The sequence below is a fragment of the Homo sapiens genome, chromosome 10, assembly GCF_000001405.40.
Source record: "Homo sapiens chromosome 10, GRCh38.p14 Primary Assembly".
Taxonomy (NCBI): Eukaryota; Metazoa; Chordata; class Mammalia; order Primates; family Hominidae; genus Homo; species Homo sapiens.
In genome coordinates this window covers 99,486,821-99,547,768 of record NC_000010.11, presented here as the reverse complement: position 1 = coordinate 99,547,768, position 60,948 = coordinate 99,486,821, and the positions used below count along the sequence as shown (strand labels likewise).

Genomic DNA, 60,948 nt, shown 5'->3' with positions numbered 1-60,948 from the left:
GGCAAGACAGTGCTGTTAAGGATTAAATAGAAGGAGGAAGAAGAACTCTGGGCCTGTTTTATTTATCAAATCCCTCAAGTTACTGTTGTTTGCTGAACTTGTACACAATTCCAACCAGACAATAAATTATCCCAATGTTTATAACATTAGCAATATTAAGAAAAATATGCTTCATTTATATTGCATTTTATACTTTTCTAATCTTTTTTTCCTAAATTATTTCATTTATATCCATCTCTGTGGGTAATACAAAGGAAGCAAAAAACATGATCCTTGCCCTCAAGGAGCTTATTTTCTAATTGAGAATGGAAATAATGAGACCACAAACAAGACTACTTTTTTTTTTTTTTTAAGAGATGGAGTCTCACTCTGTTGCCCAGGCTGGAGTGCAGTGGCACAATCATAACTCACTGCAGCTTTAACCTCCCAGGCTTAGGTGATGCTACCAACTCAGCTTCCTGAGTAGCTGGGACTACAGGTGCATGCCACCATGCCTGGGTAATTTTTGTATTTTTTTGTAGAGATGGGGTTTTGCCATGCTGCCCAGGCTGGTCTTGAACTCCTGTACTCAAGCCATCCACCGCCTCAGCCTCCCAAACTGCTGGGATTACAGATATGAGCCACTGCATTCAGTCACTATTTCATCTACCTTCAGAGAATGTGCAATCACTGTGGGCTGTGCTGGCTGGAAAAGACTTCATCATTAAGAGGCACTTGACTTGAAGTTCGGAGGAGTTTTGGAAGAACTGAGATGTTTCCCCAGGAATGAGCATAGTTAATAAAGGGTTAGCGGGAGCAGGATGGTAAGGAGATTGTGTAGATCATAAAAAAAAAGTGGGAAATTTGGTTGACTAGGCAAAGTAATAGGAGTTCATTAGTGGCCTGAGTGTATATTTGATCCTATGCACAGCGAGGAGCCATAGTGTGGTTGAAAAAAATATAGGTACCTTTAAGTAAGAGTCACTGGGGAAAATAAATCAGTGCCTGCATGAGGACTGGGTTTATCAACTATATACTCACACCAAGGGGGCAAGTTAGGAGGTTATTACAGTAAAGTGCTTAGGCTTTAAAATCAGATAGACCTTGATTTGAACTTGATTCTGTCACTCTAGAGCTGGATGTCATTGAACAAGTCTCAACATTCTCAAAGTTTGATTTCTTAATCCATAACATGAGAAAAATGGCACTTACTTTTCAGAATGTTTCTAGTATGAAATGGGTCAGGGTGAAAGCCCAGTACCTGAAAAGCATTAGGTGCTCAGTAACGTTAGTCCTCCCTTTCCTTCTGCTTTAAGTGAAGAGAGACTCTTGGGGAAATCATTTGTTGACTGATTGGTTCAACAAACAAACAAAGGGAAGAAAACAAGGACAGGTCATGCCATTGGCCGAAGCTGAGATGTGAGTACTTTTGGAGAGTGGTGATGAACTTGAGATGACAGTGGGGTGCACAAGTAGAATTATCCTCTAGGCATTTGGAAATATGACATTAGAGGGAAACCAAGGCCAAAGCTGTAGATTCAGGGGCCCGTAGTATAAAAGTGATAGTTGACACTGTACAATGACCAGCTTTAGGATCTAAAGAGTGTTGAAAAGCCACTGAGCCTTGGAAGGTTCCCTTAAGTGGGAATGGAGAAGGAAGACTGAGGAGCTATACTTTGTGCAAGGAAATCAGGCAAGTACGTGGTGTCAAAACTATGAGAAGACTTTCCAGGAAAAAAGTCATTATGCCAAATGTTAAAGAGAAGTAATAAAGGACAACCCTGAAGAGAAGCCACTGGACCAATGCTGACCTCAAAGAGTGACTCTTTGAGAACAATGACTCCTCAGGAGTGCTGGAAAGTGGGCACAGGTGTCTGGGAAGAACTGAGCCAGAGGACCACAAAGGCAACTTCCAACCAGGCATCAGTGTCCACCACCTAGAAAGCAAACATCAGTTAGGCTGGGGGAGAGGGAAGGAGCTGGTGAAAAAATAGGCAGAAACTGACAGAAAAAGGGAGGAAAGATATTTAAGAAAGAGGCACCAGTATTAAGAGAAGGTAATATGGAGAGATGGCTACATGTTTGAGAGAGAAAGGAAGGTAGAGAATATTAGATTGCAGGGTGGTAGGACCTCAGAACTCAAAATTTAGAAGAATTATTTCTTTTTCTTTTCTTTTCTTTTCTTCTTCTCTTCCTCCCTCTTCCGCCTCCCCCTCCTCCCACTGCTCCCCCTCCTCTTCCTCCTCGAGACAGGATCTCACTCTGTCATCCAGTGGCACCATCTCAGCTCACTGCAGCCTCAACCTCCCCAGGCTCAGGTGATCCTCCCACGTCAGTCTGCCTAGTATCTGGGACTACTGGTGTGCACCATCATGCCTGGCTAATTTTTGTATTTTTTGTAGAGACAGGGTTTGGCCATGTTGCCCAGGCTGGTCTCAAACTCCTGGGCTCAAGCAATCCTCCCACCTCAGCCTCCCAAAGTGTTGGTATTACAGGTGTGAGCCACCATGCCTGGCCTCAGAAGCATTATTTCTAGAAATAGGAAAGAAGCTTTTATCTAGACTTTAAAAGGAAACATTACTTGTAGAGAGAAGAATGGTACTTATTCCTCTGAAGACTAAGGAATAAAAACTTAATTTGAGGAGAGCCTCCCAGCTGGCCCCTTCCTTCTCAGAAGAGTGGGGGAGGATGGATAGATGTGTTTAAAGGCTTAGGAAGGGGGGCCCTCCCTTGAGGAACACAGCAGAACAGCCCAGGCACAGAAGAAACAGGGGAGCTAGAGAACATCTACTGAGGAATGGCCAGGAGGCTGAGGATAGTCAAAGAAACCGAGGTTATTTTACTGGGAGAAGAGAGGGTCTACACAGCATTCAATGGCTGACTTTTAAATATGTGAAGAGTTGACATGCAGAAGTAGACATCTGTGAAAACAGGAGTTGCCAGTGATGGAAGTTGCAGGAAGGCAGATTCCATGTGAACATAAGACAGAATTTTTTCACACTTATTGAGTAGAGGGGTGAGTGGTTCTCCTATGGGTAGTGTCCAGGAGATATGGGACAGTGCCTTGCTTAGGATGCTGCAGGCAGAACTGGGCATCAGAAAAGAGTTAGACTTTGGTGATTCTTAGGTGAAATGTACAGCTGAATCTACAGGCATGTAACAAATTTAGTTTAAAGACTCTCAAGGCTGGAAGGGGCCCAAAAGGTGATGTAATATAATAATCCTTTGACTCTTGAGTCCCCTCTGTGAGAGGTTCACCAAGTGATCAAGGACTGTAAAATATAGCCATACTGAGCCTGAATCCACCAGTAGCCATGGGGGCAATGGGTTTCTAGTTACTCATTATCTGGATTGAGAACAAATCTGCGTACCTCCCAGATAATTCACTCTCAAGATGGCCCCAGTGAAACTTTCAAGATAACCCTTCTCAATGAACCAGGAAATAGCTATGAAATATTGATGAATCTTGCATATAATTTTGAGTTGTTCCTCACTTTTTAAAAATTACTTGTAACCCTCAACTTAAGAAATTCTGGGTTATTATTCATATTTCAAAGGAATCCTTCCCTTTAAAAAATAATTCAGCTTGGGATATTTTTAAAGAACAAACTCCAGTGATAAGTTTAAATGTACTCAATTTTTCTCCCTACCCATGGCAAAAAGCCCTTTGCATACAACTTTCCAAGAACTCATTGTATCACACAAAGTGAATTTCACTGGTATTTTAACATAACAAATGCTTTGCTTAATTTCCAACACATAGGTGGTCAGTGGTCAGCCTAGGTCCATACAAAAGGAGGTGTAGCATAGGGCGTCTAATTTCATCCAGAATTTCAAAATCTGCACTAGTCAGTTTACCCAGAGGAGAGAGGTAGAAAACAGAAATGTTCTTAGTGGCACTGGGTGAAAAGTCCTATTGAGGTTATTGCTACTGTTTACTTGCTGTGGCACTTGGGGAGAGTGACTTAATCTCTCTGAGCCTCAGTTTCTTCATGTGTAAATAAGGAATCTTCACATAGCTATTCTGAGGATTAAAGAGAATATCTACAAAGCAACACACACACACACACACACACATACACACACACACACACACACACACACACAGCCTGACACATAGTAAGAAATCTCCCTGCTGCCTCCACAGGGTTGACTTTGCTTTAGTTCCCAGCAAGCACACCCAAGGGTTGTTTTGTGTTTTTGTTTCGTTTTTGTTTTTGTTTTGAGACAGTTTCTCTGGGTCACCCAGGCGGACTGCAGTCGTGCGATCTCAGCTCACTGCAACCTCCGCCTCCTGGGTTCAAGCGATTCTCCTGCCTCAGCCTCCCAAGTAGCTGGGACTACAGGCCTGTGCCACCATGCCTGGCTAATTTGTGTGTGTGTGTGTGTATTTTTAGTAGAGATGGGGTTTCACCATGTTGGTCAGGCTGGTCTTGAACTCCTGACCTCAAATGATCCTTCCCTCAAATGATCCTTCCACCTCGGCCTCCCAAAGTGCTGAGATTACAGGTATGAGCCACCGTGTCCAGCCTGTTTTGTTTTTGAGACAATCTCACCCTGTCGCCCGGGCTGGAGTGCAGTGGTGAGACCATAGCTCACTGCAGCCTCGACCTCCTGGGCTCAATCAATCCTCCTGCCTCAGCCTGCCTAGTAGCTGGGACCATAGGTACGCACCACTGCACCCAGCTAGTGTTTTTTTATTATTTTTAGTAAAGACAGTGTCTCACTGTGTTGCCCAGGCTGCTCTCAAATACCTGACCTCAAGTGATCCTCCCACCTCAGCCTCTCAAAGTGCTGAGATTATAGATGTGAGCCATCGTGTCTAGCCCCAAGGATTGCTAATGCTGTTTTACACATGGTAAAGCCAAGTCACAAACTAAAACTGCGGCCAGAACAAAACCTGGCTTCTCTATCCTGGTTGCAGCCTGCCAAGCAAGCTCACCATCTCTGCTGGTGAGGCATTCTAATAAGTAGCAGTAAAAGAAGAGCAGACACTGATTTTGAGAAGGCATAAAGTAACAAGAGCTATGGGAGATAGATAACCTCCAAACACACAGCCCTTCCCTCAAGTCCTGCTGATGCCCTAGGTCTAGTTCCTAAGGGAGAAAGCGACTGAGCGGGAGGTCTGACTGCAAGGTGGAGTCATGAAAAGGGTGGGCTTTAGACTCACATGGCCTCTCTCAGCCTCCAAGAAACCCCCAACCACCACCATCATCTTCTTCTTCTTCACTATGGTTAAATGGCAATTTCACAATCTTACACAAAAGTGAACAAAAGCCTTTTAACTACCTGCTCACCAGAATGGCTAAAATGAAAGAGAAATGAAATAAAAATACTAAGTATTGGGGCATGTGGTGCCAACACTGGTAGGAGTGTAAATTGGTCTAACCAACTGTAGAAAACTGCTTGGCAGACCCTATTAAGGCTAATATTTGTGTCTATGACATAGCAAGCTGGGCGCAGTGGCTCACGCCTGTAATCCCAGCACTTTGGGAGGCTGAGGTGGGCGGATCACCTGAGGTCAGGAGTTCGAGACCAGCCTGGCCAACATGGTGAAACCCTGTCTCTATTAAAATTACAAAAATTAGCCGGGTGTGGTGGCACAAGCCTGTAATCCCAGCTACTCGGGAGGCAGAGGCAGGAGAATCACTTGAACCTGGGAGGCGGAGGTTGCAGTGAACCAAGATTGCACCACTGCACTCCAGCCTGGGTGACAGAGTGAGTAAGACTCCGTCTCAAAAAAAAAAAAAAAAAAAAAAAAAAAAAAAATAGCAATTGCACTCCTAGGCATATACTGAATAGAAATATGTATTGTGGTCACCAAAAGACAAGCTAGAACTGTGCTGTCCAATAGAGTAGCTCTAGCCGTATTAGCTATTTACATTTAAATTAATTGCAATTTTAGAAAATTAAAAATTGAGTTCCTCAGTCACACCTGTCACATTTCAAGTGCTCAAAAGTCACATGTCACTAATGGCTACCATGTTGGACAACACAGATATAGAACATTTTTTATCATCGCAGGAAGTTCTATTGGACGCTGTTTTAGCATATCGTAGTGGTGCTATTCACAACAGCCTAAAAACTAGAAACAATCCAAATACCTATAAACAGCAGAATGGATACATTGATTGTGGTATATTCACACCGTGGAACACTCTAAAGTAACTGAAATGAACGACCTACAACTACATGCAGCCATATGGATAAATCTCACGAACGAATGAAGCAGGCGCACAAGAGTGCAATCTATATGATTCCATTTAGATAAAGTTCCCAAACGGGCAAAACTAACCTGTGCTGTTAGAAGCCAGGACAGTGGTTACCCTTAGTGGCTCCAGGTAGTAGTGACAAGAAGAGAGCATGGGGGTACTTTCCGGGGACTGATAATGTTCTGCTTCTTCATCTGGGAGTTGGTAGCATGGAAGGGTTCCGTTTATAAAGATAGAGCGAGCCGTACGCTTGGGGTTTTCTATATGTATCTCCCACTCCAATAAGAAGTTTACTAATCGCTCCTTTGGAAAACCTCAGCTGTTATTAATCTGTTACTTACAATCTAGGTGGGGTGGGGTGGGGGCATATTTTCAACAAAGCAAACGTGGTTTAGAGATCAGTGCCCCCTCCCCCTGACGCCTCCCCAGGACTCCCTGCAGGGGCCTCCCCGTGCCCCTTAAGCCCCACCCAGGACGTCCTACCTCCGCGACCGTCAGGACTGCTGGCTCTTGCAGTTTGGACTCTCACCTGCAGAGTCGGCTAGGCTCTCCCGGGGCTCGCCGGGGCACTCCCGGCCCAGCTGGCTCTGACCGCCCCGGGCCCGCCTGGGAAGCAGCGGCCGGCCCCTGAGCGCCCCGCCCCGTGGCACCTGCGCTGCTCCGGGCGGTTAGAAAGGATCCTTCCCTCTCGCGCGGGGCCAGACTGCACTGAACTCTCTCCAGTCGCGGACAAATCACAGTCCTTCCAGGGCTCGGGCCCCTGGAGTTGGGAGGAGGCGCCCGGGAAGTCCCCACTGGCGTCCTGAACCAGAAAGCGAGGAACTGGGCGGCTGCGACTGGGGCCTTGGACCTCCCGGTCTCCCGCGCGAGTCTCCAGGGAAGCCCCTGCCCACCCGGCCCCACCCTGGCAGAGGCGCGGCCCCAAGTCACTCCGGCGGCGCGCGCGGGCCCGGGAGAAGCCCCGCGGAGAGGGGCCGGGTTTCCACTCCTTACCCTTTCCTCCCTGCAGTGGTGGGCTAGAGAGGACTCGAACCTCCCCCAGGAAACGTCCTTCCACCTTCCCCTTCTGTCGAATGTCCCAGATGCAGCCGAAATCAAAGCCCTGCAGACCCCGCCGGGCGCCACCTGTCCCAGGTTTACCCGCAATGGCTCTGCCGGATCTCTGTGGTGACACGCGCCCGCGGAGCTGGGGTTTTCGGTCCTTGTGCCGCCCTGTTTCCCACGACCCCCCCCGCGCCCCTGTTCCCACCCCCCTGTTTCCACCCCCCTCACCCCGGGGACCTGGGAGTGCCTCGAGGGCGGAATAGAGTCCTAGACATCTTCCTAGAACGTCGACGCAATATCCTAGGTATTGAGATTGATCATCTTATTTAACTTTTAAAGCCAAAATGATTGATACACGAATGTTTACTATATAAACATTCACTGAGTTGCATCCTTAACTATTTGCATGTTTTACTGTAGGCAAAAAAAAAAAAAAGAGGTGCTACAAGCATACCCATTTTATAGAGGAAGAAACTGAGGTTCAGGGCACTTCTAACTTATTCAAAGTTTCCACTGCTGGTTGTGGTGCTGCTGAGAATAGAATAGACTCAGTCTGACTTCAGAGTTCATCCTCTTAACTCCTCAAGATCAGGCTTTGCAGGAAAAAGTACTAGCCATCTAAAACCTATCCCACTTCTTCCCTCAGTGGTGCCAACCCACCCTGAGCTTATTGGGTGGGGAGGGGTTACACACTCATCCAAGGGAACCCAGGAGGGTTGAACCTGAAGTGACCTCTGAAATCATATGGTTCACCCTTCTCTCTACCATAGATCTCAAAAACCACAGCCCAGAGGAACAACTTACTTGGCCTGTCCCAAGTCTCATGGGTCATTAGAAGGCCTGCCTGGATTTTGATTCCTCCTGACTCACAGGACAATTTAATGAAGCAGCAGTTTGTCCTGTCAGGGGGAACTTTTACCCTGGAGAGGGAGCCCAAGGAAGAGGTACCTGCGTTGGTCAAGGGTTTTCAACCTCTGATGGAGGAACCCCAGCAAGGAGCAGTAGGGAAATCCTCCAGTGAAGTGGTGGGAGCTATTTATACCTGGAGACTGCAGGCTCCGGAGCAGGGTAGGGAGCGGGCTGGTCTAGGCTGGCTTCAAGTATCTCAAGACACGCAAACTTGCGGAAGCCAATCCACAGAACCAGTTCTGTTTCCTCTGTGAGGATCACAAGCCACTTTTCCAGAACAAGAGGGAATGCAGAGTGAAGGAAGACCAACGCAGGGCAAGAGGAAGCCCAGCAAGGAAAGTGGGGGTGTGGTGCTGGGAGCACTGAGAGGCCAAGGCCCAGCAGGATAAGGGACTGCATTGGAGGCAAAGTAGTTGCTTACTTAGGAAACCCCCAGTGGAGCAAGGGCAGCTATTCCTAGAGACTTCAGTTCCAAGAGCGAAGGTGCTGGGGGAGTGAGCTCTCACAGGGTGCTTGCCCAGATCTTGCTGACTTTCCATTCCCTGCACCTAATGAATGTAGGGGAAGTCGAATTGGGTCCCAGACGCGGGTCCTGGGTTTCTTACACATCCTAGTGTTCCCCAGGCCCCAAATTTTGTGCCCTGGGGTCAAGGTCTTCACCAAGGTCTTAGCCTCCCTCCTATTCTAGGTATTGAGCTGTAGGACGAGGTGCAACATTGTGGGCAGGGATGTCCTTAGGCAGCATTAGGGGGTACAGAAGAGGTGGGACCTTCGGCTGGGTTGGAGATGGGTTGCCAAGTGTCCTGAACTAGGCCCAGGGAAGGCAAGATTCCAGTTCCACATTTCCCTCGAAGCTAGCAGCCAAGGCCACAGCTCAACAGCACCCAGGCAATTCAGGCAGCCATGAAGCACCAGGGAAGAGGTGCTGACAGAGCCCAGAGGGCATCCCACAACCCTCCTGGCCCCATGAGCTCCTACTGTGGTACCTGTCCCAGAGGGAAAAGATGCCAACCTGGCCCTCCACAACCTCCTGTGGAGAGAGAGAGACAAATAAATCTTTGCATGACACCATGTTATGATATTGGAAAGTACCTAAGACTCTGGTGGCACAAATGTGAGAGTGATTACCTCTACTTAGGTGGTTCAGGAAAGAAGCTTGGCCTTGAAGGAGAGGCAAAAGTTCACCAGAAAAATGGGGGTGGAAGGGCATTCCAGATGGACGGGAGGGCATGTGCTGAGGCATGGAGGCTGAGATAGCAAAGCACTGTTGGAATGACTTCGTTTTGTCATTCAGGCATTGACTTAAATGTAATCTCAACAGGCTTTCCCGACCGCCTACTTGAAAAGACCTCCGTTCCCAGCGTTTGGTTCTATTTCCTTTTTAGAATTCATCTTCTGTTTTTGCATTTGTTTATTGTCTCACCCTCCCTCCACCCACACCTTCACACCTGAAAATAAAATCCACCAATCTAGGGACACTTTTTTTTTCACCGTTCCCAGCAACTCAACAGTACAAGTGAATACATAGTAGGTGCTCAGTATACCTAGTTGAATGGATGAATGAATGAATGAAAGTCTGCAGCCGCAGGCTGTGAGAAGCAAGTAACAAGCCAAGAATTTCCTCTCCAGCCCTTGGCCTAAGCAATCCATGGAAAGGTAACGGCTCCAGAAGAGGGAGCGCGGTAGGGAAGGGGATTCGGGCATCACGGTGGTGGGAGGCTGTGTCCCAGTTCGGGGGCGACGTGAAAGAGGAGGGACCCGGCCGCGAGTTGCTGCGGGACCAGCAGTCTGGTGCACTGGCTCACGCTCGGCTCTGGGGTCTTTCTGCCGCCTGAGAGGCAAGGGGAGGGAAGGTCTTCGCTCCCCAAGTGCCGCTTCTCTAGCCTCCCGCTAGGCCCTTTCGGATGTGTCCAAGTCGCATCCTGGGCGGTCAGAGGGCTTCGGAGGGCTCCCTTGCCTGCCTGCCTCCCTCCCTCCCTTCCCTCCTTCTTTTTCTTCCTCCTCCTCGGGTCTCTACAGCTCCCCAGCCGGGCGGCCCCGCCACAGCCTAGCAGCCCCACCCCCTCCTGTAAGGGAGAAATTGCTAAACTTGTAGCAATAATGACCCAGCATTCAGGCCGCCGACTCCCGCTGAACGTCTCAGCGCCCCGGCCGGCCCGGCCTAATCAGCGCGCCCCTCCCTGCTGCCCGCCCAGCCCCCGTCCCCCTGCCGCCCCCTCCCCCAGAGCACAAAAAGTGGGGAACAAAACCCCCGCACATTTCTCCGTCCCTCTGTTGAGCAGACTGCTGCACAAAGCCCCCGCTCTGAGAAGCAATGGGGAGCTCGGGGGGGACGTCAATCCGACGCGCTGGGGTTTTTGTTCGCGCAGGGGACCTCGCCTTCCTACCACACCTTTTGTTCGGGACTCCAATAAAAAGCCATTCTTTCCGCACCTTCCCGGCCCGGAGCCGCCTTTCAGCGAGGCCCGGCCCCACAATGGCGCGGCGCTCTGAGGCCTCCCCATTCACCCGCCTTGGCACGCTCACAATCGGCCGTGTGGCAGCACAGGCCTCGCACAGGCATTCTCCGCAAGTGACAAGGAGCCGCATAAAGCCGCGGCCGCCGGGGGAGAAGGGAGGGCGGCCAAGGGGGAGAGCTCGGCCGCAGTGGGGCGCAGCGCAGCGCCCCCGGGCGCGTTGGTAGCCCTGGCTGCAGCCAGGGAAGGAGCCGCCTTCGCGCGGCCAACAGCTGGGACTGCGAGCGAGGCTTCCTTTTCCCTGGCGACCCTCGAGGTGGGGCAGAGTGCAAGACTTGACCGAACGCAGGTCTATACAGCTAGTCCAAGCATCTGGGTAAAACTTAGGGGGAACTGCAAAGCCAGGGACTTCAAATGGCCCTGAGCCTTCGACCTGTCCAGCCCTCAAGAGTAAACAGAAATTAATGAACAAAGCCCCGAAGAGATCAGACTTGCAGCCTGGGGCCTGGCTCATGGGAGACCAGGCCTGCGATCGCCCAGGGAGGATGGCTTTCCCCCTCGCACCTTTTCCTCCCCTTCCCGCCCTATTTAAAGGATTCCTCTCCACTCTTTGGGGCTAAACAAATTCTGTAGCCGGCCAACGATTTGAAAATATTGCACCTTGTTTATTGACTCCTGTAGTGTGTGGCAGCGGGTGTCTACACGGCGTGTGGTTATAGTTATATAGATAGATAGATAGATAACATGTGCTGAATACAGAATACGAAACAGAAAGGAAACCCGGTAACACCTCCGGTGGGCCACCAGGTCCTGAGTTTGTTCAGCCTCCCCCCACCCCCAACTTTTGATCTCATTCGGCTGGTTTTCCTCGAAGAGTCCTGCGTCCCCCGACAATCCGGAGATCTGGACCGAGGTATCTGCTGCGGAGGGGAGACAGCTGCGAAACGAAATCGACTGTGCTATGGCGCTCCAGGCCCGCAAAGGGGGCAGAGGATCGGTAGGGCCTGGAATTTCTCAAGCCACGACCCCCATTTTTCTCTCCTTCATGCTTTTAATTTGTTATGTCCTTGGGCTCCCCGCCAACGCTTCGCGGAGGCCGCGGAAAGGCAGAGGGAGAGAAGCCCTTCTCGCTTTGGAAGAACCAAGCGCGGCCAGGGTCCTAGCCTCCTGGTCTCCTCTCGCTGCCAGGGTCGGGGCCATCGTCCTCCCCGGCGCCCAGCCGGCGTTTCTGCCTCAGAGACAGTCCTGGCGACCGGACCCAGTCATCCTCCTCGCCCCTGAGTCCCCTTCCCCAGGCCTCGAGTGAGCTGCGATCCGAAGCCCTGAGGAGCTAGACGTACATATTTTTTTAACGAGGGGACCTGACCTTTAGGTCAGGCCCTTCTCGAGCTTCAGTCCCGCGGCGCCAGGCTGCGCTGGGGTGCCCGCCGCGTGACCCGCCCCGTCCCTACCAGGCCCGGATGCCCTGCAAGGTGCCCTGAGCGCACGCGGCCCCGGCTGCAGTACCCTGGTGCAACGGCTGTGCGCTGCCGCCGCTGCCGAAGCCTCCTAGGTTGCTCACGTTCACAAAGGGGCCGCCTCCGGCCGCGCTGCAGGCGGGCTGCATGGCAGTGGTCGCCGCGGAGGTCCCGCCGCCGCCGCCGCCGCCGCCCGCCGGGTACGCACAGCCATAGCTGCTGCTGTAGGCCGCCGCTGCTGCGGCGGCGGCGGCGGCGGCGGCGGCGGCCGCGGCCGAGTTCCCATAGCCGTAGGCGGGGAAGCTGTTGTAGGAGTAGGCGCTGGCGCCCACGCTGTAGGGCGCGCCGTAGGCCTGCGCGCTGGGCGTGACGCACGGCTTGCCGTCCCGCACCAGCACCGGGACAGCCACGCGGCGCGGCGGCGGCGGGGGCGCGTGTGCGCCAAGCTCCAGAGACTTGTCCTGCCGCTGTCTCTTGCACTTGTACCTGCGATTCTGGAACCAGATTTTCACCTGAGTGGATGTGAGCTTCAGGCTGCTGGCGAGGTGCTCGCGCTCGGGTGCCGACAGGTACCGCTGCTGCTTGAACCTGCGTTCCAGCTCGAAGACCTGGGCTTGCGAGAAGAGGACCCGGGGCTTCCGGCGGCTGCGTGGCTTCGGCCTCTCGCTCTCCTCCGCCGCCTTGCAGTCTCCGGCCGTCTCTAGAGACTTCTTCAGCTGGCAGCTTTCTGCGGAAGAAGCAAACAACAGCGTCCTTAGCTGTTCCCGGCCGCACCGCGGCTCCTGTCCTGGAGCACCGTGACCCTTTTTGGTGGCTGCGCAGAGCGTGCGGTAGTAAATGGCTGGACTTTTGGGAACGTTTGTGGCTCCTGGCGCTGTGGGACCCTGAGACAGCCCCAGTACCCAAAGAACGCCCTTAGCAGGCGGAGGCGCGTTTCGTGGAGAGGGGTAGTTAGTGCGTGTTTATTTGGATCTTGAGCATCTGCGAGAGAAGAGATTACTCTGTATTAAATATGCGGCTCGACGTGCTAATGACTATTTTCAGGATGAAGGCTTGCAACTACATAATAACTACAGTATTTGCAAACTCGTTTGCATTCTACTCCACCAAGGATAACTGAAGGTGTGAGGCGTGTTGGTATGAGTGGGCCGGTGGGCATGGGTTGCGCGAAAATCTGTTCTGAGTGTAACGCTTGTGCATGGCTCAGGGACTTGTGTGTGTGTGTGGCTTATAAAAGACTACAAGCGAATGTTATGACGACATCTGTGTGCACTTTGAAAATGAAGTTTGATTGACTAGTTATAGACAGTTTCATGCCGATTTTCGGCTCTGGGAACTATGAGAGCATAGGCCTTGGCCTCTGCCACATCAAACCGCCTCTTGGGGAAAGACTGTGATTCTGTCCTCTTAAATACACTTCCTTGGGGACTTTATTTGATTATCCCATCTCCCTATCAATTCACTTCCCATCCGATGTGAGCAGCCAAGATCTCGGACTCAAGTTCGGCGCGTTTTCTATTAGGCCCGCAGCCTGGGACACAAAGCAAAACGTTACGGATTTTCAAAAAAGGCTGGCGCCTTAGGGATGTGAGAGCTATGGTCGCGCGGAATAGACATTGTTCCCACGCACTTTCCGATCATCTCCTCTCTCTCTACCGAGTGCCACGGGTTCAAGGACGCTGAGCTCCAAGCAGAGAAGGGAGGAAACCGCCCAGCTGGCCTCCACCAAAGTTCCTGCCCCTGCGGGTGCGAGAGACACAGGCTGCTTGGGCTGTCTTTTCGGAGAAGAAGGGGTGGCTGCCCTGGGCTAAGAGAACTCATCTCACCCTAGAGGGAAAACGAAAAAGGTCCAGGCTCCTGCCCTTTTTGGGGGAAGAGCCTTTTGGGGCGGGGGGAAGAGCAAAAATACTGCCAGTTATGAGGACCCAGGCGCTGAGCCCACGTCGCCTCTCAGCATCAGGGCAGCAGTAACCACCTTCCCTTCCCTCATTTCCCCCTTTTGGGGGGAGTAGTTGTCAGGGTCACCTCGTCCTTGTCTCTCCACCCCGGCTCCCTTGCAGGTACCTGCGCTTTGTGGAGCTGTCGGTGACCAGGGCGGAGGCATGGCCCCAGCCAAAGGGTAAAGGGATGGGCAGCTGCGCTGGCAAGGTCTGTGGGCTGTTTGTGTGCGCTCTGCCATTGCTCCAGGTGTGCGGGTGCGTTTTCTTTCCCCCTCTACTCACTTTGGCTCCGGTCCCTCACGACCTCGGGCTCCTCTTCATGTTCCTTGGGCTCGCTGCACGAGTCTCGCAGGACCGTGTGGACATAGCCCTGGGGACACAGCCCTGAATCCCCGTGGCCGTCTGCTGCGGCTAGTGAGTTCAAATAGGACAATTTCTCGCCCTCGTCTTCCTCGTCCTCCTCCCCTCCGTCAGAAAATTGCGTCCCCTCAGCGGCGGCCAGCATGCAGGGCGCAGAGTGGAAGTGGTGCTCCAAGTCCGCCTGCAAGTGCGCACCATGGAAGTGCTGGTGCTGCTGCTCCAGATTCAAAATGTCTTTGACTGAGAAAGGGGTGGAGGTGACCGGGCTTGGTAACATCATCAGGGCCACTTAATTGTCCAGTCCAAATAATAAATCCCGGCGGGGGCGGGGAGGCAGCGCGGCGGCTCCAGCTCTCCTCCTGGACTCCGCCGCTGCTGCCGAGTCGGGCTTTTGACAGACGCGGTCCCACTCCAGTCTAAATCGCCTCCATTGGCCGGGACCTGGGGGTCTGGGTTTTGTTACAGCCACTGCAGGGACTGGGGCCCGGGCTCCTAAGCCTCTGTCCGGGAGATTTGCGTCACGTTGGGGGGGCGGGGCTGGCGCCCCAACCTCCCTCCCTATAGGTTCTGGCTCATGTGGGCCACGCCCCCTGCTCTCTGCGAGTGGGATGTTGCGGCTCTACCAGAAATAGACAAGGACTAGTATAGAGTCCTGAAGTCCGAGACGCTGCGGGCGAGGCTGCACAGATCCGGTTCCTGAACCATTGATTCCCGCGTGGCTGCACCTTCCCGACCTAGGCCAGTTCTGGGAGGCTTGCTGTCCACGAACCAACGCCAGGGAAGGATGCCCCAGGAGTGTGTTTTTTTCAGCTGCTGCGCGGGGCAGGAAAACTTCCTGGCGGGTAAATACTGGGCGCTGGATCCACGAGGAGATGCAGTGTTTTATCTATCTATGGGTGGGCGACATGTCCTTTTTCAACTTGTTGCCTTTGCTCAAGCTTTCTCTCCACTTGGAACATGTTTCTGACACTTAGCCTCCACGAGTGGAAACTGTTCTCCAAGGAAGAGCTCCTAGATCGTCTAGCCGGAAGTCCCCTCTTTCAGGCTCTGAACCTGCAGCTTGTGTTAGCAAAGGACATGCATGTCACTTATCACTTCCCACTTAATTCTATAGCTGTATGTGCCTGCCTGGTCGCCCCAGTTAGACTGTAAGCTCCATGAGGGCAGTGTCCCGGGGTTGCTTTTGCCCTTGTATCCCTGGCAGCAGCCGCACAGAGCAGTATGTGAAAGGAAGATAGAGTTATGACTAAACTTTGGTATTCGACAGCTCTTGCTTGGCCTAGTCAGTGTGTGATCTTCGGCGTTTCTAAGTCTGTTTTCTCGTCTATAAAACGAAGGCAGTAATACCTTTTTTGGTTGTTGCTAGGGTTGAATGAGGCAAAACATGCCAGAATCTTAGTGCACGGCCTCACGCGTGTTAAGCGCTCAGTACGTGTCAACGACTGCTTTTCTGTATGGGAGGTCAAGCAGTGTTTGTTGACTGCATTGGTGGTGCGTGGCTGGAGTGTGGCACATACTGAGAGCAGGATCTGTCCTCACAAGGGAGGTGACCCAGCCTTGGCAGCCTTCTTTTCCACCTATTGAAATCAGGAGCCTGAATGTAGGCCTTGCCTCTCCGACAGGCTTTTAAAATTTCTCTACCTACACGCCTTCTGGCACCTTCATGAGGCCCTGGTTGTTTTCTGGGGGAGTCTATACAGTCCCCCACAGATTCTGGAAACTCTGAGCTGGAAACTCTGGGACCATCTTCTCCCACAATAGGCATTTGCTCGCTACCAGGCCTAGCCCAGTGAGGAGCAGCGGGCGCTGCTTTGAGGGCCACAGAAAGACCCGTGTGCAGCGCTGGCCTTAAAAAAATAGGGAACGGTTCCAGCTCAACCGTGGCTGTCCTCATCCGGCCCCAGCCAATCCAAGCATTTTTTGGCGGTCAGGATGGCGGAGCTGAAAGAGACCCGTCTCACCTGGAAGGGGCAGGTGAAAGGTGCAGGGACGGTGGACATTGCCTCCGAGCGGCATAAGACACCGGCTGGGAGTGGGTACGAGGGTGGAGGGCTGCCACGCGGGTCCCGCAACGGCGACAGGAGTGGGTGCCCAAGGTTGAAGGGAGAAAGAACAGCCTGTCGGGAGGTGGGAGAGGCGGGGCTCTGCAGAAGGGAGCGGAACTGTTGTGGAGAGGCAGCCCCTGGGTCCGCCCGGGGAGCTGGGATGCCGCGCGGGCCACGTGCGCCCCGGAGTACTTAGGGTAGCGGCGGCCCGCAGGCAGTAGGGAGAGACCCTCTGTGGGCAGGGTCTTGTGCTGGAACCGCCATTCCTCAGCCACAGGGGCGCCCGGTGTCTTTCTGCTTTAAATCCTGAAACTATTGACGCCCCAGGCGGAGACCAGTGTCTACAAACCAGGCGGTGAGTCTGCAGAGGGAGGAATGTGCCTGGTTTTGCCGTGGATCCCGAGCGCTCGGGCACAAAAATTCCGAGGTGGGGGCAGAGGGGTGCACGGCACTGCGGGGTGGCGGACCTCGAGTGTGTGTGCATCACGGTGGCCGCCGAGCATAAAAGCAGGAAGCTGAGCTCCAGCGCCACTTCCCCACCCCACCTCCGGGGCAAAACTGTCTCAGGGGAAATGTTTCTGCTCTCTTCTAGTCCCCAGTTTTCTTCTCCTCGGTGATTTCATGATTCTGGAAAAAGAAAAGGAGAAAGGCTATCGAAACAATCTCTCTCTCCCCAGTTTCCAACCGAAGCCTGCATTTCTCCTTGTTACATTCCCTTGCTTCCCATCTCGCTTCGCTCCTAGGCCTTTCATAAATCTAGCCCAACAATCCAGGTCTTAAAACTGCGACCAGGACAAAGCGCCCCTCCAGCGCCTGATCGCCAATACACGCCCACAGACGCTCTGCAGCCGCCGGAGCCCACCAGGGCGCCTCTGTGAGCTCATGCAGGGGGCTGTCTCCTCCCCACCAGCCGGCCCACGGGTGCCCCTCTACCCCAAATTCCGCCGCCCCAGCCGCTCCCGGGCCAGGTACCTTGCGCCAGGCCTAAGCGGTTGTCTCTTGAGGACCCTGGGCAGGTTGCTCCTCAGTAGGCCACCAGGGCCTGTGAGGACTTCCAGGCGAAGGGGCCTAGCGGGCGGCGCCTAGACCTTATCGCCGCTTCCTTTCCTCATACCCAGCCCAGTGTAGTGCTGTTCCAGCCTGCGGAAAACCTCTATCCGCTACCGCATCCCTAAGGTTGATCTGAGTTTTATGCCCAGAGCAGGAGTTTGGGTTGTCTCCAGCTACCCCCTCAGTATTGTTCAGACTCCCTTGGTCTGGTTCCCCAGTGGCGTGCTTCCCCGCAGGGATCCCCGCCAGGCCAATCTCATCTAGGTGGCCTCCTTTTCCCGCGCGCGCAGCCTGTACCCTCGACGGCCGCGGGCCTGAAAGGAGGAGAACTCGAGAGCCGTAGTTGTACAGCAGCAGTCGCTCCGCAGGAGTCTCTTATCAGAGTGGGATCTGGTTCCAACGCCTATCCAGTTACCATCGCCTTCTGGGGCATTTGCATTCTCTTGTCTGAAAAGTAGATCTTTGAAATCCTCGAGCTGTGCTCTACTAATAATAGGTTTTCGTTCCAGACAGTTTAGCTAATTACTGTCAGATAAAGTAAGTATGGCTGCATCCATGGAAGCGTTTGATTTTATTTTAATCGAGTGTATCTGCCTTCCTACCCTTTCATCACCTCATACATTTATACAAGCTCTCTCCCCCACCCTATGATTAAAGATCATCAGTAAATGGTGGCAAAGTCCTTGAAGGGGAAGTGCTGTATAGATGCCTAAACGTCTGTACCTTTTTTTTTTTTTAAGGAAAACCACATGCTAGCCATTACAATAAATGCATTATCAAATGAAAAATGTGACAATTTTTTGAAAACTGTTAAGTGTTCTCATAGCTGTTATTGTCTACACAAAGATTGCTTAATGCACATATAAATATAGGCAGATAATGGATAATTTTAGTTGTAAATGCCACTGCTTATCCCGTTGTCTCTCAACTTTTCAAATTGTCATTTAATTATGTAACCAAGGCTGCAAACAAGTTGAAAGTTATCGTGGCTTTCTAATCAAAATGTAACAATGTAACACTACAATCAGAAGAGATTTTTCTATTAAAGCCTGAAAAAATCATCCTGTGATGAACTCAGATAGCCAAAACATTTCAGGTGAATCTTTTCATTTTTTTAATTGCTCTCCTAGAAGTTTCATTTTCAATGTCAACTTATGAGAGAGAGACTCACTAAATGGGTTTTTGTTAATTTGTTGGTGGTAGTGATGGTGGCGGTGGTGGTGGTGGGTGTGTGTGTTTGTGTGTATGCGCAAGTGTGCTTTGCTTTGGTTTTTTGTTAAGGAATGTTAGAAAGCTATCCATTTTTTTTAAAGCAATTCAGAAGCAATAGCATTTTAATTGCGAGACGGGTGAATACATTTTGTGCTTTTAATGTCAACTAGGTTAGTGAGTCCTAGAAGGCATTAAACTGTTCTAATTTCTTGGGAGGTTTTTTTCTTGTCGAAGGAATTTCATAAAAGAGATTTTGAAATGCTGTTTTAAGCACTAGTTTGTTTTGCATGTGTTTGCAGGAATGCCAAATTTTCCTAGATTTTATTTGGAATTGAGTTTTCTAAATTAACCACTATTTCTCTTTCCTGGGAGAAAATTAGTCCGAATACAGTAATTTGTATAGTTCCTTGTAAATTACAGGTCCTTGCTGAGAATGTGACTTTCGATTTCTCAGGGAGAGGACTTCACAGCTATCTTTGTGGATCTGCCCCTCCAAAAATTTTAAAGATAAAAAGGTAAATTACCCTTTCTTTACCAAAACCAGTTCTGTTAATAAAACATGTCGAAAAGACTGTATCTTTGTTGAATGAAAATCAATTCAATATTTTTTCAAACGAAAAACACCTAAATAAAGGACTCCTGTATACAGACATTTATTTGTACTGTTTGCGTGTGCTATTTGGGCGTGCAGTGAGCAGTTTTAACTTGAGGATTAAATTGGAATTCTGAATGCATTCCTTAACTTTTTTTGTTGTTGCTAGCGTGCTTTTAACTTTCTGTAGCGAAATTTCAATGTGTATAAACTTTTAAAAATGTAATCTGACTTCAGAAGAGCGGCTGCTGTCTTGGGCAAATTAATTCATTCGAACCAAAGCGGCTGCCTGCTCTGTGCGGATTGCTGATTTTTAGTAGTGGGGTAACAGAGAAAGAAATGTGGTTATCGCGTTCCAAGAAGCAAGAGAGATTCTTCGTGTCTCTTCCAGCGCTATCTACTCGAAACTGTCTGCTCTCAACCGTAAACCGGCTCCGTGGGATCTCAGCCTCCTAGGACGTAGAAAGCTTCCTCCAAATCTCCCCGGGGGTCACGTTGGCACAAACACCTTCAAACCGTCTGAGAACGAAAAAGACCTTTCTCACTTGGAAAGAAACGTTTACTGCAGTCTTGTTTAAGTAACATGTTTAAGTAACGTCTTATGCGGCCTTCGCCGCGTCCAGCCTGGAGGTCCGGGCCTTCGGTCGGCACTGGGAGAGCGATCCCCAAGGTTCCGCTAGACCTTCGCTGCGTCAGCGGACGGCCAGGTCTGCGGGCCTAGCCCCCCGATTGCCCTTGGCCCCTGAAGCTGCAGGGACGCCCAGCCATCACCACTGCCCCGGCGCAGTTCCTGCTCGGCTCGCCTGACCCTGCGGAGATGTGGGGGTCGGGTGGGGCCGTGGGCTGCTGGCCTTGCTCAGAATCAGCCAGGGAACAGCAGAGAGGGCCGAGGCACCAGGCGGGTGCGGCGCGCCAGGACGCACGCCACAGGGGTCAGAAGGAGTGGCGCTCCCTAGGAACCAGGTCCAGGCTCTGGACCTCGCAGCCTCGCCTGCATGTCAGGTCGGAGTCCCCGGTTCGGTACCTCCAGGTTGCAGCGACTGTAAGGGCCCCAAGCCTCATTGTGCCCTGCCTGGTACTGGCGCCCCGTCTCCAAGCCCGTGCACGTAGGGCCTAGCAGTGCTGGGCTTTTTCCTGGGGCATCTCTCTCCATCCGCCCGCCAAGGGCCTGGGGCCCTAGCGAAGAGGACTAGGGAGACTTGGTTGGCCCGCACAAGGTGGGCCTTTGTCCTTGAACCTGCCTCTACGTTCTCGAACTCCCCTCCACCTCTCCGCACTCCTGCCAGCCAGAGGCGAGGACCTTCTTACCTCTTGAGGCTCGCCACATCCTGAGGCCAGGCAGAGCTTCTGAGTCGGGGATCCTAAAACGCGCGCGCTCTTCCGCCTGCAGTCCTCCTCCTCTCCCTCACTGCTAGCCTTTTTCCCCTCGTAGCCCCTTCCTCTCTGACGGAGCCCATTTTACTCTGCCACCCCTTTTCCCTTCTGCCCTTCCCCCACTTCCTTTCTTCCTCACCTCCTCCCCCATCTCCTCAGCTTCCTTTCTTACTGTTTCCACTCCTCCCCACCTGTTTCCCTCCTGCCCATTTTCTCACTCTTCCCCTCATCTTGTTTCATTCCCCTCTTTTCTCTCCCTTCTTACCCCCTCCACTCTGATGCTCTCAGGCTTTTTGATTGTGGCCCCTGCAGATGTTTGATGTGAAGGGAATCAGGGCAGCACAGGAGGGCTTCGCCGAGGTGGGGTGAGACTAACTGAGCAAGACTCCACTCCTGAGCCTCACATTCCTTCCCCTATCCCACCCCTCTGCTTCTGACCCTCAGGGCTGCTCAGGAAAATGCCCATGCATCCCTGGGCTTGTGAAAGGGAAGCTACTCTGTGCCCTGTTCCAACTGGTAAGACCTCTCCCACCTCCCAAGCCCCCACTCCCCCATGGCCTCAGCAGTGGGCCCTAGCTGGTCTGTGGGGCTCCAGGTGGCAGGCTTGGCTGCCCTCCCCATGGAAATCCCCACTCCAGGCAGATCCTTCTCCATTTCCTTCTATTGTGGCAGTCTGAAGAGAACCAGAACAGAGCTGGAGGTGACCATGAGGCCTGGGCCCCAGGCATCCCTGAGAGCAGATGGGGGCTCCCAGACCAGGAACACCCACCCCCACTGCACCACACACAGGTGAGAGCAAACTGACTTTCCTTTCTTTCCCAACAGTCCCACTTTAGACTGGGGGTTGTATTGTCTTGAGATCACCCCAACTGGAAGGTGTTTCAGAGATTGCCTTAAAATGCAGGGGCCAAATCTAAGAGAAAAGAGTGGGGTCCCTGGCTTCTCACACCAGCCAAGGACAGAGCACTCTAGCTGCTCTGGGTCCACCAATAATCTCCTACCTTTTCCCTAACTGGGGCCAGTGGGGGCCACTGAGTCACTGGCCTCCTGAGAGGGGACTAAGTCTCATGCATTCTCCCCTGGGAGCTGGGCTCCCCAGATGCATGGCAGGCAGCCAGCCAGCCACCCTCTACCTTTTACCTTCCAGCTGCAGCCATACTTTTGAGATTGGTGGCAGTTTCATCTCCTGAGAAATATAGGTTTCCAGTAGGTGGATAGAGACATGATATAAATGTTTCTACAGACATGTCTTTCTCCTTGAATGAAGAGGAAAGTGCTTTCCTGTGTAAACACATTAGTGAGTGCACATGTGGATGGGCATGGGGAAGAAGGCACTCAGGACTCCCCATAAATGTAGACTCCACATTAGGGCTCTGCTCTTTCAGATCATGTGGTCATTAACACAAGGCTGGCCAACACTCATTCTAAATTCCCTCCCTCCTTCCCCACCCACCCCGCCCCACAATAATGTGAATTACTGGTAGTGACATGAGATTTGGAGAGAAATGTTTATATGATCCAAGATGAAAATTAAGTTCCATGACTATCAGATGCACTATTTCTATAAGGCAATTTATGGGATCATTACAATTAGTCTTGTACAAAGTAGTTCCATAAGGGCCTGTCTAAGCTGTAGTCAGAGAAGAGGGAATAGATTTTATTACCAGAATTGTAATGACTGTGTGTGTTGTTGAAAGTAATAAAACTACATTGAAATATTCTGAAATTTAGACTTTTAAAAACTCCATGTGTCATGCCCTCCACATTAGTATAGTAGAAGGGTGGCCTGTATGTATATATATGTATGTATTGTGCCCCCACATAAGTGAGCATGTACACAGGCAGATGTGAATATCTTATACCTCCCACAACTGGTAAGTCAGTAAGCATGCATGTGAATGGCTGTAGACAGACCTCCTGAGCATTCATGTGCAAAGGTTGCCCCGGTGACACCCTCCTCTGCAAGGAGAGTCCATAGATGAGGAGGTTGAGTTTGGGATGGGGCCCAGGGAGATGTTGCTTTCTCTAAGTTATAATCATAAGTCATGCCTCTGTCTTGGGCTGGAGCACTGGCCCTGTAGTCCACCAGATCTAGGTGTGGAGTCCTGCTGTTTTTGTAGTCTTGTGACTTTGAGCCAGTCTTTCAACCTTGTTAAATGGCTGTTTTCTCACTTACAAAAGAAGATAATAATGGTGTGGACTTTATAGGCCTGCCTTAAAGATTAAGAAAAGCACTTACAGAGCGTTCCACACCTATGAGAGGAGAAACGGTTCTTGCGGTGGCGGCTGGGGGTGTGCGTGGTGAGGGGCGGTTGTTAGGCACAGAGGTGCCGAACCTCTCCTCTAGCTGAGCAGAGATCGGCGGAGAGTTGGGTTCCCAGGCCCTCTGTTTTCCCACTTAGAAAAGCATTATTTAATTGTCCATCAAATTTTGTGTTTTTGGGGGTCTTCAAACAAGGACACTAATTCTTAATCATTAGTTTTAGGAAATACTCTCAGAATGACCAGCAGCCTCCTCTCAGCCTCCCCACTCCCCCAGTAGCCACTCCCGACCCTCTGAAGCTAAAGCAGCCGCAAACAAAACCCGCACTCCAACCCAGCTTCCCACTCCCACAAATGCATCATTTTTAGCTGCTGTAAACAAATCCCTGAAGTCTCATGTCATTGTTATCGTGTTGAGATAAAGATCTGGCCAATTAGCCTCCCCGCTGGAATGCAAATAAATCAGCTGCTGGGGACCTGCCCTGGCGGTGGGTGTCCCTCTCTCACCCAGGCCTTGCCCTGCACCAAACTGTGCCCTCTCTCCTTTTACCTCTGCGGTGGGTGACAGCATCTGGCCATTGGATTTGCCTGGTTTCTTATCTCTCCGCTTGGCCCCACAACTGCTGTGTGACTTTAGGCAAGTCACTTACCCTCTCTGAGCCTGTTTCCTTTCCATAAAGGAGTTACTGGCGGCTACCTTTTAGGGTTGGTAGTGAGTGGCTGTAACAATAGAAATAATACAGCTGACAACAATAACATTAGCAATCCCACCACCAATGACCATACGGACAGAACTAGCTACTGTTCATGGCTTTTCTACAAGCACCAATGGGCTCAGAGGTGAAGAGCCTCCCCTCCCCACCCAGCCCCCACATAAACTGGCAGACCATGGTCAAGAGACTTCTACTGGGCTGGGAGAGTCCGCTGTCTCATTGGGTATGAAGATCCCAGAACATCTCCAGGCTGCTGTAAACTCTTGCTAAGTGTCCGCCATTGTTACTGCTTCTGCTTCTTGCAACAGCTCTTGTCTTTGGCCCTATTAATATAACCATTTCAGAGGAGGGAACTGAGGCTCAGAAGGGTGAGGTAAATTGCCCAAAGTTGTTAAAATTCCTTGCCTTGAACACTCAGCTTCCTCTCTTCCCCCGCGCCACGCAGGGACTGCCTGCCCAGACGCAGTTCTCTCTACTCTGCGAATTCCTGCTCCCTACTCGACAGCCCTCCCCCTCCTCAAATCTTCCTGCAGAGCCCTGACGGTGGTTCACAGCCCCCGAAAAGAATGTGCCCCGGTGACAGGATTGACGGGAAGCTGCCTTGAAAATAAACACTGCCGGACGGTGGGGCGGAGCCTCCTCTAGCCCCCTCCCCTTCCCTCCTACGTGTACCCCCACCTCCGCCCCCCAGAGCAGTTTCCTTTCTCCCTACCTCCGTCCTTCGCTTTCTATTCAGTATGGGGCTGCCAGCCCTCGTCCCCGCCTTCTGAAGTGCCCACTGTCAAGTTAACACTAATCATGATAATAAACTTTCCACCGGTGAACAAAGCGTTCCACACAAAGGTCTCTTCTGATCGCTACATCCCTCGGAGAAAAGTATCATCGCCCCTCCCGCCCCATGTTAGAGCCTTGGACATTGAGGCCCCAGAAATAAAATTATTTGTCCAAGGTCACGAAGCAAGTAAGGAGTGGGTGCAGGACGCCTCCGCTCCACGCCTGGGTGGGCTGGAGACAACGTCCTGCCCCAGCCAGACTCCGGGAACCATGACTCCACGGCCATCCGGCCCCAGGGAGGCGTTTTTCCAAGTGACCCCGCCTCCCCCCGCGACCCCCGCAGGGTTGACCTATTGTCCCGGAGGCCTCGCTCGCCTCCTCCTGGGCGGTATCTGCAACCCCGACGCCAGAGCAGGGCCCGCTGGGAGCCCACTGCTGGGTCCCTGGGAATAGGTCACAGGGCTTTCCAAGGAGGCTCCCCTCCTGCCTCTGTCCTGACCTCTTAGACCACTCTGCCGAGGGAGAAGTAGGAACTTCCCACTGGAAAGCAAACCCCCTGCAGCACGGCGGAGCCGGGAATGCGCTGGAGCTAGCCTTCAGACCTTGGCAGCCAGGCACCCCGGAATCTGCGCAAGTGGCTGCATCTCGGGGAGGCACCGTGCACTTCCTGGAGCAGAGCTGTGGATTCAAATTCTGTCTCCATGGGTCTCCAGGCAAATTCCGTAACCTCTCTGAGGTTTCTGCTTTTCTGACTTGTGGAACTGGGAATACTAGAAGCATCTACCTCTTAGGTCGCCTAAGGATTCAAGGAAATTACCTCTGTGAAGCACTTAGCGTGGTGCCTGGCACAAGAAACGCCCAATAAATGTTAGTTTATTATTATGAAGCCCGGGACAAGTGGAGGTTGATTTTTTTCCGTTTGGGGTGTGGGCTCTGTGTCCTTGCTCACACGGAGGCTGCCGATGTGACCAGGTGGCGCCCTTTGAGGCCTTGGCTGGCCACGGGGAGAGGGGTAGAGTTTTTGAAGAGCCGGGCTCACCCCGGTTACTCTGTTTGGGGCGGGCCCCGGCGGTTACGTTAATGCGAGCTGCGGCCGCCTGGCGACCTCGCTGTGTGCGTCTGTCCTGAGCCGCGTGCGTGTCGCGGCCTGTGAGTGTTAGGAGCCGGGTCCCCTTTGACGCGCTTGAGGGGACCTCACCTGCGCCTGGTTTAGATTTTGGCCGGGACAAGAACCTCAGATTCACCTGACGGATGCGTGGCGTCCACGCTGTGTACACAAACCCCAGCGAGGCTGGAGTCCGGGTGCTCGGTTCATCGAACAATTTGCGCTATTAATGGTTATTTTATTTATATCGTTAGAATTGTTCCCCCGGGTCTGTTTACACCAAACGTCTGGCCGTCCCGGCTGCACTGTTTGGACAGAGGATTATACTAATGGATAACGAGCTAGGAGGGGAGAAGAAGGCGCGGCTGGAAACGGGGCTCCAGGACACCGCGCCGGGTGGGCCTGGAGGGAAAGGGGAGCGGGGCCTCTCCCAGGCTCGACCTCTGACCTTAGAAGGGAAGGAAACTTGTCAGCCGCAATTGGAAACCTTGGCCTCCAGCGGGGTGGAGGCTGGCTGCTCCCGGGACCCCTACCCCTCTTCTCTCTAGGCGGATACCAAACTCGAGGTCGTCTTGCTTGGGTGAGCGCGCGTCAACAAGTAAACAAGACCGGGAGCTACCAGGATGGCGGCCGCTTTGATTTCCTCGCAGTCGGTGACGGCCTGCTTACTGCTTCGGCCTCCAAATCCGGATTAGGGCCAAGCCCCGGGCGCCTGGCGGCCGGCAAGGTTAGAGCTGCCTTCAAAGGGCGGCCGCCCAGCGAGTGCGCACCTCCAGGAGCTGGAGACTCCCTGCAGCGCCCGGCGCAAGGTGCGCACACGCTTACCCACTGCTAGCCCGGGAAAAAAAACGCTACCCGCGCACCCATCCAAAGCAGTGGAAAGGGCGCCATCTGACAATGGGCGAGTTGCCCACTGGCGCCCAGGACCAATGTAGGGTTTCATAGATCTTGGCAGCCTTCAGTTTGAAAAGACTAGGCCTGGAATTCTTGACTTTGGAGACAAGTGTCTTTGCTATAGGGCTAGGGGGTGATGCGTGAATGTAGCTAATCGTTTAGCATTTACTACATGCCAGACACCGTGCCTAGTGCTTTTAGTCTCCACATAATCGTAGGAACGATTATCCCTTTTTACAGAAGAGAAAACAGGAGGCTTCGGTAACCTGAGCAAGATCTCACAGCTAGTAAGTGGTAGAGCCAGGATTCTAGCCATATAGTGTGTCTACAGAGCTAGGGCGGTGGTTCTCACTGTTTTGTGGTTTGAGCACTTGCTTGGGATCCTCTCCCCAGATACGCGTGACCCTTTGCCAACAATTCCAGGGGCTTCAGGGAACCTCCTGGGTCCGGTTATAAAACTTGCATTTGATTTCACGTCAATTTTGAACACAGAATAAGAAGGTAGTAGTTTTTGTTTTACAACTTAAGATTCCTGAAGCTCAGAGGGGTAAAGTCACTTGCTCGAAATTACATTGCTGGTAAACGTGGAGTTAGGCTTTCAGGTTTTTGAGGTTTTGCCTTCGCGAGCACAACTTCTCCAGTCTCTCCAAACCCTGAAGTTCTCCTTTTCCTTCCCGCTTGGCTCCCTATCTCCTCTCTGGCAGGAGGACGTGGTACCAGCCCTTGAGAGGATCTGGGTTTCTTGCGGGGCCTCTGGGAGGTGATCGGTGGCGGGGGCGCAGCGCCAGACCCAGGTTGCCCTGTGCTCTGCGGACCCTGCTGCCACAACGCGCGCTCCGGTGAACGGTTTATCTAAAGACAACTTCTGTTTCTCGTTCGCGGTCTGGAGTCGCCCTGCAGCCAGCAATGAAAAATGCGCCTTTTCCCGAGACTCTGGCGCTGGTGATTTATGTGGGAACGGTGCTCGCCCGCCAGGCCTGGGCTGCTCAGCCTGGCCTAGAGGGTGGAGGGCGGGGGCGCCGGCCTGAAGGAGAACCTGGTGCCCCCGCCCTTCCAGCGCCCGCTTTTACGGCGCCCGTTCCATCCCTACCTCCAGGACATTTTACAGCCGCTCCCCCAGGAAGCCCAGCGCTTTATCGCGGTAAAGTAAACACCATTATCCTAGGTCCATTAACACGGAGATTTCGGCGTTGTAAATAGACCGCGTGAGGGAGAAGGGCAGCCCCTGCGAACTCCCTTGTAAAACGGTGAAGGTTCTCTAAGATTTATGGCTGCTGATTGGCCCCGCAACCTTCTAAGAAATCCCAGGCTTGGCCAAAGCCAGAAGATGGGGCATTCCCCCTAACCTAGAAATCTCGCCCCGGAGTGTTAGGACTGCAAGGGTAGGGGGTCCTCAGGACGTGTCTGGCTCAGTCATTAATTTTCTTTAAGTCACAAGCCTAGGAATGCCGATTCCTTTCCGGCTGTGGATGCAAAGATAAACTCTTAGCAGGAGCTGCCAGCCCAACCACCAGGATGCTTGTGTTCAGGCTTCTTTCTCATTTATAAACTGGATAGTGCTTTCAGCAGCTACTTTAGGAGTCTATAAAGCGGAGGGACTTGTAATTGGTGGGCACTGCCCAAACACCCATTAAGCCAAGGGAGGCATTTGGCCGGCTTGTTTGGCATTACTTCTTTAGCCTCTCTTTCCAAAATGATATGGCCACCATATTTATTCTTGGGCCAGCCTGTAAATATGAAATCATGTAGAGATGATGGTGCTGGCACAAGAGTGGGCAGTCCTAGTTCTCCACCTCTCTGGGTTTCTATTTCTGATGAATATTTTGTGAATGGTTCCAGGAAGTTTCTGCTCATCTGTGGAGTGGTTTTCTTAACCCCTCAAATCAATATTTGTATTAAACAGTGGATTCTGAACTAGGAAGAGTGGCTCAGTTTGACTGGGAAAACAAAGGGACAAGTTGTCCAGGCCCAGGCAAGCTGCAGGAGAACCCAGCCTCTCCTAACCCTTGCCAAAGTCACTTTCAGGACACAGTCCATGCCCAGAGTGGCTCCTTCTTTATCCCTGAGAACTCTGTAATTCTGGTGCAGTCCACCACCTGGCTGAAAGGTTGGGTTCTGGGGAGGAGCAAGAGAAAGAAAATAGAGAGCAGGGTTGCCAGAAATTGTTTCCTGGCGTAACTGGCTCTGCCTAGAGCAGGACTGTTTAAACTTTTTGTGTGTGCATGCCAAGGGCCCCATTGGCAGTCTGGTGAAGCCTATTGACACCCCCCCAGAATAATATTTTTAAATGTATAAAATAAAATACATAGATCACAAAATAAACCAATGACATTAAAATACAATTATAAAAATATATTTTTAAAAATAATGATATGGTAATATACACAATTCTTTATTATTTGATTAAATGACAAAATCTAGCGGCAGATCTGTCTAAACAACAACCATAATTTCAAAGCAGTGATGAGTGTAAATAGAATTTCAAGGTATCTGCCATAGCAGTAATGTTCTCTAACAATATCAATGATTTCTATTGGTGGCGGAGTCACAGGTGCTACTAATACTACTGGGTTTATTGCCTTTATCAAAAGACATTCAGAAGAAATGCTAGGCAGGGTGCAGTGGCTCATGTCTATAATCCCAGCATTTGGGGAGGCTGAGGTGGGAGGATCCTTTGAGCCCAGGAGTTCAGGCCCAGCCTGGGGAACCTAGTAAGATCCCATGTGTACAAAAAATAAAAATAAAAAAATTAGCTGGGCATGGTGGCATGTACCTGTGGTCCCAGGTATTCAGGAGGCTGAGGTGAAAGGATCACTAGAGCCCGGGAGGTCAAGGCTACAGTGAGCCATGATCACTGCACTCCAGCCTGGGTGACAAAGTGAGACCCTGTGTCAAAAAAGAAAAAGAAAGAAAAAGAAAGAAAGAAAGGAAAAGAAAGAAAAGTAAAGAAAGAAAGAGAAAGAAGGAAGGAAGGAAAGAAAAAGAAAGAAAGAAGGAAAAATGTTAACTTCTAGTTACAGCTAATAAAAATAAAAAAGATACACAGGTGACCTCATTTTATTACACTTTGTTTTATTGTGCCTCACAGATAATGCATTTTTAACAAATTGAAGGTTTGTGGCAACCCTTCATTGAGCAAGTCTATTGGTGGCATTTTTCCAAAAGTGTGTGCTCAGTTCATGTCTCTGGGTCACATTTTGGTAATACTTGTACTATTTCAAACTTTTGGATTATTATTCTATCTGTTATGGTGATCTGTAATCAGTGATCTTTGATAATACTATTGTAATTATTTTGGGGTACTATGAACTGTGCCCATATAAAACAGTGAGCTTAATCGATAAATGTTGTATGTGTTCTGTCTGATCCACTGACAGGCCATTCTGCCCTCCCCTCCTCAAACCTCCCTATTCCCTGAGGCACAACACTATTTAAATTGGGCCAATTAATAACCCTACAATGGCCCGTAAGTGTTGAAGTGAAAGGAAGAGTCACGTGTCTCTCTTTTAAATAAAAAGCTAGAAATAGGACTAAGCTTAGTGAGGAAGGCATGTCCAAAACTGAGATAGGCTAAAAGCTAGGCCTCTTGCACCATTTAGCCAAGCTGTGAATGCAAAGGGAAAGTTGTTGAAGGAAATTAAAAGTGCTACTTCAGTGAACATACAAATGACAAGAAAACAAAACAGCCTTATTGCAGATATGGAGAAATTTTGAATGGTCTGGATAGAAGATCAAACCAGCCACAACATTCTCTTAAGCCAAAGCCAAATTCAGAGCAAGGCCCTAACTCTTTAATTCTATGAAGGTGGAGAGAGGTGAGGAAGCTGCAGAAGAAAAGTTGGATGCTAGTAGAGGTTGGTTCATGAGATTTAAGGAAAGAAGCCATCTCCGTAATGTAAAAAAAAATGTAAGGCGAAGCAGCAAATGCTTATGCAAAAGCTGCACTAAGTTATTCAGAAGACCAAGCTAAGTTAATTGATGAATGTGGCTACACTAAACAGCAGATTTTCTTTTTCTTTTCTTTTCTTTTCTTTTTTTTTTTTTTTTTTTGAGACGGAGTCTCGCCCTGTCGCCCAGGCTGGAGTGCAATGGTACGATCTTGGCCCACTGTAGCCTCTGCCTCCTGGATTCACACAGCAGATTTTCAATGTAGATAAAACAGCCTTGTCTTGGAAGAAGAGATCATTGAGGACTTTGATCATGAGAGAGCAGAAGTCAATGCTTGGCTTCAAAGCTTCAAATGACAGGCTGAATCTCTTGTTAGGGGCTAATGCAGCTGGTGACTTTAAGTTGAAGCCAAAGATCATTTGCCATTCCAAAAATCCTAGGGCCCTTAAGAATTATGCTAAATCTACTCTGCCTGTGCTCTGTAAATGGAACAACAAATCCTGGATGACAGCACATCTGTTTATAGCATGGTTTACTAAATTTTTTTTTTTTTTTTTGAGACAGAGTTTCGCTCTTGTCACCCAGGCTAGAGTGCAATGGCACAATCTTGGCTCACCGCAACCTCTACCTCCCAGGTTCAAGCGATTCTCCTGTCTCAGCCTCCCGAGTAGTGGGATTACAGGCATGCGCCACCACACCCGGCTAATTTTGTATTTTCAGTAGAGATGGGGTTTCTCCATGTTTGTCAGGCTGGTCTTAAACTCCCAACCTCAGGCGATCTGCCCACCTCGGCCTCAGTTGAGATCTGCTGCTCAGCAAAAAAAAAAAAAAAAAAAAAAAAAATCAAAATATTACTGTTCATCAACAATGACCCGGTCACCTATAGCTCTTATGAAGAGGTACAAGGAGATTAATGTTATTTTCATGCCTGCTAACACAGTATCCATTCTGCGGCCCATGGATCAAGGAGTAATTTTCATTTTCAAGTCTTATTTAAGAAACTCAGTGTCTAAGTCTATAGCTGCCAATATATAGTGATTCCTCTGATGGATCAGAGCAAAGTCAATTGAAAACCTTCTGGAAAGGATTCACCATTTTAGATGCTGTTAAAAACATTTGTGATTCATGGGAGGAGGTCAAAATATCAACATTAACAGAAGTTTGGGAGAGGCTGATTCCAAGCCTCATGGATTACTTTGAGAGGTTCAAGACTTTGGTGAGGGAAATAACTGTAGATGTGGTAGAAATAGCAAGAGAACTGGAATTAGAAGTGGAGCTGTGACTAAACTGCTGCAATCTGAGGGTAGAGCTTGAATGGATGGCAAGTTGGTTCTTATAGATGGGCAAAGAAAGTGGTTTCTTGGCCAGGCGCGGTGGCTCATGCTTGTAATCCCAGCACTTTGGGAGGCAGGTGGATCACGAGGTCAGGAGATCAAGACCATCCTGGCTAACACGGTGAAACCCCGTCTCTACTAAAAATACAAAAAAATTAGCCGGGCATGGTGGCAGGCGCCCGTAGTCCCAGCTACTCGGGAAGCTGAGGCAGGAGAATGGCATGAACCTGGGAAGGTGGAGGTTGCAATAAGCCGAGATCGCACCACTGCACTCCAGCCTGGGCGACAGAGAAAGACTCCGTCTCAGAAAAAAAAAAAAAAAAAAGAAAGAAAGAAAGAAAGAAAGGGGTTTCTTGGGATGAAATCTGTTCCTGGTGAAGATGCTATGAACATTGTTGAAATGACAACAAAGGATTTCAAATATTCCATAAACTTAGTTGACAAAGCAGTGGCAGGATTTGGGAGAATTGACTCCAATTTTGAAGGAAGTTACTGTAGGTAAAATGCTATCAACCAGCATTGCATGCTACAGAGAAACCTTTTGTGAAAGGAAGAGTCAATTGATATGGCAAACATGATTGTCATCTTCTTTTAAGAAATCGCCACAGCCATGCCAGCCTTCAGCAACAACCACCTTGATCAGTCAAAAGAACCATCAATGTCAAGGCAAAAGCGTCTACCAGCAAAAAGATTATGATTTGCTGAAGTCTCAGATGATCGTTAGCATTTTTTTTTAGCAATAAGGTATTTTTAAATTATGGGATGTACAATCCTCTTGCACACTCAGTAGACTATAATATAGTGTAAACATAACTTTTATTTGCATTGGGAAACAAAAAAATTTATATAACTCACTTTATTGCACCACTAGTTTGATTGCAGTGGTCTGGAACAGAATCTACAATATCTCTGAGGTATGCCTGTATTTTTCCCTTTTTAAGTTCATGTACTTAACTAAGGACCTGGATTTGGTCCTCAGATCCCTTGGGAATTCATAAACTGCCAGGTGAAGAACCTGTGGTCTAGGATCAAAACCTAGATCACTTCATCTGAAAGAGTGATCTTTGGATCATCTGCATCAGAATCTTCTAGGGGTGTTTGTTAGAAGATTCTAGAGTCCCTTCTCCTTCTAAGACCTCCTCTGTGGGTAGATCCAGAATGCTGCATTTTCATCTTAATGCTCAGAGGATTTTTTTCACACAAAAGTGTAAGAATCACTGCATCTGATCCTCACGGATTAGCATCAACACTTTGGTTGGCTGCTTGGATGATGAAAGGAAGATCTCCTTGGAGAGCTGGGAGGTGGGTGGGAAAGCAGGGATTCTAGGCTTTTCTGTGGAGACTGCTTGGAGGTGGTGTACGTGACATTGGTGGGCACAGCAGGTGAGGCATGTGGGAATAGCAGAGATGGAAGTGGAGATGGGGCATCTTGGTGAAGGTTCCCAAAGTGCTGGCAAAGGTTCTGAAAAGACTTCAGGAATTAACTGAAATCAATCCTGTATTTAATCTGAATCCCCATTCCTACCTTGACCCTATATTTTACACACAAGAAGAGAAACTCGTTGAAGACCACATTGTTTGTGGAAGAGGTAGTCCACTAGACTTAAATGCCAAGTTTAATTCTTACGCTTGGTGGTGGTGAGTTCAGAGTGTAATCACATGGTCAGTGGCAAAGGCAGATATAACTTTTTCTTCTTGAAGCACTGGCTTCCATTTGCTTTCAGGTGTTCCTAGGTTCTATCATCCTTTACAGAGTCTTCCTGAGTTGGCATATTTGGAGCTTTCACTCAATGAGTAATTACTTGCCATGGACCAGGTGTTGACCTAGATGCAATGGAAGCTACAGAAATGAAAACAAGAAATGATCACTACTCTTCAGGAATTTTCACAGATACATTCTCCAGTCACTATCAGTTGTTTTGTTTTGTTTTGTCTTGTTTTGTTTTGTTTTGTTTTGTTTTGTTTGAGACAGGCTGAAGTGCAGTGGCATGATCATAACTCACTGCAGCTTCAACTCTTGGGTTCAAGTGGGAGCCTGGCTAATTATTATTTTTTTTCTGTAGAGATGGGAGTCTCATTATGTTGCCCAGGCTGGTCTCAAACTCCTGAGCTCAAGCAATCCTCCTGCCTCAGCCTCCCAAAGTGCTGGGATTATAGGTATGAGCCACCATGCCTGGCCTAATCACAATCAATCTTAAGTAACCTTGATAACCATTCATTCTTTTGATCCAAGCCTAATTTGATATTTGTGCAGTTGCCAAGGCCAAAGTCTTACTGGAAGGGAGGAGAAGAGCTTTTAGTATATTGATTAATTGGGGACCTGTCTTCTCTGTTGTAACAGGTAACTAGTTAGACCATGAGCTTTGATGAACACTGTTACAATGTTTAAGTGTTGAACAAAGTGGGGCTTGTTCCAAATGTTAAGAAATGGGTAAGATACACCCAATAGGACACTTGAATATAGCTATGAAATTGCTAGCCCCAGATCAAGCAAGGGATTATAATTGAAAGCACAGAGTAAACCCAGCTCTAACTAATAAATGTTCACCTGGCATGAGCTTCAACTCTAGCAGTCCTGTTTGCCTTGTTTATATTCTTCCATGTGCTTTCATCAGGGTCTTAGATCACACTCATGATAGCAGGTGGGTCTGTGTGAAGAATTCAGAGATTAATGAAACCATGGCAGAGTGGAAAGGGAATAGGGGCTAGAGACAAAAGATCTGGGTTCCAATTCTGTTTTTGTCACTGAAGAACTTTGTGACTTGGGTAGAAAATTTGAGTTTTCTGTTTGGTAAAATGGGTATAGTAATACCTATTTCATAACCTTTGTTGGAAGGAGTAAGATAATGTGTAATAAAAGTGGTTTGCAAACTGTAGGTTACTATGCAATGTCAATAGCTACTGTGTGCTTTTGGAGCCAGATAAACCTGAATTCTAAACCTGGCATGAACCATTTACTTGCTAAGTAACTTGTCTAAGTTATTTAACTTTCTGAACTTCAGTTTCCTCATCCATAAAGTGGGACTAATACCCACTTATCTGGTTACTGTTCTAATATTTAAATGAGATTGTTGTATGTAAAAGAGTGTCCACCACATTGTAAGGATGCCTACAACCATTCCTAGGTTGTTAATGCTAGGATGGCAGTGGCTGTGTCCTATATATCTTTGTGTTCTTAGAATGTGGCAGAGACTGCTACACATAGTAGACTCTTAATTTTGGTGGAATAAATAACTAAGGAAGCTTTGTATATATATCTCCATGCACAGCATAAGCTACGCTTACACAAAGTATTCATTGGCCAAGCAGAGCTACTCCTGGGTTTATTTCAACCCCAGCTCTACCCTAGTGGGTCATTTGCATTCATCTCTCTCCCTGGAGGAAGATGAGGTCGTGATGAGACTCAGAGTCTGCAGCAGCAAAGGGCTCCAGTACATGGCTTTGGTAAAAGATACAAATTTCTATATTACTATTCCTCAATCAAGCAGTCAATCAACAAATGTTCATTGAGTTACCACTACGTACTAGGCACTCTTCTAGGCGTTGGGGATTCAGCAGACAGACAAGGTTTCTGTCACTAGTCCCTTTAGACAGTAAAGAGAGTGACTTCTAGAGTTTCTGCTTCTTTTCTTGTTTTCTTTTTGAGATGAGTAGATTTGAAGATCTGGAAGTTGAAGCCTGGGAAACTTGTTGCAGTCACTGAGATGGTCTCCATTTGAGGATATTAAGGATCTATGAAGTACTGGAGAATTAAGCATACAGTAGTCACATACACTAGTCAGTAAAGACATAATACACACACACACACACACACACACACACACACACACACACACACACACAGAGAAATTAGTTTTCTATTGCTACTGTAACAAATTTCCACCATGACTTAAAAGGAAAATTCCTGCCCCCTCTCCCATTTTTTTTTTTGTGTATATGGGGAGAAAGTTTTGGATCTACTCTCTTTGCAAATTTCAAGTGTACAATACAGTACACACAGTACCTGACTTACGATGGTTCAACTCACACTTTTTCAACTTTATGACTTTTCGACTTAATGTGTACATTAATATTCATCCAGCCATTCTTTTTTTTTTTTTGCTTTCAGCACAGTATTCAATAAATTACACGAGATATTCAATACCTTATTATAAGATAGGCTTTGTGTTCAATGATTTTGCCCAACCTAGGCAGAAGTGTTCTGAGCACGTTTAAGGTAGGCTAAGCTAAAGCTATGATGTTTGGTAGGTTAGGTATATTAAATTCATTTCTGACATGATATTTTCAATTTGTGATGAGTTTATCAGGGTGTAACTGTATTGTAAGTTGAGGAACATCTGTATTATTAACTATATTCATCATGATGTACATTAAATCCCCAGAACTTATTTATCTTGTAACTAAAGTTCATACCCTTTGACCAGCGTCTCCTCATTTCCCCCAGTCCCCAGCTCCTGGCCACCACCATTCTTCTCTCTTTTTCTATGAGTTCAGCTCTTTTAGATTCCACATATAAGTGAGATCATACAGTATTTGTCTTTCTCTGTCTGACTTATTTCACTTAGCATAATGCCCTCAGAGTTCATCCATGTTGTTGCAAATGGCAGGATTTCCTTCTTTTTTATGGCTGAATAATATTCTATGTATCTATAAATCGCAATTAAAAATTTGTTTACAAAATTTGTATGGGTACATAGCAGGTGTGTATATTTATGGGGTACATGAGATATTCTGATACACACCTACAATGTGTAATAATCACATCTCACATCAGGGTAAATGGGGTATCCATCACCTCAAGCATTTATTCTTTTTTGTGTTATAAACATTCCAATTACCACTCTTAGTGATTTTTACAATGTACAATAAATTACTGTTGATTGTAGTCACCCTGTTGTGCTGTCAAATACTAGATCTTATTCATTCTAACTATATTTTTGTACCCATTAACCACCCCCACTCCTCACACCCACCCACCACTCTTCCCAGCCTCTGGTAACCATCATTCTACTGTCTGTCTCCATGAGTTCAATTGTTTTAATTTTTAGCTCCCACAAATGAGTGAAAACATGAAAAGTTTGTATTCCTGTGCCTGGTTTGTTTCGCTTACCGTAAGGACCTCCAGTTCCACCCACGTTGTTGTAAATGACAGGATCTCATTATTTTTTATGGCTGAATAGTACTCCATTGTGTATATGTATCACACTTTCTTTATCTACTGGTTGTTGATGAACATTTACATTGATTCCAAATCTTGGCTATTGATATGGTTTGGTTGTGTCCCCACCCAAATCTCACCTTGAATTGTAATAATCCCCACGTGTCAAGGGCAGGACCGGGTGGAGACAATTGAATCATGTGTGCAGTTTCCCCCATACTGTTCTTGTGGTAGTGAATGAATAAGTCTCAGAAGATCTGATGGTTTTATAAATAGAAGGGCCCCTGCACAAGCTCTTCTTGTCTGCCACCATGCAAGATGTGACTTTGCTCCTCCTTTGCCTTCCACCATGATTGTGAGGCCTTCCCACCCATGTGAAACTGTGAGTCAATTAAATCTCTTTCCTTTATAAATTATCCAGTCTGGGTATGTCTTTATTAGCAGAGTGAGAACTGCTAATACAACTATTGTGAATAGTGCTGCAATAAACATAGGAGTGCAGATATCTCTTTGATATACTGATTTCCTTTCTTTTGGGTATACATTAATACCTAGCAGTGGGGTTGCTGGATCATATACTAGTTCTGTTTTTGTTTTTCGAGGAACGTCCATACTGTTCTCCATAGTGGTTGTATTAATTTACATTCCTGCCAATAGTGTACAAGGGTTCCTTTTTCTCCTCATCCTTGCCAGCATTTGTTATTGCCTGTTTTCAGGATATAAGCCATTTTAACTGGGGTGAAATTATATCTCATTATAGTTTTGATTTGCATTTCTCTGATGATCAATGATGTTGAGCACCTTTTCATATGCCTGTTTGCTATTTATATGTCTTCTTTTAAGAATCCCAGCAGTTTGGGAGGCCAAGGTGGGTAGATCACCTGCGGTCAGGAGTTCGTGACCAGCCTGGCCAATATGGTGAAACCCTGTCTCTACTAAAAATAAAAAAATTAGCTGGGCGTGGTGGCAGAAGCCTGTAATCCTGGCTACTGGGGAGGCTGAGGCAGGAGAATCACTTGAACCTGGGAGGCGGAGTTTGCAGTGAGCCGAGATCATACCATTGCAGTCCAGCCTGGGCGACAAAAGCAAAACTCCATCTCAAAAAAAAAAAAAAAAGAAATGTCTCTTCAGACCTTTTGCTCATTTAAAAAATTGGTAATTAAATTTTTTCCCATTGAGTTGTTTGAGCTCCTTGTATCTTCTGATTATTAATCCATTGTCAGATAGATAGTTTGCAAATATTTTCTCCCATTGTGTGAGGTCTGTTCACTTTGTTAATGGTTCTTTTGCTGTACAGAACACAATTTCTTCTGTCTTTCATCTGTTGGAAATGCAAATTTTTAATTTTACAATTCTGTAGGTCAGAAATCTGACACAGATCTCACATGGCTAAAATCAAGGTATAAGCTTTTCTGGATGCTCTAGGGAAGAATCCATTTCTTTGAATTTTCCAGCTTCTGGAGGCTACCCACATTCCTTGGCTGGTAGCCCCCTGCCTCCATCTTCAAAGCCAGCCATGATAGGCCAAGTCCTCATGCTGCCATCTCTGTGGTTCTCTCTCTGACCTTATGTAGTCACATCTCTCTGTGACCACAGATTGGAAAAGTTCGTTGCTTTTAAGAATTGATGTGGTTGTGCATGGTGGCTCATGACCATAATCCCAGCACTTGAAGCTGAGGCGGGTGGATCACCTGAGGTCAGGAGTTTGAGACCAGCCTGGCCAACATGGTGAAACCCCCGTCTCTACTAAAAATACAAAAATTAGCCAGGTGTGGTGGCGGGTGCCTGTAATCTCAGCTACTTGGGAGGCTGAGGCAGGAGAATTGCTTGAACCCGGGAGGCAGAGGTTGCAGTGAGCCAAGACTGCACCACTGCACTCCAGCATGGGCAACAGAGTGAGACTCTATCTGAAAAAAAAAAAAAAAAGAAAAGAAAAAAAAGAAAAAAAAATTGATGTGATTGAATTGAGTTCGCCTGGGTAATCCAGGTTAATTTCCTCATATCAAGGTCAGTACTCCTAATCACAGTGCAAAATTTTGCTATGTAAGGTAAAATATTCACATCTTCCAGAGATTAGGGTGTGGCATCTTTGGAAACCACTCTTCTGCCTATCAGGGAGTGGGAGAAGGAGGAGGATGGGGCAAAAGGATTTCCCTGATGTCTTTACCAGAAAAATGGGCTTTCAATAACTGAAAAGTTAAGAATTAAGAATGCAGCTAAAGGTCAACTTTTTCTAGTAAGCTATATTACACTCTGCTGCTTAGTCAGCAGCTGAATACATAAGACATGACACTCAAGGCACGAGTCAGCTCTATTAACTTCTGCCCCCTTCTCATCCAGGAGCCCCTGCTACACACAAGCCATCTAGGTGCAGGCAATCAGATCTGTGTTAATTGCCCTTTAATCTTTGTTATGTTTTCATGTTTCTATCTGATGTCAGATGAGCCCCAGGTGGTAGAATAGCTGAAGTTTGTCTTCAGTGCTACCCTTGTCTTCACCCTACCACTAAGCAGACTCTTCTGCTTAAAAGCACACACACAACTATCTGAGGATATTTCTTTCTTTCTTTCTTTCTTTCTTTCTTTCTTTCTTTCTTTCTTTCTTTCTTTCTTTCTTTCGTTCTTTCGTTTTTTCTTTCTTTTCTTTCTTTCTGTCTTTCCTTCCTTCCTTCCCTCCCTCCCTCCCACTTTCTTCCTTCCTTCCTTTCTTTCTTCCTTCCTTTCTTTCTTTCTTTCTTTCTTTCTTTCTTTCTTTCTTTCTTTCTTTTTCTTTCTTTCTCTCCTTCTCTCTTTCTCTCTTTCTTTCTTTTACAGCGTTTCACTCTTGTTGCCCAGGCTGGAGTGCAATGATGCAATCTTGGCTCACTGCAACTTCCGTACCCCAGGTTCAAGCGATTCTCCTGCATCCGCCTCCTGAGTAGCTGGGATTACAGGCACCTGCCACCACGTTCGGCTAATTTTTTGTATTTTTAGTAGAGATGGGGTTTCACCATGTTGGCCAGGCTGGTCTCGAACTCCTGACCTCAGGTGATCTGCCCACCTTGGCCTCCCAAAGTGCTGGGATTACAGGCATGAGCCACCAGGCCTGGCCTATTTTTTTCTTTTTAAAGGTATACATATGGGGAAAGACTGGAAGAGAACACTCTAAAATAACAGTAATTGTTAGGTGGTGAAACTGTGGATTTCTTTCTTATTTCTCTTCTAAATATTATCTAACATTCTTTGTATTTATCAATAAAATATATATTCACAAGTGTCAGCCATTTGATGGAGAATGATTTTCAATATGGAACTGAGAGTTGGAAGCCAAATCCTAGATTTTATACTTTTATATCTGAGGAGGCAGCCTTGCTCAGAAGTGAGAAATATGAGAATCATGTGTAGCTGAGTTGGAGTTCTAATTCCTCCATGTACAACCTAGTTGACTCCCTGCAGATGACTTCATTTCCTCAGCTGTAAAATGAGAAAACTCAGTGGTTTACCTTATAGTGTTACTGTAGGAACTAAATTACAGATGCATGAAAACTTCTTGGGCTGGTATCTGGCATGTAATAGGCCCTCAAAAAACATAAATGTTATTTTTAGAACTCAACCATTGCTTAATCCAGCCCTCAAAGCAAATATAAAATCCATTATCAGAGAGAACAGGAGTGGTCATACTCCTAGTTTCTGAATGTGATAATTATGAACAAGCAGAATGTTTCCACTTGAGAACCTTCAATTTGAGTGAAATCTCATAAATGACCTAATCATATACACTATTTGCAATGCAGGATATTAAAGCAAATAAAAAAACAGCCTTCCAAATTTATTTACTTGTTAGTTATGGTGCACTTAGTATATTCCGGCCCCTCTAGAGACAGATTTCTGTTCCCAGGAACTTATAGTGTACCAGAGAGAAAAGAAATGAGCACATAAAAAGCTTTAAAAAGAGGCAGAGTAGCTGGCCTGGCATGGTGGCTGACACCTGTAATCCCAGCACTCTGGGAGACCTAGGTAGGTGAATCTCTTGAGCCCAGGAGTTTGAGACTAGCCTGGTCAACATAGTGAAACCCCATCCTTACAAAAAAACACAAAAATTAGTCAGGCATGGAAGCACACACCTGTAATCCCAGCTACTCTGGAGGCTGAAGTAGAAGGATCACCTGAGCCCAGAAGGTGGAGGTTGCAGTGAGCCATGATCACACCACTGCACTCCAGCCAGGGCAACAGAGTGAGACCCTGTCTTGGAAAAAAAAAAAAAAAGCCAGAGTAGACAAGAACTCTGGATTCTGGAAGGTTAGAGGAGAGGGCTTCTCTGCAGAGGTCAGGGAATGATTCATGGAGGAGGTGGGGTTTGAACTGGACCTTCAAGGAAGTGTGTGGTTTTGACAGGGTGATGAGGTGGTGAGAAGACATTCTGAATTTCCCTGCAAGCATTTTCACATACAAGCTGTTACCAACACAAAGATTCAGTCATGTCATTCCCCAGAGTCATACTCTTTGAAATAGGGAAGGGTTTCAATGCAATATTACATGGTTCCTAAAATGATAAGTATGCAAATAATTTAACGTAAGATGCTTATGTTAAACAGTTCTCACAAAAGAATATATCAGGCCGGGCGCGGTGGCTCATGCCTGTAATCCCAGTACTTTGGGAAGCCGAGGCAGGCGGATCACGAGGTTAGGAGATCGAGACCATCCTGGCGAACACTGTGAAACTCCGCCTCTATTAAGAATACAAAAAAAATTAGCTGGGCGTGGTGGCAGGTACCTGTAGTCCCAGCTACTCGGGAGGCTGAGGCAGGAGAATGGCATGAACCCAGGGGGCGGAGCTTACAGTGAGCCGAGATTGCGCCACTGCACTCCAGCCTGGGCAACACAGCAAGACTCCGTCTCAAAAAAAAGAACATAGCAAAAATGTATGCACAGTATCATCTCAGTTATGTCAAGTACACAGAAAAAAGATGAAAGGAAATACTTGAAAATGTTAATACCTGTGACTAGGTATTAAGAGTATGGATTTTTTCTTCTATGTAGTTATTGTGCGTATGTGTGTACTAAATAGAAAGGAGTATATAAAACATATGCTCAGTTTTAATAACAACGAGAATATAAACACATAACTTACCACCCAGGTAGAGAAATAAACCATTGCTGGGACTTGGAAGTTCCCTTCTTTCATAGTGTGCCTTCCTTTACCCCCAGATATTATTGTGTTGTCTATTTCCTTAGAATTTTTCAATCTGTGTCTCTCTAAACACCCTATTGCCAAAGTTCTCGGGAAAAAACCTGAGTCTCAAACATAAATCTAGCTGCCTATGAAAAGAACAATATTGTCACTATTAGATGATGGAGCTATGGAGGAGATAAGGTGAACAGAGCCTCGGAGTCATAGTCCTGCTGTAGCTTTCCCGAGAGTTTACCTGCACCATCTTGGACGAGACAATGGGCAAGACCCCTCTTCATGGGAACAAAACTGTTCTTTTAGACTCTCCATCAGTCTCTTCGGGACTGCCTTTACCCCTCTCCGATGCTGGCTCACTGCTTTCCTGTGTCCCACATTCTTTTCATGATTACTGCCTTATTTCGTAGGAACACTGCTTCCAAGAGCTTTTTGAAAAAGGGAGGATACATGGGATATCAACAATCTAAGACCCTGAATAGCTTAGAATTACTTTTATTCTACCCTCATCTTTAGTAGATGGATTGTCTAGATCTAGAATTTTTGTTTGGAAAATGATTTTTCTTCATTATTTGGAAATCTGTCTGTCTCCCCTTTTTTTGAGACAGAGTCTTGCTCTGTCACCAGGCTGGAGTGTAGTGGCACGATCTCCACTCACTGCAACCTCCGCCTCCTGGGTTCAAGCAATTCTCGTGCCTCAGCCTCCCGAGTAGCTGGGACTACAGGTGCACACCACTATGCCTGGGTGATTTTTTATGTATGTATGTATGTATGTATGTATGTATGTATGTATGTATGTATGTATTATTTATTTATTTATTTATTTATTTTTAGACAGAGTCTCATTCTGTCACCAGGCTGGAGTGCAGTGTCACGATCTTGGCTCACTGCAACCTCCACCTCCCGGGTTCAAGCAATTCTCCTGCCTCAGCCTCCCGAGTAGCTGGGACTACAGGCGCGCCACCACGCCCAGCTAATTTTTGTATTTTTAGTAGAGACTGGGTTTCACCATGTTGGCCAGGATATTCTCAAACTCCTGACCTCATGATCCGCCCGCCTTGGCCTTCCAAAATGCCGGGATTACAGGCGTGAGCCACCGCGCCCAGCCTTTCCCCTTTTTAAATTCTTTTCTTTTTAGAGATAGGGTCTCACTATGTTAACCAGGCTGTTCTCAAACTTTTGGCCTCAAGAGATCCTCCTGCCTCAGCCTCCCAAAGTACTGGGATTACAGGCTGAAAACATTGTTCCATGGTCTTCTAGCTTCCCATGTTAAGTGTTGAGAAGTCCTAATCTTCCCTAAATCACCTTTGCTTTCTCTGGACTCTTGTAGAAGCTTTCTTTCCCCTCAATATTGTGAAATTCCACCATAATGTGCCATCCTGTGGGTCTATTTTCATCTGTTGTGTTAAGCACTTGGGGGATCCTTTCTGCTTATCAATTCATGTCCCTCGGTTTGCTAAATGTTTTCAGGTTATTTTATTGGTTTTTGTCCCCTCTATTTTTTTATTTTCCTCTTCAATTATTTGGATATTGGGTCTTTTGGGGTGGCCTTTCTTTTTTCTTATTTTGTCATTTTTTTTAACCTCTTTGACTTTTTGCTTAACTTTCCGGAAGACTTTCTATGTAGTATACTATTCAATAGCTGAGTTTTTCATTGTTGCTTTCATGTTTTTAATTTTATGAGCTCCTCTTTATTTTGTTCTCTGAATGCTACTTTGTTGAAACACAACATTCTGTTCCTGTTTCCTGGTTGCAATATCTTCTTTCTCTTAAGGTAATATTGATAGTTTTGTTTTCTTCTCTCTGCATAATTGCTGTATCTTTCAAGTTACATTTGACTTTTTTTAATCTTTGTATTTCATGATAATGGCTTTCCTTGGATGTCTCGTGCTACTTGGATGTATGTAGACTTCTGATTAAGATCTGATCTAAATGTGCTGATGGGAACCTCGAAGAAGAGTGGGACTTCTGACTCTGAGCCTCACTGTATTGTGATTTGGGTGAGCTGTTTGTTGCATAACGTTCAATGTCAGAATCTGTAGGTATTTCCTCTTGGTCTGGTCAAATTCTCAGGGAGGCATCTTCCATTTTTCATGCCTGATGCAGCTTGTTCTGAGACTTTGAGGATTCTATGGTACACATTGGACTGGCTCTCAGCTTTCCCCATTGCTAGCTTGGAATTCAGCTTCTTGATTCTATTACTTCTACCTTGTCTTATAATTGGGAGGTGAAAAAAACTAAATAGCAAACAAACAAACAAAGGTAGGGCTGTGGTGTGAGGTTAAATTCTGGATCCTAACATAAAATTTTTATTTCAGAAAAGAGCCAGACCTATGTAAGAAGCTGCAAAAATCAAGGACATTATGTATGTCTAGCTGTTCAGCTAACTTTTCAGTCACTTGGGGTAATAGAGGAAATCCTGGATTTCTAGAACAGCAGAATGTTAGAATTGGAAGGCACCTTGGGGCTAATCAAGATGACACATGTGCAGAAAAACCCCCAAGCCAATCAGCCTATATTTGCTCCAGATGGCATTCTCTGAGCTTTGTGTTTGCCTGGCCTAAGGACAGCTAGCTCCAGAGCCTTAAGTACACAACTCCCAAGAGGAGAGGGGGACCCCAGAAGTCTGGGATCTTGAAGGAAAGGAGACGTTAACAGGTGATCTGCCCAATGGATTATGTACTCACACAGGCACCAAAGCAAACTGTATACAAGTTGCCTCATCAGGTTTTGCCCCTTTCAGTAAAGTTCTGAGTATTTGGAAAAGGCTTGGTCCTGGAGGGGAGAGTCGAAGCATGATTATAAGGAAGAATGATGGAGAAACCCGTCATCTCCCATTGCGCTACCATGGGTAACGCAAGGCTAGAACCCTGATTTCCAAACCCATCATTAAAACCTGTGCCATGGGGCAAATAGTAAAACCTATTGTTATAATACTTCTAGCAGCCTCGATTGGTAGAATCATGGTAAAAAAAAAAAAAAAAAAAAAAAAAAAAAAAGGAACCAGAGGCTTTTAAGATGATCTTAGATGTCATTCTGGTTGTTCTTTCTCTTGTAATTGCACTCATTTGGAAATGTACTTACCTGATGCCATACCCTCCCTTTTTTGTTTTAGCATATTTTGTATTTTTTTTTTTTTACTGGAAAATCTGCTAGACAAATTCTAAAAGAGCTGTAACCCTATTTTTGTATTTTGTATTTAATTGTAATTATATTTATATGAATGGGCATTAAATTCATGTTTTTCTAATTTCAAAATGTGTAAGTATCCTAATTTTCCCACATACCCAGCCCCCCAGTTTCCTTCTCTAGAGTCCACCAATGTTATCAGTTTTTAAAATGTATCTTTCAGAAACATTTTATCCACATACAATAAGCACATATTCCTTTTTTCTTCCTTTTTACCTTTTGCACAAATGGTAGCATTTTATACAAGGTTTCTGCACCTACCTCCCCACCAAATACCACTTACTGTTGCCTCACATACTTCTGCATAATAGTCCACTGTATGGATGAACCATGATGGATTCAGCCAGTCCATTATCGATGACCCCCTGGGTTATTTCATCTCCACTTTTTCTTTTTGGGGCTTTATTTTCTTTCTTTCTTCTTTTATTTATTTCTGAAAAATAGGACATAAATATTTAGAATCTTTTTTGAGATGAAGTCTCGCCCTGTTGCCCAGGCTGGAGTGCAGTGGCATGATCTCGGCTCACTGCAACCTCTGCCTCCCTGGTTCAAGCGATTCTCCTGCCTCAGCCTCCCGAGTAGGTGGGATTACAGGTGCCCACCACCACGCCCAGCTAATTTTTTGCATTTTTAGTAGAGACGGGGTTTCGCTATGTTGGCCAGGCTGGTCTCGAACTCCTGACCTCGTGATCCACCTGCCTCGTCCTCCCAAAGTGTTGGGATTACAGGTGTGAGCCACCGTGCCCAGCAAACATTTAGAATTTTAATAGTTATTGCCAATTTACTCACTAAAAAGATTATAATAGTTTACATTCTCATCAAATAGGAATGGAAGTGCCTGTTTTTTTCATAGTTTCACCAAGACAGGTTATCCTCAGTCTCTGAAATATTCATCTAATAGGTGTTATTTATTGAATTTTAGATAGCATTTTCTGCAATTTAAACAAAAAGCAAATAATTATCTGATAAAAATTACAAAATAGGAAAAGCAAAATAAGATGATTTTTAAAAATCACAATCCCACCCAGCAATAACAAAGTGATAACTTGGTGGGTGTTTACTGCCAGTGCTACAATTTATATTCCTTTTCTTCCTTTTTTTTTTTTTTGGTACAAGTATGGTAACGTACTCTATTTATTGTTTCATAGCTTATTTTAAAAGTTAATAGCATATGATGAATATTTTAATATTTTTAATTACTTCTGTCTTTAATATATTCAGATTTTTATTATACAAATTTTGAAACATGTAAAAGTAGATAGAGCATCATAATGAGCATCCACATATCCACTACCTAGATTTAAAAATTATTAACATTTTTCCATTTCATTTCATCTTTGTCTTTGCTGAGTATTTTAACACACTTTCCAACTACCACATTTTACCTAAATATATTTACAGATATTTCTAGATTTTAGTAGACCACTATTCCTCAGTTCTCTTCATAATCTGATACCATTACAAGTGATTATATACATATATGTGATTATGTTATATAATATATAATTATGCATATATCTAATAGGTGTAATTTGTTTATTTTTAAAAATAATCTTAGATGTCATTCTAAGATGACATTACATATATAATATACATATTATATAATATATGTATTTTATATGTACATATACATATAATTATAGATATGTATTATACATACATGTAATTATGTGATAGAGTTACAGGGCTGCTCTGAGGCAAACCAGCAGAACCAGGCAGGTTCCTTATCCTTCAATACCAAGCACCCTTGTCCTTTCTCTTAGAGAACCAGCAAAACCATTTACACAAAGTTGCTGGGAACATAACCAAATAATACATATTGAAGAGCTCATAGGTCTTTTAAAATTTCTCTTCAAAGCAACATTAGCTGTGAGGTAGCTAGGGAAGAATTAATATCCTTGTTTTAAATACCAGAAAACAAAGGTTCCACGAAGCTCAGGACTTGCTGAAAGGCGACACACTAAAGAACAGAGTTGGGATTCAAACTTGTCTTCTTACTTTAAAACCACGTCCTTCCTCCTAAGAATTTTGCATCTTAAAAGAAGACTGCAGGAGATGGTGGTACTTTACACAATATGATGATTTGATGATGTGGAATTTTGGGCTTTGGAGGAAGGTATTTGGGTAAGGAACTACCTTTTCAAAGACTCCAGTCTCCCTGCCTACCCTACCAGGAGTTTGAGATGAGCTGATGAGGATCTGCCTTGGAGAAAGAACTGGTTGGGGAGATCTTGCAAAGAAAGAGCTATGGGATGTAGGGATTTACTGGACATTGGAAAAGAGGAAGAAGCATCAGGGAAGATGCCAAGGTTTGAGCTGGGATGAAAGGAAGAATTCAGGCTTGGAGCTGATTATGGGGAAGTGGCATGCTGCTTCCCATCCATTTCACATGCTGCTTTTGGAAAAACCTCTAGATAGAGGTGTTGAGTTGTCACTTGGAGAAGCAGGATTACAGTTCAGAAAAAATATCTATAATAATAGGATAATAGATAATATAATATATTATCTATAATGAGTCCTAACTGTAGAGTTAGGACTCATTGAGATAGAGGTGATGGTAGGTAAAGGCCATGGCAGGAGATGAATAGAGACAGAATTGAGAGTAAGATGTGGAGAGGCCAAGGATGAAGTCTTTTTTTCTTTTCTTTTCTTTTTGAGAAGCAGTCTCACTGGGTCACCCAGGCTGGAGTGCAATGGCGCAATCTCGGCTCACTGTAACCTCCACCTCCCAGGTTCATGCAATTCTCATGCCTCAGCCTCCCAAGTAGCTGGGATTACAGGCACTCACCACCACACCCAGCTATTTTTTTTGTATTTTTAGTAGAGACGGGGTTTCACCATGTTGGCCAGGTTGGTCTCGAACTTCTGACCTCAGGTGATCCACCTGCCTGGGCCTCCCAAAGTGCTGGGATTACAGGCGTGAGCCACCGCACCCGGTAAGGATGAAGTCTTAACGTAGAGTCATGTTTAGGGTCATCAGAAGAAGGAAGTGACAAATGAAGGAGACAGAGAAGAAGCACTGGAGAGAGAGAATGAGAGGATAGTGTAGTACCACCAAAGTCAGATGAAGAGTCCCACCAAAGAAGGCAGGGCTTGGTCAAAAGACCAAAGGTGGCCCGGCTGAGGCAGGCGGATCACAAGGTCAGGAGTTCCAGACCAGCCTAACCAATATGGTGAAACCCTGTCTCTACTAAAAATACAAAAATTAGCCGGGCGTGGTGGCACACGCCTGTAATCCCAGCTACTCAGGAGGCTGAGGCAGGAGAATCACTTGAACCCAGGAGGCAGAGGTTGCGGTGAGCCAAGATCACACCATTGCCCACTAGCCTGGGCAACAAGAGCAAAACTCCGCCTCAAAAAAAAAAAAAAAAAGGCCTATGGTTACAGGACATCAAGGAGGATGACAACTGAGAGAAAAGGCCATTAGATGTGATAAGAGCTGAAAGCATGTTTTGCACTGAGTGTTTTTGGGGAAAATCAGGTTGAAGGATTATGAAAGGGGTGCAGTATGGATAAAATAATATATCACTCCATCACCTTATGCGCCTCCACAGGGGTGATCAGCCCCTGACCATGGCAAGGCAGTGGGACATACACTCCTCTCTCTCTGCTGCTCCAAGCCCTAGCTTCCATTCTCTTGCAGGTACATATTGCACCAAATCTGTTGTAGTTCCTTCAAACTTCCTTCTTCCTAAATAAAAACATTGACAAAGGTTACAATACTCTTTGCCCTCTACCGCCCAATTACCTAAATAGCTGCGTGATTCAAAATTTCATAAGGAAGGCCCTGGCAATAATGCGAAGGGAATGGAGAGGAGAAGGGAGAATGAGGGAGACTGTGTGTTTGTATGTTTAATTAAGATATACTATGCACATACAGGAAAGTACACAAATCTTAAGTGCACAGCTTGATGAATTTTTACACAATATATACTGTATAACCAATATCCAGACCCTGATATAGAACATTTCTAGTATTCTGGAGGGCTTCCTCCATGTTCCTCTCTGTGATTATGGAGAACTTATCCAACTCCAGAGAGGAGAATTGGATAAGTTCTCTCCCCATGGGGGAGAGAAGGAAGGGGCAAGTGTTGGGAGCAGCAGAGGAAATAACTTTTTGATATTCACACTCCTAGATAATATCTGCATCAATTGTCCTGTTTTTAATGTTTTGGCTGCTCCTGAGAAGCAGGATAGCATGATGGTAAACAGTGTGGACACTGGGTTGCTGCAGGGTTTGAATCTCAGTTCTACCACTTACTGGCTTTGTGACCGTTCATAACTTATACAGCATACCTCAATTTCCTCATCTGTAAAATGAGGCAGTAATGATACCTACCTGATAGGATGAGGGAGAGGATTGAATGAGACACTGAGAAAAGTGCCTGGCACATGTTCAGCATTCAATACATGTTAGCTCTTTTTAAACCATTAATGGGAATTCCAGGTGCACTACCAGAGCCAATGGAGCATATATGTTGTGGGTGGGTCATGTTGACCCTTCAAATCTCATCCTTAGCTATATCTATAATACCGCTTATAAGGAACCAGGGTTTTTCACTATGTCTCCCTTCTCTTACATGGGTACACACTCTTTTCAGGATTCAGTCTCTCCCTGGCATCTTTGATCTAGCCTATCCCTGAGCTCTGCACATGCAGCTGAGGGAGTGGAAATGCCAAGCCTAGCTCTGGTGGTGACCTTATCAAGACCTTTCCAACATACTTGCTGGGTCATCGGAAAGGCTTGCTCACTGTGCAGTCCAGCCAGCTTCCAAGGAATTCATCAGTGGGCTGGAATTGGGGTGTGTGTGACCTCGGCTGCTCCCATGGCTTGCCCCTTCCTTCTCCCCACCCTGACTTCACTTCTGGAGTTGGACCAGTTCTTCACAATCGCGGCCAGGGTGACAGCAAGGTGTGATGGATGGACAAGGAGCCACAGAGTGGCAGGGTGCTTGGTCAGAAACTCAAGGCTGTGTTTATGAGAAGGAAGAGGCTGTTTCCTGGAGCAAGCATAATGCAGCTCTAAAAAAGGCAGGGGAAATACATCATGCAAGGGAGCATAACCCTGGGAGGGCCGCTGGGAATCAGAGTACCAGAGAAGCCCTGGCAGGTCAAGGTGCCTCTGACAAGGCCTTTTTTATAGGCCATTTGCGTGAGGGTTTGCTGCTGTTCCCTGCAGAGCTGACAGCCACTCAAGGTCTCAGTGGGAGCTTGGGAGCTAATCTTAGCTATTGCTTTCCAGACCTTCTCCACTGGTCCTGCTGATGCATTTGGAAAAGAAATAACAAACTCTATTGTTTTAAAAAACTGCAAAAAATGACCATTTTGGCTATTGACTCTTGCATTGCTGCAAATAGATTGGGATCACCAGCTCCTTCCTTTCCCTCCAAACCCAGGGCAAAAGAAAGTTTAACTGGATTCTCCCTGTGGTTAAGAGAGGTACCAAAATGTGTTTTCTCCAAAGAGTCTTAACAGCTGTTTATCCCTAAAGCATCCTTGCTCCCCTGATTTCCTTGAAGATCCTACTGTGCTATAAAGGAGCCTCTGGATAAAATGAGCACTCTGTGTTGGTTTCCTGTGGCTGCTGTAACAAATGGCCACAAACTTAGTGGTTTATACAACAGAAATTCATCCTCTTACAGTTCTGGAAATGCAAAGTCCAAATTGAGTCTTATGAGGTTAAAATCCAGGTGACAGTAGGACTGGTTCCTTCTGGAGGCTCCAGGGGAGAATCTGTTTCTTGCCTCTTTCAGCCTCTGGTGGCTGCTGTTATTTCTTGGCTTGCAGCCCCTTCCTCCATCTTCAAAGCCAGTGGCATAGCATTTTCTACCTCTGAGCCTGCCTCCCTCGTCTTCTGTCATGTGTCTCTTCTGTAGTCTAATCATCCTCTGCCTCCCTCTTATAGGACACTTGGGATTAATTTAGGGCCTACCTGGATGATCCAGAATAATTTCCTCATTTCAAGATCCTGCAAAGACCCCTTTGCCCATGCAAGGAAACATTCACAGGTTCCATAGGGTGAGAAATTGGATTTTTTGGGGGGCTGTGATGTTTTATGTTATGTGTCAACTTGACTGGGCTAAGGGATGCCCAGATAGCTGGGAAAACATTATTTCTGGATGTGTCTGTGAGGGTGTTTCTGGAATCAGTAGACTGAGGAAGGAAGACCCATCCTCACCCATGTGGGGGTGCATCTCCAACCTGTTGAGCGCCTGAGTAGAAGAAAAAGTGGAGGAAAGGGCAAATTTGCTCTTTCTGCTTAAACTGAAACATCCATCTTCTCCTGCCCTCAGACATCAGATAACGACGCTCTTGGTTCTCAGGCTTTAGGGCTCAGACCAGCACTTACTCCATCAGCCACTCAATTCTCAGGCCAGATGGCAGATTATGGGACTTAGCCTCCATAGCCGCATGGGCCAATTCCTGCAATAAATCTCCTCTCTCTCTCTCCTCTCATATATATATATAGCTTTTCCAAAAAAGCATCTTAAAAATTGAATCCGATTTGTTTTTTAGTTTAAGCATGTACTTTCAAGCTCACCACACTTCTCACACTCTATATTGGCATATTTCCAATTTATTCATTACTTATTCAGCCCCTGAAGGCATTTGAGTTTGCAACCTCTGGGGCAAGGCCTTTTGGGATGTGATAGAGGCTGCCACATTTTCAGGGTGAAAGCTGTTAAGATAAGGACAACTATGTTTACAGCCATATCCTATTATATAGGAGATATATCTGTATCTATATCTATGTCTACATCTATCTATCTCCTCTATTGGTTCTGTTTCTCTGGATAACCTTGACTAATACAGGGGCCATTATTTAGCCTGCCATACCCTCAAGTAACTATAGGAATTTATTGAACATTTACTGTGTGCTAAGTACCATGCTAAATGTCTTAATGCTGGTGCCCTTTTAACTCTCCAACCTTGTAAGTAGACAGTAGCCCTAATCTGCAAGCAATAACAGCTAACACTCACATGATTCTAATTATGTGCCAACCTCTCTTCTTGGGCTTTAGATATATTAACTCTTCTAACCCTCACAGCAACCCACAAGGTATGTATTATTGTCTCCATCTTAGAGGTAGGGAAACTAAAGCATGGACAGGTTAAGTAACCTGCCCAAGATCTTCTAGTAAGAGGCAAAATTGGAATGTAAACCAAAGCACATAATTACTAAACTTTCTGCCAGTCCAGCTTTGTTCTTCTTACTTTATAGCAGAAGAAAATGTACCTGGCTCTTGATTGTCCTTACTCCATTGACACAATGAAAGTGGTACTGTGATCTGAGGGTCACCTAGGAGGTGAGTGGGCCAAATATTAGGGTTTTTTTTTCACTGCCTGGATGTGTTCCTTTGCATTCAGTAGTGCCCTTATATCCCCTTTGAAACTAAGCATTCTTGGAGGAGTAACATATTGTCATTAATACAGTGGTGTGAATCGGTTTACTGATAATTTTTTTGAGATAGGGTCTTGCTCTGTCGTCCAGGCTGGAGTGCAGTGGTGCAATCACGGCTCACTGCAGCTTCAACCTCCTGAGCTCAAGTGATCCTTGCACCTCAGCCTGGATGTAGCTGGGACTGCAGGCACCTGCCACCACAACTGGCTAATCTTTTTGTTTTTTTGGAGAGACAGGGTCTCACTATGTCTCGAACTCCTGGGCTCAAGCTATCTTCCTACCTTGGCCTCCCAAACTGGCATGATTACAGATGTGAGCAACCACATCTGCCCCTGAGAAATTTTTATAATAGAAAGAGAAGCCCAAACTTGGAGAGTTAATAAAGAGAGAGCTGGTATGCAGCATGCCGGGGTCAAAAAGTGGGTGGAAGTTTGCAGAATAAAGTGAACCAACTTCTGTCCTGTGAGGAAGAGGACATGGGAAAATGAAGAAAGAAGAAAGAAGAGAGAAGAGAGAAGAAAGAAGAAAGAAGAAGGAGAAGAAGGAGGAGGAGGAGGAGAAGAAGAAGAAAGAGAGGGAGACAGAGAGACAGAGACAGAGACATAAAAGCAGGCTTGACTTGACAAATGAAAATTAGAGTGTCAAATTTGCTTCAAGGTGGGCAAGCTGAAAGTGTGGAACAACCAGAAATTGGAGCAGGCACTTTACTGGGAAGCAAGGTGGAGAGAAGAGATGATAAAAGGAACTCACTTCTTTAGACTTTTCATTCCAATAAAACCCCAGTCCATAAACACAATCCGTTAACTCAAGAAGTATTCATTAAATTCCTACTGTGTGCTCAGGGCTTTTCTAAGAGCTGCCACTGGAGAGACTCCCACCATCATGAATATAATCATGATGTAACAGAAAACTGGCAACCCAGGGGCCTAATTATAAAAGCAATCTTTTCACCAGCCAAGCATTTTTAAATTTTATTTTATTATTATTATACTTTAAGTTTTAGGGTACATGTGCACACCATGCAGGTTTGTTACATATGTATACATGTGCCATGTTGGTGTGCTGCACCCATTAACTTGTCATTTAGCATTAAGTATATATCCTAATGCTATCCCTCCCTCCTCCCCCAACCCCACAACAGTCCCCAGTGTGTGATGTTCCCCTTCCTGTGTCCATGTGTTCTCATTGTTCAGTTCCCACCTATGAGCGAGAACATGCGGTGTTTGGTTTTTTGTCCTTGCGATAGTTTGCTGAGAATAATGGTTTCCAGTTTCATCCATGTCCCTACAAAGGACATGAACTCATCCTTTTTTATGACTGCATAGTATTCCATGGTGTATATGTGCCATATTTTCTTAATCCAGTCTATCGTTGTTGGACATTTACGTTGGTTCCAAGTCTTTGCTATTGTGAATAGTGCCACTATAAACATACGTGTGCATATGTCTTTACAGCAGCATGATTTATAATCCTTTGGGTATATACCCAGTAATGGGATGGCTGGGTCAAATGGTATTTCTAGTTCTAGATCCCTGAGGAATTGCCACACTGACTTCCACAATGGTTGAACTAGTTTGCAGTCCCTCCAACAGTGTAAAAGTGTTCCTATTTCTCCACATCCTCCCCAGCACCTGTTGTTTCCTGACTTTTTAATGATTGCCATTCTAACTGCTGTGAGTTGGTGTCTCATTGTGGTTTTGATTTGCATTTCTCTGATGGCCAGTGATGATGAGCATTTTTTCATGTGTTTTTTGGCTGCATAAATGTCTTCTTTTGAGAAGTGTCTGTTCATATCCTTTGCCCACTTTTTGATGGGGTTGTTTGTTTTTTTCTTGTAAATTTGTTTGAGTTCATTGTAGATTCTAGATATTAGCCCTTTGTCAGATGAGTAGGTTGCAAAAATTTTCTCCCATTCTGTTGGTTGCCTGTTCACTCTGATGGTAGTTTCTTTTGCTGTGCAGAAGCTCTTGAGTTTAATTAGATCCCATTTGTCAATTTTGGCTTTTGTTGCCATTGCTTTTGGTGTTTTAGACATGAAGTCCTTGCCCATGCCTATGTCCTGAATGGTATTGCCTAGGTTTTCTTCTAGAGTTTTTATGGTCTAACATTTAAGTCTTTAATCCATCTTGAATTAATTTTTGTATAAGATGTAAGGAAGGGATCCAGTTTCAGCTTTCTACCTATGGCTAGCCAGTTTTCCCAGCACCATTTATTAAATAGGGAATCCTTTCCCCATTGCTTGTTTTTCTCAGGTTTGGCAAAGATCAGATAGTTGTAGATATGCGGCATTATTTCTTACGGCTCTGTTCTGTTCCATTGGTCTACATCTCTGTTTTGGTAACAGTACCATGCTGTTTTGGTTACTGTAGCCTTGTAGTACAGTTTGAAGTCAGGTAGCGTGATGCCTCCAGCTTTGTTCTTTTGGCTTAGGATTGACTTGGCAACGTGGGCTCTTTTTTGGTTCCATATGAACTTTAAAATAGTTTTTTCCAATTCTGTGAAGAAAGTCATTGGTAGCTTGATGGGCAAAGCATTTTAAAAATTGAATCAGATTTTTAAGTTTAAGCAAGTACTTTCAAGCTTACTACACTTCTCACATTCTATATCAGCATATTCCTATTTATTCATTATTATCCAGTCCCTGAAGGCATTTGAGTTTGCAACCTTTGGGGTAAGGTCTTTTGGCATGTGATAGAGGCTGCCAAACTTTCAGAGTGAAATGTGTTAGGCCAAGGAAAATGATGCTTACAACCATCTTAGTAACACTAGAAGGTCGCACACCTGACCTTTCAGTCTCATTTGTCCACTAAGTGTACCCCATTAGAAGACCCATGTGTCATAAATTTTCTTGCCACAAATTATAGGGTCAGATCATTTGCCACTTTGTTCTCCACCCTTGGCTGTCCTGGGAGGCTGAAGGTTGTTTCTCTTTCTGAGTACATTTGGAAGTGTTTGCCTCAATGACTTTTAATGGGTGGGCAAGATTCACCTTTAGTTTTCACATGTACATGGGTCGTGTGGCTACGAGGGCAGTTTGGGTCAAGACTCATTGGTGGCTGGCAAGGCCTGAGATACCAACAACATGTCAGATGATTCTGCCAAAAGTGATTGGATGTAGAGCTAGAAGAGAAAGCTTCTAACTACCTTCTGTAGTTATTATATTTCTACAAAGGGGTTAAATCCTTAAATCCTTGTTTAAGTGTGGGTTTATTATTTTTTTTTTCTTTGAGACAGAGTCTCACCCAGTCACCCAGGCTGGAGTGCAGTGGCGCGATCTTGGCTCACTGCAACCTCCACCTTCTGGGTTCAAGCGATTCTCCTGCCTCAGCCTCCTGAGTAGCTGGGACTACAGGTGTGCACCACAATATCCAGCTAATTTTTGTATTTTTAGTAGAAACAGGTTTCACCATGTTGGCTAGACTCATCTCGAACTCCTGACCTCAGGTGATCCACCCACCTTGGCCTCCCATAGTGCTGGGATTACAGGCGTGAGCCACCGCACCTGGTCTTAAATGGGTCATTTTTACAGAAGAATACATGCTACATGATTCCATTTACATGAAATTTTCGGAAAGGGAAATTCCAATTATACAAAATTCTAAACGTTCTAGAAAAGGGAAATGTATCAGTAGTTGCCTAGTGTCAGAGGTGGGAAATTACTGCAAAGAGCCACAGTGGAACTTTTTGGGGGGACAGAAATATCTTATTTGTTCAGTTTGGTGGTGATTACATGTGTATATACGTATGTGAAACTTGTCAAACTATATGCTTAAAATGGGTATGTTTTATTGTTGTAGATTATACTTCAATAAAGTTGACTTTTTGAAAAAGAAACCTTTTGAAATAGGCTTGCCTCTCTGAAAAGAAACAAATAGGATCTGCCAACTACAGAGTTCAGACTTAAAATGCAAAGACTTAACTTCAGAGAGTGAGACTGGAGAGGTGAATCTGCTCAGCTCATTTGGTCTCATTTGCCATGTGCCTGTCATGATGTAGGATTTTGCAGCAAGGAGTGTGATTCCGGAATCTCTATATATAATATAGATACATATTTTTCTGTGTCAGGGGAGGGGTTGGGGTGAGAGGTGAGGAGTGGAGAACAACATGGTCTTTAAATATGAGCCAAATTCTCCACCTAGTACTCAATTTATAGAGCACTGCTCTTATCCAGGAGAAAAAACTGGCTATGGAGATGTCTTTAGAGAGGCATGTAAGTATGGGCACATCTATTCTACTTTATGGCTGAATTATGGACTTTTCAAGCATAGTTTTTATTATACATATTTTTCACCATGTAAGCTGACTTTACAACTTAACTATCCCTCGTTTAAAAATCAACTCCACTCTGTTTTCAGCATGACTGGGGCTAAAGAATAGAACCAAATTCTAGGTCCATCACTGTCTAACTTCCCTCTGGGATATTTGAAGAAGACATCAAGTCTTCTCTGAGCCTCAGTTTCTTTATCAATGAAATGGGGATATCTGTCCAATATACTTCCCAGGCTGGTTAAAATGAGGATAATGTGAATAATGAGCCTCCACCCTCATTATTGATCTTCATCTTCAACTTTATTCTCAAGCTCAACCTCATTCTCCATTTTCATCTTCTCCGAATGATCAAAATCAGTCTCAATAAACAGTATTTGATGATAAGGAATTTCATGTTTCCTGAGTAACCGTACCTACTCTCCAACTTGCCAGCACAATTTCTGACACGCTATTTTTCTTTTGACAGTCGGTAGATAATTGTTTTTATGTATTTCCATTGAATAAGTTTGTGTGTTGTTTTCTCCAGCAATTGGTAAGTCCCCCAGGATAGGAACTGTGGCTGCATTTTAGGCTAAGAAGATAGCATAGCTGTATTTGCATTGTGGACAGTTAATATATGTTTTTTCCTGGTGATGACATGTGTACTCTCACATTAGGTACATAAGATTTCTTCACTGATCATTTTCATCTGCTGTCTGTGTTGGATCTAGTTTATCACCTTTTCTTATTTTTGTGATACATTATTTACTATTATCATTAGATTTTACTCAGTGTATATTTATCATGCTAGGTAACAGGAATACAAAAAGAACAGACACAAACTCAACTCAGACTTTAAGTCTAGTGGCACCAACTAAGTTTCTCTCTCTCTCTCTTTTTTTTTTTTTTTTTTTTTTTGACAAGGTCTCACTCTGTTGCAGGCTGGGGTGCAGTGGCTTGATCATGGCTCACTGCATCCTTGACCTCCTGGGTTCAGGTGATTCTCACACCTCAGCATCCTGAGTAGCTGGGAATACAGGTCCATGCCACCTTGCCTGGCTATTTTTTTCTTTTTTTTTGTAGAGACAGGGTCTCCCTATGTTGCCCAGGCTGGTCTCGAACTGCTGGGCTCAAGCAATCTCCCTGCCTCAGCCACCCAAAGTACTGGGATTACAGGCATGAGCTGCTGTGCCTGGCCTGTTTTTCTCATTTTTAAATACATTTTATTTACTTTGGTTTTGTACTTGTTTTCAAGAAGTAATTCAACTTGAAAGAATAGCCATAATTTTGTGAAAAACTGTTGGTTTCTTCTTGCAAGGACCAGGAGAGACAGCAGCTTTTGAGATGTGATTCTTTTCAATGGTTCTTTAACCACAATATAGCTGAATTTGCTGTTATATTTGGCATGCTTTGCATTTTTCTAGCATTCAACCAGACTCCTCTATTTCCTTTTAATGAGGAGGAAACTTAGGTTAAATAAAAGCACACCCGCCACCCCCGAAGTAGTAAGATGCTAAAGAAAGATTAGGAACACTTGTACAAAAAGCAAAAAGGAGAACTTTTCATGATTCATGATCTTTGCCTTGGAAGGAGATTGATTTGTTATGTTGGATTACCCCAGCCACAGATAATTGCAAGATGCCCATGCTTGGGGCATATGACAGGCTAGAGCTGTGGCGTTCTAGCCTGACTGAATCTTAGTGAAGGAGTGTGCAGAGATGCAAGCTGCCCTTTCCTTTCAGTATGCTGATTTAGAGCTGGAGTAGATCAGTGCGTGAATCAAAAGTACAAGGTTCCCTGTCCTAGAACCTTCTAGTTAGGAGAATACTTTGCCACATCTTTTAGAAGGCAGCCAACTAGATAAACATCATTTTGTTTCTCAGCATAAAGAATAAATTCTAAGCCAGATACAGTGGCACATGCCTGTAGTACCAGCTACTCGAGAGACTGAGGTGGGAGGATTGCTTGAGCCTGGGAGTTCAAATCTAGGCTGGGCAGCATAGAGAGACCCCTATCTCTAAACGAACAAATGAAAAAGCTAAAACAAAAACTGAAACAAAAAGAATAAAATTCAAAGTGTCCCCTCCCTATATATGGGATCTATCAATATAACTGATACCTTATTATTGCTGTTTCAATTTCCATTGTCCAGTGTAGTTTACTATGGTGGTTTCACAGTATAGACCAGAGTAGTAAACACTTTAGAAGAATGGGAGTTTGGGATATATTTTGTGGTACAGAGCAGGTAGGAAGGTGCACATCCTTTGCCCGGTATCTTTATCCTGTTATGTGTCTTTATTTTTTTCTAGATCCTTCATAATCAGGGGCTCCCTTATCTCCCTAAACTTGTTTTCCATATGGTTCCTCAATCAAAACCCCTCTCACAGGTTAGGTCAAGTTTCCTTACTTTCCTCCCTCCCCCACAGGATACAAATCCCTCCCTCAGTTCCCCTTGGGAGGAATGCCTTTTCTGCCTTTCCCAATCCTTTCCTTCCTCCAAGGTCCACTTTAGACCAGCGTCCTCCATCAAGTTCTCCCTGACAGCTCCTGCTCAGCGCCCTCTTCCTTCTCTGACCTCCTAACACACAATGCTGTGTGATAATAATAGCCTCCATTGGCCCAGTGGTTGACAAAGTCCTGCCCTCACTTTTGATTTTCACAAGCCCCAGGGGTTGGTAAGGAGAATTTTCTTGTCCCCTCAGAGAGAATGAAAGACCATCTCAAGGCCATATTGCTAGTAAATGGCAAAACTGGGATGTCAGTCCAGGCCCTTGAAGTCCGAAGCTTTTCTATGACAGTCCTTTGTCTCTAGCTCACACATCTATACCTCAACAGTGCCTAGCTCAGTGCTGTGAAAAATCAGATTCTCCAATAACTATTTGTGGATTGCTGTATTGATCTCAACAATGTCACCCTGTATGCCACCTACTCCCAACTCAAAGTGGCTGCCTCTATTTGTCATGAGCTATCAGCATGGATGAGTGAGAGTCTGCAATGCACAGGAGGTAGAAAGTCTACTCTTTCAGTCATCTTCTGTGATGGAAGCTGTAGTTGAGGACTGGGGTCTCCAGGGAGGCTATCTGGTAGGGGCGTGATCTCCCTGAAGAGACAGTGGGGTGGAATACCTCTAAAGCAAGGCAGAATGAGGACATGATTTCACTTGTTTATGAGGGGCTTTTTAAAACGAAAGAAAAGGAGTTTTTAAAAAACACAGGCAGAGAAAATCTCTGTCCTTTGGCTGAGTGACATTTCATGCCCGTTCATATCGTTTTGTCAGTCTTTGAAAAATGAAGAACTAAAGCAGTCTCTTTCTCACTAGACAAAAGGAAGAACTGGGTGTTTCCCCAGGAGGAGACCCAGATGTGATGAGTGAAGCATTAGGATTGAAGCTGAATCACCCTGTCACTGGGGTGTGGGGTGGGGTCAGAGCTTTCTCCTGAGCCTTCAAAGCCAGCAAAGTGCATAGGGCCATAGCCACACATACTTGCTGCCTGCAACCAGTGCTGGTATTGTCAGCATCTGGGGCATGGTTTAGGGAGAATCTCCAGCTGTCTTTATTTCTTTCAAAATGGATCTTCTCTAGATCAGGTGGGCTGGTGTTTTGCTAATGGCTTAGAAATAATTTAATATTCACAAGAAGGTACAAAATAGTACAGAGAATTCCTTTGTACCCTTCGCCCAGCTCCCCCCAGGGATAATATCTAACCATGATTCATTTGTTTTTAATGCAGTATTTAAGAACAAATAATTTATTATTATGTCGTGGTTCTGAATGTTGATGAGCTCCGCTGGGTGGTTCAGTTGCTATCACATGACAGCTGAGGCTGGAGTCATTTGAAAAGTTTCTTCTCCTGTGTGAAGCTGGTCTGGTCAGGCATCTCCTTTTCCATGCAGCCTCTCCAAGTGGGTAGCTCAGGCATTCTAACAGCAGAGTGGTGTCAGCATGAAGATTTCTTCTTCCTCAAGAGCAGTTGCTCCAGGAGGCCTGAGTGAAAGCTGAAAGGCTTCTTATGATCTAGTCTTGAAAGTCCCAGAACATTTTATTGGTCAAGCCAGTCACTAATGCCAGCCAGATTCAAAGGAAAGAGAAATTAGACTCCACATCACAACAGAAGAAGTGGCAAAAAAATTGGATGGCTATCTTCAATCCACTACAACTGCCCTGCAGTTTGGTGGTCACCAAATGAG

The 60,948-nt window shown here is 46.2% G+C and overlaps 1 protein-coding gene, 1 long non-coding RNA gene and 1 pseudogene across 3 annotated transcripts, besides 7 other annotated features; 1 reads left to right on the top strand and 2 right to left on the bottom strand.

Moving 5' to 3' along the window:
• Positions 6,909-7,617: an enhancer, noted in NCBI's record as "H3K4me1 hESC enhancer chr10:101299909-101300617 (GRCh37/hg19 assembly coordinates)". NCBI's record gives its function as "activates a minimal SCP1, AML or CMV promoter by ChIP-STARR-seq in naive H9 embryonic stem cells {active_cell/tissue: H9 hESC(naive)}" and the evidence as "EXISTENCE:reporter gene assay evidence [ECO:0000049][PMID:30033119]".
• Positions 10,660-10,739: a silencer, noted in NCBI's record as "silent region_2693". NCBI's record gives its function as "represses an Ori minimal core promoter by ATAC-STARR-seq in GM12878 lymphoblastoid cells {active_cell/tissue: GM12878}" and the evidence as "EXISTENCE:reporter gene assay evidence [ECO:0000049][PMID:35858748]".
• NKX2-3 (NK2 homeobox 3) lies at positions 11,245-14,827 on the bottom strand. Of its 2 annotated transcripts, none has more exons than NM_145285.3 (2): positions 14,280-14,827; positions 11,245-12,784 (listed from the first exon to the last, which is right to left on the bottom strand). In NM_145285.3, exons 1-2 carry the CDS (start codon positions 14,635-14,637, stop codon positions 12,048-12,050), a joined length of 1,095 nt encoding a protein of 364 aa, NP_660328.2. In that variant the 5' UTR covers positions 14,638-14,827; the 3' UTR covers positions 11,245-12,047. The 2 variants fall into 2 exon arrangements, with proteins under 2 accessions (NP_660328.2, XP_011537672.1); XM_011539370.2 differs by lacking the exon at positions 11,245-12,784 and adding an exon at positions 12,811-13,038.
• Positions 12,315-12,464: a silencer, noted in NCBI's record as "silent region_2692". NCBI's record gives its function as "represses an Ori minimal core promoter by ATAC-STARR-seq in GM12878 lymphoblastoid cells {active_cell/tissue: GM12878}" and the evidence as "EXISTENCE:reporter gene assay evidence [ECO:0000049][PMID:35858748]".
• Positions 14,606-15,497: an enhancer, noted in NCBI's record as "H3K4me1 hESC enhancer chr10:101292029-101292920 (GRCh37/hg19 assembly coordinates)". NCBI's record gives its function as "activates a minimal SCP1, AML or CMV promoter by ChIP-STARR-seq in primed H9 embryonic stem cells {active_cell/tissue: H9 hESC(primed)}" and the evidence as "EXISTENCE:reporter gene assay evidence [ECO:0000049][PMID:30033119]".
• Positions 16,592-21,419, top strand: LINC01475 (long intergenic non-protein coding RNA 1475). Its single transcript, NR_120618.1, has 5 exons — positions 16,592-16,757; positions 19,085-19,179; positions 19,648-19,963; positions 21,075-21,146; positions 21,303-21,419. It is a non-coding gene; the product is annotated as a long intergenic non-protein coding RNA 1475 (long non-coding RNA).
• Positions 24,338-25,217: an enhancer, noted in NCBI's record as "H3K27ac-H3K4me1 hESC enhancer chr10:101282309-101283188 (GRCh37/hg19 assembly coordinates)". NCBI's record gives its function as "activates a minimal SCP1, AML or CMV promoter by ChIP-STARR-seq in naive H9 embryonic stem cells {active_cell/tissue: H9 hESC(naive)}" and the evidence as "EXISTENCE:reporter gene assay evidence [ECO:0000049][PMID:30033119]".
• Positions 25,218-26,097: an enhancer, noted in NCBI's record as "H3K27ac-H3K4me1 hESC enhancer chr10:101281429-101282308 (GRCh37/hg19 assembly coordinates)". NCBI's record gives its function as "activates a minimal SCP1, AML or CMV promoter by ChIP-STARR-seq in naive H9 embryonic stem cells {active_cell/tissue: H9 hESC(naive)}" and the evidence as "EXISTENCE:reporter gene assay evidence [ECO:0000049][PMID:30033119]".
• Positions 26,098-26,977: an enhancer, noted in NCBI's record as "H3K4me1 hESC enhancer chr10:101280549-101281428 (GRCh37/hg19 assembly coordinates)". NCBI's record gives its function as "activates a minimal SCP1, AML or CMV promoter by ChIP-STARR-seq in naive H9 embryonic stem cells {active_cell/tissue: H9 hESC(naive)}" and the evidence as "EXISTENCE:reporter gene assay evidence [ECO:0000049][PMID:30033119]".
• Positions 45,062-45,104, bottom strand: LOC124902570 (uncharacterized; annotated as a pseudogene).
• Positions 45,105-60,948: the final 15,844 nt, after the last annotated feature.

Coding starts and splice junctions, on each gene's coding strand:
- NKX2-3 (NM_145285.3), bottom strand. CDS start 14,637: ATGATGTTACCAAGCCCGGTCACCTCCACCCCTTTCTCAGTCAAAGAC. Junction 12,785..14,279: donor CGTGAGGGACCGGAGCCAAA/GTGAGTAGAGGG, acceptor CTTCTTCCGCAG/AAAGCTGCCAGCTGAAGAAG.